The 72,089-nt window shown below is 45.6% G+C and overlaps 1 protein-coding gene across 1 annotated transcript; it reads left to right on the forward strand.

The window, feature by feature from the left end:
- Nucleotides 1-20,178: 20,178 nt before the first annotated feature.
- Nucleotides 20,179-36,298, forward strand: LOC144129878 (uncharacterized). The gene is made up of 5 exons (XM_077663938.1): nucleotides 20,179-20,403; nucleotides 24,283-24,511; nucleotides 26,693-28,006; nucleotides 29,205-29,527; nucleotides 35,677-36,298. The coding sequence occupies exons 1-5, from the start codon at nucleotides 20,179-20,181 to the stop codon at nucleotides 35,953-35,955; spliced, it is 2,370 nt and encodes a 789-aa protein (XP_077520064.1). The 3' UTR covers nucleotides 35,956-36,298.
- Nucleotides 36,299-72,089: the final 35,791 nt, after the last annotated feature.

A 72,089-nucleotide genomic window follows, 5' to 3' on the forward strand; every position in this document is an offset into this window, starting at 1 on the left:
GGTTCGTACGGTGCTCGGGTTAAGGATGTTCGTTGCGGGGCCGATGATGTATTGCGGACGCAGGCAAACTTGGGCCACGTGTCTTCGGGGCCGCCGTTACCAAGCCCTACGCGTCAGACCCCCGCCTAGGCTCGCTTGCCGAACACTTCCCTGGCTGAGCTCACTCACGCCCGCACGCGCCAATTTCTCCGGGCCAAGTGGTCGGCTTCAAATTTCCGCGCCGCCGCGTTCTCGTGGCAAACGAGAAAGAAAAAAAACTCTTCACATTACAAATGAGACGCAGATATTGAAGGGAAAAAAACACGATCAAATGGTTAAAGAACGCGAGAGAAAGCCCTGATGCTAACGAGGATCGCGTGCGAAGGTTCCGCAGGGTGACGTGGCATTCAACTCGCAGCTCCCTGTTCCTACACAGTCCAGGCGACAATACGGGGAGGGGGGGGGGGGGGGGGGGGGGGTTTGCCTTGATTGCCTCTCCAGCGTCCGAAGGGTTAACCTTCCACACGGGAGGTTAAAATCGTCGCCGCCGCACCGCGACTTGTTTCTGAGGCACGTGGCTGCCTCGGCCGCGAAAGTGAACGCCGGACAGGGTAGGCACCGTGTCCTGTTAGGTCTGCGTTCCTGAATCCTACAAGATTTTCCAAGTAATGTGTTACCCCAACGGCGACTCCGATCACCTGCCAAGGGAGCTACCGAAAGTTCCGCTGTAAAGTTGTATCGCTAAGAATATCCTACTTTCTGAAAACTTCAAGGAAATGTAATACATTCTCCAGTGAAGAGATTGATGTAATGTCTAATGGTAGTTTTTTTTTCAATCTTTACAACAGTGTCCACTTTCAAAAAAATTCATTGCTTACTGAGCTATACAGTCGCGCTCGATATGGTTTGCAACGTAAAGGCGGCGACTAGGTGTGATTTGGTGCTCGTAGCAAATGACTGCAATGCGATAAAGATTTCACAGAAAGTTCTCTCTCGACTTGCAGGCAGAAACTGGCAATCGATAGTCATTTAGCCAGTAATTCTCAACGCAACTGTTCGTGTGATTGGTATGAGACATTTGTGGCAATTTGCTATAATTTTTTCACCCACCCCATAGTGTTTCACCGTGTGGATGCTTAATGAATTAACTGCAAAACGAAGACACGATAACACAATTCTGTTAGCACGTAGATATTTATGAGCACAAAGAAGTCGTGGCCGCCAGCGTCGTGCCTATAAGCCCACCGGTACAGTTTGGACAAACACAAACCGGCACAGGCAGCTTCCCGAGGTTTCTTAAAAGTGCATGGGCTAATAAACCTTTAAAGTAAGAAAACTTGCGCACTTCCTGCAGCAATACGGAGCGAAGATGAACGCCTCACCGGGCATCCTCCATGTAAAACTGGCAAACTAACCAAACGCATCTCACGAAAACTTTATGAACGTCGCTGTTTTCCTTCACAGGTTTCTATAACGCTTCACGTATCCCTCTTGCTGGTGACTGCTGTTGTTGTTGTTGTTGTTTGCCTCATAAAATGGCGGATGCAGTGTCGACGCCATACAGCACAAGCAATTCATCATCTTCGTCTCATCATCTGACTGCACTCTCGAAGTCAGTCGAACGCAGCTAACAACCTCGCGAGACGCGTAAATCGATCTGGAGTTCTACAAGCGAGAGTCATTACGCCCACATCTACGCATATCGCTAACCACCAAACAGGCATAATTACGATGCAAGAACTAGGAACGGCTCAGAGCCAGTAACCACTCTGGTCAAACGCACTTACACGCATTCTCATCATTAAGTAGTTAGCCAAAAACCGACCGTCATCATCGCAGCAAACATCACTGCGTCAGCATTCCGCCAATTATTTCGCGAACAATAAAACGGTAACCACAAGGCGTACCATTGAGTTAAGTGCTCATTGTTTTTTATCTTCTTTTACACTGAGTAACCGACGCTACGCTTAATGTTGGAAGTTATTAACTCCGATGTATTAGGTCATTCTCTTCATAATCCACGTAAACTCCTTTTAGGTCTGCGAAGGGCACATGTGCATATATGGCGCTTTTCCCCGCACGCACCATCAGGAGAGTCGTTTACCGTGGATCGACCCGCGGCCGCGTCCATACGTCATCGTAGTTGGTCCGTTTCCTGCGGGCGTGCGGCCGTAATTCACCCCTACAGGGCGGCAAGAATGAAGAAGGGCGAAAGTTCTCAGGAACAGAAGGAGAGAGAAAGCTAACGAAGGTGCCAGCGACCTCGGGTATGCATCCTCACGCTTTTGCCCTTAGCCTCGGCGTGCTCTTCGGAAACAAGTGCAAACTCACTGTAGCTAGACTGCTACAGAACTTCTCGACCTCTCTTGCTGTGCGCCGTTTAGCTATGAAACAAAAATTGCGGCTGCCCTTACCTGCTCGCATGGCATTTTGGCACTGCGTACGGCCTCTGCATATGTTTTCTTTCATTGGCCATTTATTCAGTGATTTATTGTAGTGAGCCGTATTACAATTTGTCAGTGGGCCAAAAATAAAAAAAATGTTCTTAAAACACTCTGCGGCAACCTAGAGGAAAGAGGGCAGAGCGACCGGCAGACCTTCTGTTCAAAACCTTAATTATATATGCGTCATATACGGCGTTTGTTAATTCATTTCATCGTTTTTTTACCTTCATGCCAACGTGTTTACTACCTCTCGGTATGGTGAGATCAGTGTTTGTAGACCTAGAACGCGGTGTTTGTGGATACGCTTCAAATCCTTTGCCTCTGAAATTGCCTCCTTTCTTTACACGCACACGCTGAAGGAGCAAGAATTTAAATTATAGTTCGTGTTATCCTTAAAAATTATCTGCCCACTTCATCGCTTCCCAATCGCGTTATTTCACTGGAGGAGCCGTGAACTGGCGATGAGCACATCTAATATTCTGCGGTCAAAGGGTGGCGGACGAACAAACCACGACCTTCGCGGTCTCTTTCCACTTCATTAAACGCAGCCACCGCAGCTCGCAGAGATATGCGGCTTCACAGAGCGAGGCGCCATCTGTCGTCTTTGTCAGCGCCAAGTACGAAGGACGGAAAATGAATAGGGGTGGCCCAGCGATCCACACTGCGGTCGGCGCCAGGATTTCGGCTCTCTTTGATGCGCCCTCTTTGCTTCTTCGAGCTGCTGAAGCCTCGGCCGGCCATTTGTGCGCCACGCATGTCTAGCGCCCTTTTCCAGTCCACAATGGTCGTCGCGGCAGATGAGGTTTAATTTCCCTCTGCGCGCTTTATTCGCTAAAGACACGCCGACTATTTACTTCTGTTTTCATTTCTTTCTCATCATCTGCCTATTGCTTTCCTAAGGCAGAATTCTTGTGAGTTAAAATGCTCACTGTCTCCAATATGCCCATAACCGCATGCCTACAGCACCTCGTATTAAAAAGGAGCAGGTGTGAGAAGGCGCTGAATTCGGGCAGTGTTTTGTGATCAATGTTCTCTTAAAATCATTCACAAATTTGTGCTGCTGAGAGAAGGCCGCTATTTCACATAAGAAACATAAAAATTACAATTTATTAAATACTCAGGAGTCAGTTGATTGAGGGTCAGTTCTTCAATCTCGCGTGTTTTCACCTGTGCTGTTTCGTGGCAGGGTGCAGCACGAATCCAAGCACTGAGCTTTTTTTCTCATTCGACAAAGTTCTGTGTTTTTATGATTTGACGAAATTTCCACCTGAAAATAACAAAACGAGAAAAAGCTCATGTTACTTTAACTTCCACAAAAAACAAGCAGAGATTAAAACAAAGAAACCCAGTCCCACATTTTGTCGAACTAACTTGGGAAGGAGAACTGACAGGTGAGACGGTTGAACTGTGGATTAAAAAGTCTTTGCGCCTGCGATTAAATTATCATGAGGAGGATTACGCCTTGCACGCAGTCTCTCGATATGGTGGTGTATTACTTACACAAAAAACATTGCGCTTGAAACGTTTCTGAGGAGCTTCGCTTTCCCTTATTCCAAAACTTCATCATCCCTTTTTAAGAATTCATTACCTTTTCTTATACACTTTCAATGCAGTTTTTGGCTTTCTTCCTGCACGGGTCAATGCTTGTGGCTCACTGTACACATGCCGGACCGGCAGGAGCCAATTTTATTCAAATTTGGCTCCGCAATCAATTAATAAATTAATCAGGCAGTCAGTCAGTGACTCAGTCACTCACCCAATCAATCAATCAATCAATCAATCAATCAATCAATCAATCAGTCAGTCAGTCAATCAATCAATCGTTTTATCAAATAAAATGCAAAAAAGCCCTACCGCGACTGTATTTTTTTTTACAGCGCTGGTTGAGGTAATTTGCGAATAGAAAAACGCGCGGGCGTGCTAAACGATGTCCGCATGCAGATGACGGGAGGCCCTTGCCATAGCACTCTTTCGCTGGTGTGTACTACGTTTAAGAGCACACGTACCATGCCGCAATCCCTGGGGTGCCACGCGGCATTTGCCAGCTTATTTCTAGGCATCCTCAGGCTGCCAAAAAGGGAAGCGGTATAGCATGCCCCATATCAAGCAGCGTCCGCAACTCATCACCGGCATACTGCACCACGTGCCGCCTGCCGTAGCCTGCGTATGGCTTGCCATCCTCTGACGTGCAAATTTTTTGTGCTTCTGGGAGTTGTTGCCATAATCGCCGCATTCTACACATCTTCCCCTTTTGGTGCACGTGTTTTCTACCGCCAGTGCTAACCTTTTTGCTGCTATAGACGGCGACCGTAAGTTACAAAGTATGGCGGATTGTTGGGAGCTGTTGTTGATCACCATGTACCACGCCGCCTGTAGTGTCTGTCAGTTATTTTATCTCGTGCGCGGAGTTCGTAGGAACGAGTTAGCCGGGCTTGGCTTTGCTCTGAGTATCATCTAGCAGCGACCGGTGCGGTATGCGGCAGCATCACCAGTAGCTGGCGCCACGCACCCCGACACCATCGTCCCGGTAAGCTTCGCATTAAGGCTGGCACGGTGTACGCAGAGAGCGACGCAAGGGATGCGACTTTACTTCATGAATAATTCTGTCCCTCTGCCCTTAATGCCAGCGAACATTTTGCGGTGTCGTTCAAGGAATGATCTAGCGAGATGACGAAAAACGATGACAAACAAACTGAAAACAGTGTAACAGGGACTTCGAACGCCCTTCCTTGTAGGAAGCGCAACGTTCGCAGATGCATATGCCAGCAGATAGCTGGGGCCTAAGCGCTTGCAAATGACTCCAACTTGGCTCTTATCGGCTCTTTTTGACGTCGCGTGAAATAAGGTACATTCACGTGTACAAGCTGCAAAGAAAATGGTCGCGGCGAGGAAGGATTTCCCTTCGAAAGTGGGAGTTGTGATCGATTCTCGGCCGTTTGGTGCGAGAAATCTTTTTGGTTTTGCAGATATCGAAAAAGGAACGGCAGTGCGCAAGCGGCACTTTGTATGCAACTCGGTTTTGTAGAAGCGGCAAGCGCTAGGAACACAGCTACATCTTTGTGAGTGTTTCTGCCTCTGAGACCGTCAGCATAAGCTGCGACGGAAGAAAGGCTGTCACGGAACAAGCTAGTGAAGTGGTAGGCCATTAACGAGTTAGCGATAAAAGGGAAAGTAGAGCAATTCAGGATACTGCTTCAGAACAGATGTTCGGCTTTAACTGAGGAAAACGACCCTAATGTTCAAGCTATGAACGATAATATCACATCAATTTTCACAAAGTAGGCATCAGAGGTTGACGGTAGGATGGTTAGACAGGATTCCTGCAAGCTATCTCAAGATACCAAAGATCTTATTAAGAAACGCCAAAGCATGAAAGCATAAAAACCCGGAGACAGAACAGAACTGCCAGAGTTGTGAAAGTTAATCGATAAGCGCAAGCTAACCGACATAAGGAAGTTTAACTACGGAAAGAAACGAGCGCGCTTTAAGGAACGGAGGTAGCTATAACATAAAATCGGTGAAGAGGATAGAAAGCATAGGCAAAAAATTTGATTCATGCGTTAACAGACAAAGAGAGCAGTTTCATTAAAAATATGGGTAAGATAGTTTAAGTAGCCGAAGATTTCTACACATATCTATACTGTAAAACATTTATCAGCACGTAAATGGCATGGGCAGTAGAGCACAGCAATGGGACATCACGCCAGCACAAAAGCGGATGACAACGCTTCAGGTGCAATGCAAAAGTGGTCAGCCAATTGTTTAGGATCAGGAAACAGCAGATCTGTTGAAGGACGGAGGGGAGATTGTGCTAGAAAAACCAGCCACCCTGTATACGCAATGCCTTATTACTTCGAGCATACCAGAAGCTTATGAGAGCTAATATCACCTTAACCCTTAAGAAGTCCTTCATAAAGTCAGCAATAAAATTTAAATAAGGAAGGGTGTCAGGCAGAGAAACAAATCTCACCCTTGCTATTCACTGCCTGTTTACAGGAGGTATTGTGTGGCCTGGATTGGAACATTTCGGGACAAGAGTTAATAAAGAATACCTTGCATTGGTATTCTTTATATTGATATACTCTTGAGGTGAATTGCAGAGCATGATCAATGAGTCATGCAGGCAGAGCAGAACGGTGGGTCTTAAAATTAATATTCAGAAACCAGAGTAACGTTCTAAATGTCCGGAAGGAAACCGCAGTTAGCAATTCGCAGCGAGGTGCTCGAAGTTTTAAAGGAATACGTCTATGTCGCACAGGTAGTGACCGCAAATTTGGATCACAGGAGTGAAATATCTAGGCGAATTAGAATTGGGTGAGGCGCATTTGGCTGCTTCTCTCAGGTCGAAAATGGCAGTTTGCCAATATTCCTCAAGATAATTGTATATAGCAGCCGTGTCTTACCGGGGCAGAAACGTGGAGAATAAGGAAAGTGTTTAACTTAAAGACAACAAAACGAACTAAACGCAGCGAGCTATAGGAAGGCAAAGGATAAATGTAACGTTAAGAGGCAGGAATAGAGCAGAGTGGGTGATGGAACAAACGCGGGTTAACGACATCCTAGTGGAAATCAAGAGGAAGAAATGGGCTTGGGTAGGGCATGTGCTGCGAAGGCAAGATAACCGCTGGCGCTTAAGGGTAACGGAGCGGATTGCAAGAGAATGCAAACGTAGCAGGGGGCAGCAGAAGGTTAGGTGGGTGGATGAAATGAAGTTTGCGGGAATAGGGTGCATAGCAGGCCCACGACAGGGCTAATTTGGTTGAGATTTGGGAGACGCCTTTGTCCTGCAATGGGCGTGGTCACGCTAATGATCATTTTAATTCTGTCGTTTACGGCCATTAGCGTCTGACGCTCGTGAGTGTTCAGATCATAGGTGCTTTAACACTATCTCAAAACGGCGCATCCACATAAGTCATTTTGGTACTCTAACAGAAGTCGCCATTGTGTCTGGGATGATTTTCAGAAAGATTTGTTTAACACGCGGCTTGCCGCGTCGACCGTTCCTTCTTCAAGCAAAGCGATCAATTTGCCCATTCGAAGTGAGCACTGTATCAATCAGTGTTATTTCGGGCGTAGTTTTGGTATTGATTAAGCACAATGCAAACCACAATCATACGCCCGGGTGCTATTCAGTCCATGCTAAAATGTTTGCCCTCGAGTTAAACACCTCTTCCCTTTCTTCGGAAGTCATGAATGACCTCGAAGCCAATGGTCTTACGTATGCCGGTTCGGTCGGGATGGTACATGACGAAAGAGGACGGCGCCGGCCAAAAGAGAGGTGATTAAAATAAGTTTCGTCTCTCCCAGAGGCACCTTCTTCACAATCGTGATCATTAGATTGCGCAAACGTACTAGCATACGCCTTCTGTGAGTACAAAATAGCATGGGTGGGGCCAGGTGGGTCCACTCCTTATGCGTAGCCGGCGACCGGTAAGCCGGTATCCGCCTACGCTACTACGTCTCCATAAATACAAAATATTTCCATACCGGAGACGTATCCCGGTTTGCTGGAGGCCTCCTGCGCATGCGTAGTGACATTTGTGCGGTCAGGCGGGGCCATTGCGCGTGTGCAGGAGGCCTCCGGGGTGCTAAAAACATCTAATGAGAAAAAACACAGCAGCCTCGCTTTCATATACGGCGCATGAACGAACCTAGGCCCTCATTGTGAACAAGGCTCCCGTGGGGAAGCCGAAACGTCTTTTCATCACCTTTCTTTTGGTCGACTCCATCTACTTCCGTCATGGCAGACCTCGCGTTCGCTCCTTTATTCGCTGCAGCTCCATCCGTAGGGGGGTTGAATTCGGATCTCTGCGCCAGTGCTTTATTTGTGGCTGATAGATAGTTTGATTGGCTGTTTTTTTTGCCTGCTAGAGCAAGCTTTTAGCTTGAGGCACACTGTAGTGGAAAGCTCAGCATTGATTTCGACCAACCTGGAGTCTGTGGGTGTTTTCACTATCGCATGTGAACGGGCGTTTTTTTTTTTCATTTCCGCTCCATAAAAGCACGGTCGCCGTGACCGGCATCATGTTCATTAACTCACGTTGAGCACAATAGCACATCTTGTTTTTGTTCTCTTGCGTAGGCACTGAATTCCCTATCGACGGTTTTTTATTTGCGTACAGTACGTCATCCGTTTCTAAGAGTAATGAAAAGGACCGCAATGCAGGTGCTGTCGTGATTGCACTTGTGTTCAAGATTCAGCTAGTGTGTTTTAGGTTGCAGGATGATGTCTGGTTTTGGTAATGCTCAGCAAGCCACTCGAAAAATTTCCCCTGTTTTGCTGTTTTCTTAATTGCTCGCGTTACGCTCGCACTAGGGCGACCGAAAGCCGCAGCAATATTTACTCATATTATGCATAAAGATATGCCAAATGTAACGTTGGGTTCGTCTGGATAGAAGGGTATCGAAATATGTCAGTGGCGACGTCGTTTTCGAGCTAGAATTTGAGCGAATCTCGAGAACCGTGACCTTAGGAAATTTCGCGCTGTAGTGCATGCAGGGAAAACATTGGAGCATAATTTAGTTACGTTTAATGCAAACGAATCGTCTCCTAACTTATTTGGCTTAGAGCTAAACAGCATTCTTTAGTTGCAATGCCCTTGGGCTCAATACCACCGTGTTCAACACATCATCGGTGAAAGCGAAGCCCCAAGTTCAGTCCACGCCATTTCATTTCTAATATATAATAAAGGAGCGTGATTTTATTTCACTTTAAAAGTAGGAAGAATAAAAATTTTTGCTTGGAACAGCACTACTAACGCATCAGTGTAACTTTTCAATGTTACTTTTTTTAGTGCGCTCTGTGCTGTGATGTGTGTATAATGAATCAAATGAAAAGAACGACCTCAGAATGCTGTTAAGCTTACGCAGAGGGCAAAAAACACGCCGTAGAACAACCGAAATGTTTGTTCCACAGCTCCCAAAGCCGCTGCGACTAAGAAGGCAAAAAATTACGAATAAATATGAGTTGTACTACACACGCGTACATACAGACCATTTTTAAACAAATCTTCGCGCCGTCCCGACATCACCTAGAAGCTATGCACCAACTAGCCCAAACCAAAGTACTTCTTGAGCAAAGACCGTGGGAAAACAGACGCAGCAATGCTTTACGGTAATACCTCTAAATTCCCATCATTTATCAACTCAGAGTGCTGTGACAAAGTTTGAACTTGGTCCGTCTATGCTGTCCGTCGCAAGACAAAATTCTCAGAGAATTATTTTTTTTCCTGAAAGTGGGCTGTGCACTTTTAACAGCGTTTCTTACCCACACTATTTCCTGCTTCATAGTAGTGCATTATCCCAAAGTTCCACTTCAAATTGGAACGCCAGATGTTACGCCCTAATAAGAACAGAGTTGAGCGTCGCTCTGGAGGGCGTCAGGTTAGGTGTCACTTGGAAGGATGCACCGTGGATAAGCGAATTGTCACTTGTAATTTATTTCAGCTAGAGACAGTAAATAAAATGGGTGCTAAGATTTTTCTAGCAAGCTCGAGCGTTCAAACTGCGCCTATATTTTGATTTTTTAAGCGCTTTTAAACGCGCTCTTGCGTAAACATACAAAGTGAACCCAGCTTTTTCAAGATACGGAGTAAACAATAGAAGCGAAGAAAAGCACGCAACACACGCAGTGCCAGAGAAAGCAAAATACTAGAATAAGTTGTTTTCATTCAGCGCCCTTGTCGTTGTGTCTATAAGCGCTTCCCCTGAGTAACGAATAAAGATGAGTATTAAGTTATTTTAATATCATTGTTTTTAAACTGAACCTGCCTTGGAAACACCGATACTGAGACTAGGCAGGTGAGTCTAATGAAATTTCCACAGAGCTGAGTTCGGCAGCTAATATCGCTTAAAGTTCAACCGTGACAGATGATGACAAAGACTGAAGTGACAAAGACTGAAAGTGACACTCGCTCACTACGCACTTGATTGCGCCTGTCTTCAAAAGTTGTAGCTTACAATCACAGATTATAAGACTACTCTTGAGCATACGGAGTTTTTTCGTGATCTTCCGTGCATGCACTGCATTCCCGCTTGATCTAAACAGCCATTTCATAATATTCAATATCCTTTTTCTGGTGTTGTTCTTCTGAACAAGAATCGTCTTAACGAACACTACATTGACCGCTTACCCTTAGTATTGGCATACCGTGACCAATGTGATCAATGAACAATGCCTCGATAAAGGTGCTTAGATCATTCATTTCATACTAAGTAAAGCCGGAAGTTGGGCGAGTTGGTGAATGCTCATGATGTAAAAAAATAGCATGATGGAAACACGGCAGACGGACACGAAGACGCAGTTGCGAGTACCGCTTGTCTGCGTCGTCCTGTCCGTCTGTCTTGTATCTTTCGCGTTTTTTTTTACATCATGAACCTTTATTTAATCTCAAGACGGCACCATAATGCAGAATCTTCAAAATTATAGGCATAAATTGTTTGATAAATGCCTAAACAAGAGAAACACGTTTTGAGTAATTATTTACTTAATTCTTGTCGATGGAACAGCCAATGAATCGCCAAGCAAGAAATTGTAAAAACTTCGCTCATGTGCATTTCGCACGAAGCAGACTGATCGGTAGGGTATTTTATAACTGTGCTGTGAGCTTTCTTTACGGCGAGGTGTCACGAAGCATCTTTTGAAGAAGCGCTGCGCAGCTTTCTATATTTTAAGGTTTCGTTCGCATACATGTTGACAAACTTGCCAGGGTGCGCGCCGCATATATCTGCATGCATAAAACGAGCACTGACGAGCAGGTCATTACCATCGCAACTGTTGGGTGCGAAAGTTGTCTACTTTAACTTGGTGAAGTGAATGTTTAAGGTTTAGACGATTTTTATATTTTTCTTTGGGTGCCTTTTTATCAAATATCTGTTGCGTGGGTGCAGGAGCGAAAATCGATGCAATCGATCAATTTGCACATGCAAGCGAAAATTTGCTTGATGCTCAAGGGCATGAAGTGTCGACCGGTTGCAGAATTATTCGTCGATACGGGAAGGAGAACTGCAAATGAAAAATAGCCTAAACACCTTTCCTTCCAGCAACCTACGCATTTGTTAGACACACATTTATTTATTTATTATTATTTATATGCAGCAAGCACAAAACGTCAGCGTTGCTTCTTCTGAGGTTGCTCCTGGCATTCAAGCTTGTGCGTAGATTTCCACTAGAGGAGATCAGTGGGTCACAAATCTAAGCGCGCACCCTGTTTAGTGAAAATAAAAAAGAGAAATTCTTTTCCTTGAAATGCTTCAGAAACCAACGTGATGTACTGGGCAATTTGTCTTCTCTTTAACTTTCTCACGCAGCGTTTTTATGTTGAATCCTGCTTCTCAAAAAATTATAAACTAAAGAAACGATTAGCATCCTTGCGCCTAGTGGAGGAGGAAAATTCTGGCTGCCATCTAGTTCTCATTTGACAGGCTAACAAACAAATCGATTAGCCAATTCCTTCGGTCCTCAACGAGAAGTTTAACATAACGGCGAATATTAGTAAATGAATATAACAAGCCTCACAACCATACAGGGCTAAAAACCATAAAAACCCTGGACATAGGGTTTTTCATAAAGCCAAATAATAAATTTCTTAATGGTTTATGGGAACATTACCTACCACAACGCCTGAGGCTATGAGGGACGCCGCAGTGAAGGGCTCCGGAAATGCGACAGCGGCAGCTGGGATCAAACCCGCGCCTTTCAGGCCACAACATTGACTTCAGCCATAACACAGCGGCTTCTTTAATAATGACTTTGCTTAAGCCTTTTTTGTCGGTGCAGCCATGCGATGCTGAATGTAGCCACCGGCGTTCCCCAACAGTCCCAGTAATACTTCAAGAGTGCAAAGCACGAACTTGAGCATTGTGATTCGGGCAATGCTGCAGAGCTTCCGGAATGCCGGAGGCGCTGGTAACTTGCTGTGACGTCCCTCCTGTTGATAGGAGGAAACGCTCAGGTCTTGTATGAACGAGGTGTTGGCTGAAGCCGTCCTACTGCAAGCGCGACCATGATTTTGAGCGTGCATCCACTGCCACTACCAACCCGACGTTCAATCACTTTCCCGTAGTGAGTGAGTCTCGGCCCGTGCTTACCAGTTTTATGTATGACCACCGGCTATCCCTTGCGCCGAACAATGCTGGGATTACAGGGTATTCTTTTTTTCCGGTGTTTTCGTTATGTGAGCGTCAATGCCTAGGTAGACGTGCTGAACCTGAGCACTCAAGATCATGGGCAATTTGACACCAAAAAAGGTAGGGTCTTTGCGTAGTTCAACCCAGTAGACGTGCGAAAGCATGTACTTAGCATGATTGGCTCATGCTTAAACTCTGATCGAGGTTAGGCCGATCAGATCGGTTCGTGCTGCGGGTGGACGTTGACAAACACGACGACGTGCAATGCACAGCGCGAGATTGTGTTACAAATTAACACAAAGTGTGATCGGCTGCTGCGATAGCAAAAGTTCTCGTGCAGTGGCAAGCGAAGGTGATCTGTTCGCGCCGCAACGTGTTCGAATCCCAGTCGCAGCAGTATGTATTTTATTTATTTATTTATTTATTTATTTTTTTTATTTTTTTATTTATTTATTTATTTATTTATTTATTTATTTATTTATTTATTTATTGTAGCGAAAGCTACATTGGCCAAGAACTCGAAGTTCCGCCGTGCTCGTATTCTCACTGTGGTCGCACCGCACTACGTGACCAACCACGTTACTGGTCACGTGACCAACCGCGTGACGAACTACGTGACAACAACTAGACAGACAACCATACTAACCTGGACTTGCAATCAAGATTAACCTAGGCTAACCAAGCTACGTCTTAGCTTTCGTTACCTATATCCTGGCATAGCCGAGCTAAGCCACTGCCAATTATTTATTTATTTATTTATTTATTTGTTTATTTATTTATTTATTTATTTATTTATTAACGCTCAAGGTCAAAGCCAAGGCTTCAGCGATGAACCGGCTTTTGCAGCTTTGACCGTGAAGTGGAGCTTTCGCTTTAAAAACGAGTGCACTAGACCGCTGTCTCAAATTACAGGTATCCTGGCCTGGGATTAATTAGCGCATATACATAAAGACTCATTTAAGGCACAATTCATCAGTTATAGGTTCACTATGTAGCGGTTGCGGTAAAATTCTCTCAGGGCGGCTACCAGACCTCGGGCACTAAGGAACGTTTTGTGGTACACGACTTTACCTGAAGGCACGCATTGGAGTTATTGTTACGAAATCTAGCCATAGCACCATATAATGCTTTATTTATATTGGTAGAACTTAATTTCTTATAGCAATACACAAAGTACATCTCAGTCACAATTCCTACAGCAAAACTACAGATGCTGCGCTATATGGTCTTCCACTACAAAGCTAACACACTGGGACATAATGCACTGCCGCTTCCATAGCGAACTTCTGACTGCCCGCCTGAACAAAAGCATTCACCCAAGCGAGGACGCTTTCACGTGCGTCTGCTCCGCTTGGCCGCCTTTGGCGGACAGCCACGACCCCCCCCCCCCCCCCCGCCAAAGCCACCGACGACATCCCGCCCAACTAGATTTGCGGATTCAGCGCCATCCTCGTCCACGGCACATAGAAGCTTGCCCGTCTCGAGGGATTCAAGGACCTCGACATCTCTAACGGTGGTTTCTATCTGCATCAAACCGAGGCGCTCATGAACGTTATGCATCACAGCTAACCTCCCTGTGAAGATGTGCAAGCCTTAACATCCTACTAGGACTGCATTGCAAATGGAAGGTACACATTTCTGGATTGAAGTTTAGGTGCAGGCCATATACATTTGGAAAAATGGCGCCTGGCTTTCCACACTGCATCACTGAATCTCCTTCTTATGAATCAGTATAATCACTCTGGAGGACATGACGAGCTACATTCCATACTGGATGGACCACAACACTGACTTCAGCCATAACCCAGCGGCTTTCATGAAAGACTCCGTCCTCGGGGCTAGCATTACCGAGGCCCGTGATACTTAATAACGTACACACTTTAGCAGCCAGGACCCGTTCATCACAGTCTGTTCGTCTTGACTCTCTTGAGAACATTCACAACCAATTAAAGCCAAGAACACTAAAGGAAGATGCGCCGTGTTTTCTTTTCATTTCATTGATTTCATGCGCTCAAGCACATAAGGGGGCGAGAGAAAAAAGCTGCCTTGTGGGCAGCTTGACAAGCTCGCACCACCAATACTTAAGGGCAAGGCAGACACAATACACGCGGTACGTGAAGCCGAAAAAGACCATTTCTGAACATAACTGCCAGAGAAAAGTTATTTGATATTGAAGGACATGACACGATTCATTAAATATAATGTCAAGGCGTTTATTTGAAGTACAGGTCGGTTGGTCTTGGTTGACCGGCGACACGACGGGCACACTCACAGGCGTCGTTCGAAAAAACCCAGCTGCACTTCGTCTGCTTCTTCGTTGTCCCGCTTGAACTCGTCCGCTTCTTCGCTGCGCTGCGCCTGTCGGTCCCATTACAATTACTCTCCCTCCGAAAAAGGAGCCATCCTGGCGACTTACGGAGAGGAGAGGATGGGTGGGTCATAGTAAGGCTTGAGGCGATCAACGTGCACAGTTTCGCGCCCCCGGCGACGGTGGTCCGAAGAGGGAACGAGCGGCTCAACGATATAAGTCACCGGAGAAGTTTGGTGGACAACCCGGTAAGGTCCGTGAAAGCGAGACAGTAGTTTCGTGGCGAGGCCGGGAGTGGAGGAAGGCACCCAGAGCCAAACGAGGGCGCCAGATGGGTATGACGCTGGAGGGTCCGGGGAATCCCGACGGTGCTTCTGATCCCATTGTTGCTGTGTGGTGAAAGAGCGGGCAAGTTGCCGGCATTCTTCGGCGTACAGGTGAGCTTCGGAGAGTAAGGTGGTCTCGGAAGGGTCAGGGTGATAAGGAAGGATGGTGTCCATGGTGGATGTAGGCTCCCGGCCATATAAGAGGAAGAAAGGAGAAAACCCCGTTGTTGTCTGAGTAGCTGTGTTATACGCGTACGTGACGAACGGGAGCACTTGATCCCAGTTGGAGTGGGCGGTGTCAAAGTACATGGCGAGCATGTCACTCAGAGTGCGGTTGAACCGCTCAGTCATGCCGTTGGTCTGGGGGTGATAGGCGCTGGTGTAGCGATGGACGACTTGGCATTGCTTGAGCAGGGCCTCGACGGCGTCCGAGAGAAAAACACGGCCGCGGTCACTTAGAAGTTCTTTGGGGGCGCCGTGACGAAGAACAAGACTTTGTAGAATGAAGTGAGCGACATCGTTTGCGGTAGCAGATTTGAGAGCCGACGTTTCGACGTAACGGGTGAGATGGTCAACGGCAACGATGATCCACCGATTATTAGCCGAAGTAGTTGGAAGCGGGCCATAAAGATCAATGCCGACGCGGTCAAAGGGACGGCCAGGGCAAGGTAACGGCTGCAAAGGAGCGGCGGCGGAGTGGGGAGGTTTCTTGCGACGTTGGCAGGCGGTGCATGACCGAATGTGCTGACGTATGTAGCGGTACATACCTCGCCAGTAGAATCGCTGACGAAGGCGAGCATATGTTTTCAGTGCACCAAAGTGGCCGCATTGTGGAGCGGCGTGAAAAGAGGCACAGATTGTAGCACGGAGGTGTCGAGGGATGACCAACAGCCACTTCCGGCCGTCGGGGAGGTAATTACGGCGGTATAAGAGGCCATCACGAACGGCGAAGTGGTGGGCTTGGCGGCGAAGGGTCCGGGTCGAATGATGCGGCGAGGGAGTGTTCAGGAAGTTTAGCAGCGAGGTGATCCAAGGATCCTTCAGTTCTTCGGAGAGCATATCAGGGATGTTGAACGAAGAGAATTCGTAGGCACAGACGAGGGCAGAGGTTGACTCGCATGGGAGTGGTGAACGAGAAAGGGCGTCGGCGTCCGAGTGCTTGCGGCCGGAGCGATAAATGACGTGTATATCAAACTCCTGGAGACGTAAAGCCCAGCGGGCGAGTCGGCCAGAAGGATCTTTGAGGGAGGATAGCCAGCATAGGGCGTGGTGGTCTGTGACGACATAGAAGGGCCGGCCGTAAATGTAAGGGCGGAACTTGGTAATTGCCCAAATGATGGCGAGACATTCTTTTTCTGTGACAGAATAGTTTGATTCCGCCTTGGTGAGGGCGCGGCTGGCGTAAGCGATGACGTATTCCGGATACCCAGGCTTTCGCTGGGCAAGAACTGCGCCCAAGCCCACACCGCTCGCGTCAGTGTGAATTTCTGTCGGACAGGCGGAATCAAAATGGCGAAGGATGGGGGGAGAGACCAGCAGGCGGCGTAAAGTGCTGAACGCGGTATCGCAGGCGGGGGACCAAGACGAAAGGTTCGGGGTGCCGGCAAGAAGCTGCGTTAAAGGGGCGATGATACTGGCGAAATTTCGGATGAAGCGGCGAAAATACGAGCATAAGCCTATAAAACTGCGAAGTTCTTTTAAGGTGGTTGGTTTGGGGAAGTCAGCGAGGGCGCGAAGTTTGGCAGGGTCAGGAAGAACGCCGTCTTTGGAGATGACATGCGCCTAATATTGTGAGCTGCGTTGCACCGAAGTAACATTTTTTCAAGTTTAGTTGGAGGCCGGCGTCAGTAAGGCTAGTGAGTACGCGCTGAAGGCGGTGCAGATGGGAAGGAAAATCTTTGGAAAAAACGACAATGTCATCTAGGTAACACAGACAAGTTTCCCATTTGAGGCCACTGTGAATAGTGTCCATCATCCTTTCGAATGTGGCTGGAGCATTGCAGAGGCCGAATGGCATCACATTGAACTCATACAAGCCGTCTGGGGTGACGAAAGCGGTTTACGGCCTGTCGTTCGCTGCCATCGGGACCTGCCAGTAGCCGGAGCGTAAGTCGAGGGATGAAAAATACTCCGCTCCCTGCAAGCAATCCAGTGCGTCGTCGATTCGGGGTAGAGGATAAACATCCTTGCGTGTGATCTTGTTGAGACGGCGGTAGTCCACACAGAACCTGATGGAGCCATCTTTTTTCGTCACCAAGACAACAGGAGAGGCCCAAGGGCTGTGAGAAGGCTGTATTATGCCGCGCCGAAGCATGTCGTCAACATTGTCACGGATGACGCGGCGCTCGCTCGGCGAGACTCGGTACGGTCGCTGACGCAAGGGAGCGTGGGTACCAGTGTCAATTGTGTGAGAGACGGCCAATGCGCGCCCCAAGGAGGGCTGGGAAAGGTCGAAAGAGTTGCGGAAGCGGCAGAGAAGTTCCAAGATTTGGTCACGGTAAGCGGACGGAAGGTCGGGAGCGATGTTACGACGAAAGACGTCGATGGAAATCGGATCGGGCGCTGTCGCACAACAGGCTAAGGCAGTAACTGGGGAACAGGCACGGGCATCGGAGAACTCGGAAGCAAGAGCAGGGTCCAGTTCTTCAATAGAGCCGAGGCATTCGCCGCGAAGAACAAACGACGGGCAAGAAGATGGGTTGGTGACATAGATGGCGCAGTGGCCATCGGAAATCGAGACAACGGCGAATGGAATGAGGAGGCGCTGATGGCGAGTGGCCGCTGCGGTAGGTGTGAAAAGAACAGGGCCGCTGAGGAAAGAGTCGGGGCGGAGCGGAACGAGGGCTGAAGAGGAGGGAGGTATGTCGGTGTCGGCAGCTACAAGAAGCTTAGCGGAGCGCACAGGTAGGTCACACAACGAAACATCACACAGGGGAGAAAGCTCAAGTTCCGCACGGGCACAATCAATCACTGCACGGTGGGTCGACAGGAAATCGCAGCCGAGGATGACATCGTGAGAGCAGGCGGTCAGCACAACAAACTCGATGGTATAGGCGATGTCGTTGATAGAAACGCGGACCGTGCAGGCTGCGATGGGGTGGATGCGCTGAGAGGTGGCCGTACCTAGTGAAAAGTCAGACAGCGGCGTTGTCACCTTACGAAGTTTGCGGCGAAGAGCATCACTAATTACTGACACTGCAGCACCCGTGTCGACGAGCGCGAGTACGGGGACGCCTTCAACAGACACCTCAATCACGTTAGCAGGAGAACACGGAGGACTTAAAAAGTTCGCAAAACACGCAGTTCTTGCCTCCTGAACTGCGGCAGTCAGTTTTCCTCTGGGAGAGGGTCCGGGCGGCGGAGCATCGGAGAAATGGAACGTCGACGAGGGGAAGGCGAGCGGCGAGTAGGGTACTGGGAGCGATGTGTAGAGGAGGCAGAAGAGACATTAGGCAAGGGCGGCCCGGAATCGTAGCGGAAATTGCGCATGAAATCGCCAGAACGAGGAGATCGCTGACGGCAAAAGCGTGCGACATGGCCCGGAAGACCGCAGGAATAGCATATCGGCCGATTGTCCTCCGTACGCCAGGGGTTCGTAGGGTTTCGGCGGGGTCGACGAACCGGGACCTGCGGCAGGGGTAGAGATGGCGGTGGAGCATAAAAGGCCGGGCTGCTAGGGTAGGCGGCAGAGGTGGGCGAGCGCCGTGTACCGGTGACTGCTTCAGCATAGGTGAGTGGCGCTGCCACAGGAGGAGGTGGGGGACTGGATGGCAGAACTGCAGCTACCTGCTCCTGAATAGCACGACGGATAATGGGCGTGAGAGATGGCGGCAGGTCGTGCGGAGGGCAGACGGGGTCGGGAATGTGATGCAGCAGAGAAAGCTGGCGAGCGATCTCTTCGCGGATGAAGTCTTTAACCTGCTGCATGAACAGGGACTGCTCAGCAGACGAGCCACCAAGGGCCAAGCCAGCAAGACCCCCCGCAGGCGCGCCGGACTGCCGCGTAGATGCGCGTTGCTTGCGGAGTTCGTCGAAGCTTTGGCACAGCTGGATGACGGTAGCGACGGAGGTGGGGTTCTTCGCCAGCAGCATCTGGAAAGCGTCATCGGCTATGCCTTTAAGTATGTGGTTGACTTTATCCCCTTCGGACATGGAGGGGTTGACACGCTTGCACAGTTCAACGATGTCCTCGATGTAGCTTGTGAAAGTCTCGGAAGGGAGCTGAGATCGAGCACGAAGACGTTGCTCGGCGCGAAGCTTCCGGACGGCGCGGCGGCCGAAAACGTCGGCGAAGCTCGTTTTAAAGGACGACCAGGTGGGAAGGTCGGCCTCATGGTTGCGAAACCATAGGTTGGCAACGTCCGTCAGGTAGAAGAGGACGTTGCTGAGTTTCACGGAATCGTCCCACCGATTGTAAGTGCTGATGCGCTCATAGGAGGCCAGCCAATCGTCGACGTCTTGGTCATCGGTGCCACTAAAAGGAGAAGGGTCACGCTGGCGCTGCACCCCGTGACAGAGTACGGTGGCAGGGATGGGCTGCGATGGTTCACTCGGACCTTCCGGCATGGTGGCGGAGACGAGGAGCGTTCCACTTCGAAGTTCCAGGATGAGGACCGGGACGGGAACCGAGGCACCTCCACCAAGTGTCAAGGCGTTTATTTGAAGTACAGGTCGGTTGGTCTTGGTTGACCGGCGACACGACGGGCACACTCACAGGCGTCGTTCGAAAAAACCCAGCTGCACTTCGTCTGCTTCTTCGTTGTCCCGCTTGAACTCGTCCGCTTCTTCGCTGCGCTGCGCCTGTCGGTCCCATTACAATAACAATAATATAGAAATTTTACAGAGCAAAATAGTCGCTATATCCTTCACTGAAGTTTTACGAATTTTTTCTTTGTGTCGTGTCATTTTTAGTCGCTAGTATGATATGCTATGTACTATACCCACAGTTAGCATGGGCTGTTTAGGAAATCAAAGGAGAAGAAGAAGAAGAAGCATGAACGAAGCCAATGCAGCAGCTGTGGCAGCCGGGAAGTCGGCGCCGGCAGCCGTGGGAGACAACGCAGCCAAAGGATTCGCCCTTGAAAAGGGTGCGCGGTCAAGACCAAGCCGCCGCAGGGCTAAAAAGAGGAGGTCCAGCATCAAGGGTTCCGCTATTAGGAGAAGCCGCAGCGAACGGGCCGCCGACAGGGCCACAGCAGAAAGCAGGGAACACGACAAGGTCAGTGTGCACCCGCCAGGATTGGCGAGATGTCGGCGGCGACTTACGCCATTGTAACTTGTTCCAAAAAAAACTCCGACACTTCTGTTTCAAGGTAGAGAGAATGTGAGCTCTATCGTGGCTCTCCCACCCAAGCCTGTGAGAGTTCCCATTTCGAGATCTGCAAGTGAGAGGCAATAAAGGTCACTTGTCGATCGAGAGCTCATTCTATCATTCTGAGAGAGTGCAGATTCTCAGAACCGCATTCTATAGAACAGCGCTCAGTACGAGTGCCCTTGACGGCACTCTACACGTAGCTTTACATAATAACGTGGCATCTTGAATTTGTCATTTTGATACGTGTCCGTTTTGCAAAGAACCAAATGGAAGTTGACCATAATCAGATGAGGCAAACGTACAGTGCTTCCAATTTAGGGCACCTAAATGACCATAGTTTCGGATCAGTGCCTGAATTAAACGTAACTCTCTAACCTGTTGGGCTTTATTCATCAGTGGAAACGACATACGTGGATGAATAAGTTGAGTTTCCCTAACACATGCGACGATCATATCACAATTGAAAATTCCTCGTCAGTAGTAACGCTCTCGAGGGTGAACTGGGAGTGATGCATACACTGGGGTAAGGCACAGTTATCGCTCTTCCTCCTTGACAGAGAGAGATATGAGGGAGGTTTGTAAAGTATATAGTGGGGATACAGTTCACAGCGAAGAGAGTTCGCCTGTGCCTGTCTAATGATAATGGAAAGAGGAGGGAAGAGTTCGTCGTACGTGCCGCAAACTGCGGTGTTCGCGACGGTCCTGCCGGTGCACAGCCTAGTCTGCCTTGCGATTATAATGAACTGGGCAGTCTAAAAGCCCGGTGGATTTTTTCGCGCAGCTGAGCTTCAGCCAGCTCTTTCTAGTACATTTTGATGACCAGGAAGCCGCTCAAGGTGGACATAGAGCGTAGAGAGTGGGCGGTCAGATATTGTATGACAGTTTTCACGATATCCGGAGGGAGCTTTTGAGATTCGAATGTGAGCACAGTATAGCCGGAGAGTGTGAACGTGTGGTGGTGTTTGACTAGAAGTGGTTGTGAAGAATGGTCGTCTATGCTATGGCCAGAGTCGCTGCGTACATTCAGCATGTCACTTCTGTGTGGGGATGTGTGCAGGTACTTCGAGGACCGAAGACTGCCGTAGCAACTTGGGGCTGGAAGATATGGGCGTAGACCAGCGTCGTAGACCAGTGCGGGTAAATGGTTGGCCAGTGCTTCACGCCGCCCATGGTTTCTCGTTCGTATGCATGTGGCGTCGGGTGCGTTTTACAGTAAGACGTTGGAGGCTTTACCACGGGGGAACACATGGTTGAAGCTGGAGTAGGCGTCCTACCAAATGTCCGAAAAGGCTGAAGAGGTTTCTGCCTTGCTCGGAGACAGACAGGCGGTGAATCTGAGCTCTGTGGCATACTGCCGCGCTTTCCTCCAGGCATTTGAAAAAGGTGGCGTGTGCAATAAGAGTATTTGCGGTGCAGATGGCAAGTCCCATCGCTAAACGGCTGAAGCGACGTGAAGAAGATTCCAGTTCGCTTACTTTAGAAGCTCTGAGTTGTTGACGTGATTTGGCGTATGTGATCCTCAATAATAAAGTACTTCATTGACTAGACTGACTTTGTGCTCTCTGTGTCCAAGCTTTTGGCCAGTTTTACGGGAGAGCATTTGTCGAATTTGGTTTATTTGCTGCAGGAGTTGGCTGAGCCACGCGTTGCACTTTCCATCGTGTTGAAAAATGAAGCCAAAGATTTTGAGGTGGCTACGCGAGGGGATGGGCATTTGAGGGAGGAAAAATTGCATGAGGTCTCGGGAAGAAGCGGTTTTTTAAGGATGCGTTAGAAACCACAATGAATTCCCACTTTTTAGCGAAATAACTAAGATGGATGTGGCATGCGTGCTCCTGAACAACGTCAAGGCCATGCTGCACAACACAATTTAGTGTGCCGGTGGAAAATATCGTCCGCATAAATTTCGTGGTGCAGGCAAGAAATTTCAGAGTTTTCGGGGGAGTTCTTTCATTGCCAGCTTGAAAAGCACAGCTGAAACTACGAATCCCTGTGGTGTGCCTGCGGTCATGGAAAAGGGGGCGGAGTGTGTGCTTTCGGGGCCTATAATTCGGAGTGTCCTGTCTGAAAACGTTTTGGTGTAGTTGGACATGCGTACACCAGGACTAGTGTCTACAGGATGGTGAGAATTGCGGATTTGGCGAAGTTGGGTCGAGGTTGGTAGGGCCGGCCACTTGGTGGCGTCGGCATTGGGGGCGGAGGGAGGAAAGGGGGGGGGGGGGGGACGGCGCGATGGCGTCGGTGGGAGCGGCGCCACTTTATGGCTACAGGGTCTGATTCTTCCCTTTCGGGGCACGTAGGTAGTAATGGTGTACGTTTGCAGTTGCGGTTCAAGCAGCGCATTTCGGATTCGTGCAGGTTAATCGAGGAGTCTTGGTCAGGAGGAAACTATTGACTGCAAGACGAGCAGTGAATAAGGCTACGACTGTTAGGACACACGTCGGCATGGTGTGCTATGGCGTGATTTGTGTGAGGCTTTTACGGGTAGACACGATACACACCGCTTTAGAAGAAGCGTAAGTAGTCAGGGCCCTTCGACGGTGTGTAGGGGTGCGTTGGTATGGTCGAGGTGGCGGGCACTTAGGAGGCGGTTGCCATCGACACGAAAGTTGGCGGCGAAGTCGTTTTCTGTAACTTCCGTGGTGATGCTATGTATAACACCACAGGCGTTAATAGGGTTGCTGCCTACGGGAGTGGCAACTTCGTACTCGGTGGTGCTCAATGAACATTGATTGAAAAGTATCAGCTCGTCGGCAGCGGTAGGGCGGTAGGTATAAATGGCCAGGATGTTTTGCGAAGCACTGACTTGATCTAGGTATTCTCGCATTCAGTTATAATTAGGCAGGCCAAATCCACGACGGATCAATAGGCCACAGGGAATAAAGTGTTGAAGCGCTTCGCAAACTTTGTGACGATTGTGGCTGCGGTGGTTTGCCGTGGCGCCGTGGGGGCACAGGGATGAAGATTCAATGCCTGGACTGTTGACTGGCTAGGAGGGCTCACATCGTGTCGGCAGCAAGCATGTTGATGAGCGCGGCAGGCGTTGGCCCAGGGGTGCAGCTGTAGGTCTATAGCTTAGCGCGCCCAGCATGGGCGGCCTGCCAGATGCTTGTGGGCCTGTAAAACGCATAAAACGCTTAAAATTTGAATTCCCAGTGGTACTGGGGATGGCGTGGCGTTCCAGTAAAAAAGCTGGATGCGATTCGAGGACAGGAACTTGGACGTACGCGTGGTTTTGCTGGAGCTCAGTGTGTGCTCAGCCCATCATCTGGAGGTGCTCGGCTGCACCTGTTTTTTGGAGCGAGGAAGAGAGAGGAAGAGATTTGTTGACATATACACCTCGAAAGTTACCTTCAATGAGCGGGTCATTCCAAACGGAGCATAACTACTAGAAAGAACAAAATACCTGATTTTGGCGTACATTTGTAAATAACCTTGTAGCTAATAACTGAATGGCCATTTATGCCTTAATGAGGAAACGCCTAATGGGTGTTGCTTTTCCTACTCTTCGTGCATGCTTCTATAGCGGGCTCATTTGCTATTTTCTCAAGGAAGCAAATCTCACACACTGAAAAGTTCTGCCCAAATCAAATCAAACTCTGTAAGGCCGTTATCATTTCTTAAATCTCTCTAAAGCAGGTACGCTTTACTGCGATGGCGTTTAACGAATAGCATCGCTCACATCTTCGCTTATAGCTGTTTCTAAGTCGACTGCATAACGTGGTTTATACTCTGCCACTTCCGTCTGTTTCCGAAAGCTGTTCCCGATTATGATTCACGCAGGTCAAGCCCGACTTCCGTGATAGCAAGACTCCAGGCAGAAGCTATGAATCCCGGGAGACAGTTAAGGCAGAAACAGAAAGAGCCTGCGTCCCGCGCTTCTCTGCCGACAACCGCAAAAATATCGGGAGTCCTGCCCGCCATTACCGGAGTGCCCTGGGCCCAGCTCAGGAACGCGGGATGCTCGGTAAACATGCGGGCAAACTGTTACCACTGCCTGCGAAGGAGCCGGGTAAGAAGGAGCTTCCAGAAACATTGGACTGGCGAAGTCGTTAGTACACTGACTGAGCAATAGAACCTCCAACAGTCGTGGTGGCTCAGTGGTTAGCTGCGCGCGACTGATGATCCCGAGGACGCGCGTTCGATGGCGCTGCGTGGACCACATTTCCACGATGGCGAAACTGCGATCCACTGTGCGATGTCTGTGCACGTTAGCGGACATAAGGTGATTGAAATTAGTAGCCCAGAACCCCTCACTACGACGTCCCTCATAGCTTATGTGTCGCTTCGGTAGTTTTGTTTATTTATTTAAATACACTGTAAAACAAAATTTTTGGTTTAGTTATTATTTCTTTATTTACTTTAAACCCCAAACAGAAAATAGAAACCCCGATGCACGCTTTTTTTTTCGCTACAGAGGGCTGGGTATGGAAAAAGACATTAGGACAGGCAAAGTCCGCAGATCCGCACCCCGAGAGTCGGGTGAAAACTGCGGAGAACATTTGGCCAGCACCCGCGGGAAATTAATAGCAGTATACCAGGTATACAGAAGCTGTATCTTGCCAGCACTCACCAATGGTGCGGAAACTTGGAGGCCGAAGAAAAAGCATGAAACTAAGTTCTGGACAGCACAACGAACTATGGGAACGAAAGTGATATGAGTAACTTTAAGAGGCAGGAAGAGAACAGAGTAAGCCAGAGAACAAAACGGAGTTAATTATATTCTAGTTGATATCAAGAAGTGGACATGGGCAGGGCATATAATGCGAAACCATCATAACCGATGGTCGGTAAGGGTAAATGACTGCATTCCAAGAGAAGGCAAGCGTAGCAAGCTGCGCCACAAAGATAGGTGGGCGGATGAGATTAGGAAGCTTGCAGGAAAACGGTGGCCGCCGCTGTCACAGGAAAGGGGTAATTAGAGCGATATGGAAGAATTTATTGTATCCTAGTGGTCTGGACTTATGATGGTGTCTGAGAAACGACAATGGTGCCACTGCCTAGCATACCTTGGGCAAAAACTCCAGTTGCAGCTTCTGCTCTTTCAACTGAGTGGGCAAGGGAACAGGCATTATTATGTGGTCGTGGCTTTTTCGTCAGAGATGACGGCGACCTAAGTGCGGTGTGTGTGTGGATTACAATGCAGACCTATTACAAAGAAACTCTTGTACTCTTCGGCTTCACCTGGGGAGAAAGAGTGGCAGTGATCGATCTGCCGTACACGCACTCCTGTGCCATCGTACGAAGTGCTCCCGCTCTCTTTCCAAGCTACACAATGTGGCCAGCAAGAAACGGCCGATTATTCATGGCTTCAAGTCGCCACTCAGCACCTGTAATACGCTGTATGCTTATCTAGACAATTTTCATTCAAACTAGTGCGTAAACGCGGAATTTTTGGCTTCAACAACGGAGGTGACACATTGCAAGAAAAGTCACCAGTACAGCGACTAATAATAATAATAATAATAATAATAATAATAATAATAATAATAATAATAATAATAATAATAATAATAATAATAATAATATTAATTGGTTTTGGTGGGAAGGAAATGGCGCAGCATCTGTCTCGCATATCGTTGGACACCTCAACCGCGCCGTAAGGGAAGGGATAAAGGAGCGAGTGAAAGAAGAAAGTAAGAATGAGGTGCCGTAGTGGAGGGCTCCGGAATAATTTCCACCACCTGGGGATCTTTAACTTGCACTGACATCGCACAGCACATGTCAGTGCACGTTAAAGATCTCCAGATGGTCGAAATTATTGCTGATCTTGAATATTGTGCGATACTTATTTTGCATTCGTGCTCTACGTTAATTTCGTACACTGGGAATTCCGAAGAAAACAAGAATTGCCGAAACAAGAGGTTACATGAAACAGGAAGATGACACGGTGCACAGTAAATGACAGTTAAAAGCGACACGTGTTTGTGACCGTTAGAAATTCTTCGGACTGCTGGAACGAGGGATTTGTTTTAATGGCGTATGCGCTAGCGTTATTTTTTACTGAATCTTAGTTTGGTACACATTAGTCGATGTAATCAAATCAATGATGGGGCGTACTTATAGACAAGCGATTGTGAATGAAGGCTTATTGGGAATGTAGTGTCTACATGCCGAAAATTAAACACAGCGGAGGCTAAACATGACCACGAACTTTGGCGCTCTTCAAAAGTATGCTCTTTTGTTTGCGCAGCGACTGCATCCCCTCGCCACCCTTGGTCGACGCCGTCCACGAAGACGCTCCCGCGAATAAAGCAGAGTCTGGGCTTTCGCAGCTCCATCGCCAGACTAGCCGGAGCGGCTCTCATTTCACTAGCAACGCTTCTGGTGTCCGCCATCATGGCATCTGCCTTGACGTGGCTGGCCCCTGCCCGCGCCGACAGAGCCCTCTACCTCATCGGCAGACTTCAGAACTCATGCATATCAGAGGATTGCCACATCGCCGTTGGCTTCCTCAACCGTTCCCTCGACAGCAGGGTGAGCGCGTGCGACGACATTTACGGCTTCGCCTGCGGCCTCTGGGGTCGCACTGACGACGCTGGCGCGCACCTGTCTTACCGGGAGCGCCTGTACGAAGACTACGTTCGCTTGGCGCACGACGCCCTCATTGCTCAGGCTTCGGTGAAGGCTAGCGCAAGACCGGAGATTCGCCAGCTTATCCACATATACGGATCCTGTTTGAGTTTCTTCGCCAACAGAACCACCGACCTCAGGGGGCTCTGGGAGGCTGCTGGCGTGGATGCTAAAGAGTGGCTTACTACGACCAATATTTCTCACCTCTTTCGTCTCGTTGTAGATTCTACGCTTCAAAACAGCCTACCATCGGTGCTGCATGTCATACCAGCGATAAACAGTCAGGTTGCGATTGTTCTAACGGGTCGGTCTCTGAGCATGCATGCCCTGGTTCCCGACCTTGTCGACCAGCTTCTCAGTGAGGCGTCTGTCGCACTCGGCATGAACCTCTCCAAGGAAGGACTCTCGGCGGATGTGCTGGAACTGGAAGAACCAATCGATAACATCACATCATCCTGGAGACGCCAAGATGCCGTCCTGTCCTTGCCGGTGGAAACGCTGGATGATCCCTCTTTGGGCGTTGCATGGGGGCCGCTTCTTAACAGTACGGGAGAGCTGAAAGAGGTCCGGTGTAACAATGTCGCGGCCGTCCGAAGCATCCTTACCACCCTGGCTTCAGCGCGGCGACTGAAAGCTGCCGCACTCTACACGCTGCTCGTGCCTTTCGCGGCTTTCCTGGGACTGGAGTACTGTGTGGCCGAGCTTAGGCCTCACTTGGACGCAGGCATAATGCGAAAGATGTGCCTGGGAAATACGGAGTTCCTTTTTCCCCGAACTTTCCATCTAGCGCTCTCCAGCAATTTCGAAGGCAATACCTCTGGGGCTAATATGACCCAAATGTGGACACGCATCCAGTTGGCTGGCTCCAAGATGCTCACAATCGCCAGGGGTCTGAAGCTCAACGGACTCGTGCTCAAGGCTGTCTCTCTCTCAGGTATGCGTGTAAAGAAAGGCGCGCGTTGCATTTCGGAAACAAAGACCTCACCGTGCGGCTTAGTAGCTCGCGGTCTTTTTCCGTATTGTTTTAGCTTTTTTATCGTTCTACCCTAATTCTCGATAATAGATGTTATGTCCGCCATGTACTTCCTTGGAAAAACCGTGCGTAATCCAGAAACACGTTGGAATTTGTTTTACAGTTGCGCGCATGTGTTTAGATAAGGCATAACTTTTCGAAAAGAGGTTAGTTCTTGAATAAAGATATAATCTCTCTTTCATTAGCGAATCTAGTGTCTAGGGTCTGTGGTTTTTTACTCGGCCTCCTTACCATGTAAGAAATTACATGCCGTAAATACTCTATGCAGCACAAGTGTAGCCGTGCAAACATCAACCCGATTGGCAAACCGATGAGATGGATCATCTGTGTAATACGATATAATGTGGGTTCATCAACCTTGTCAGGTGGAATTATTTATTTGCCGTGCTCCTTTCAACGACAGCCATAATGCTGTTATCGTGAGGCAGCCTTTTCATTTAGCATATACTCAGGCAGTCAATAACCAAAAGTGAGATTTAATGCGACCGCTGCAGTCGGCCCATACATAGCTGCAATGCCCTTGTGGCGCTGCAGGCATCCGCATGAGGAAAATAAACGACTGAAGGTGATTCCTGTGGGGCCCTTTCCTCATCTCTTCTTTGACGGTAGAACTTATTATAAGTTTCGCTCAGCACCGTTGGGATATACATGCCAATTTTTCTTAAAGTGTGCACAATTTACTGCAGATAATCGAAGTATTTAAACCAAAGCTTCTAATTCGTATCTACGATGAAAATACCCAGTACCAGGTATAGTTTCATGCTTTCCATCTTACACGGCAACAAGCCGTAAGATTTCAGGTACATTCATTTTCAAACCCCTCTGTTGAGAACAAAGTATGGCGCGCAGAACCTTTATTACTTAATTCCTGAATTATTAAATAAACAGCTACGCATTATAGAACTTCTGCAGCCGCCTCGTGCCCGTCACAGCTTCAGGAAGACTGTAAAAGCTTACCTCCTGTCTCTACCTCACCCAACAATTTTCGTTTTTTTTTATTTTTGTAAAGTATGCGTCTTCTTTTCTTGCGAATTTTGCGAACTGCGAAAATCATAACCGGTTCACTAGCATGCACATGTGTCGTGGCGCATGCGCACAGACATCCGAGCAACCACGCAAGGTGGCACCTCGACCGAACCTCTGGGCGCTTCTTACGGCGACGACTTCGTGGCCAACTTGATTGTGTTCACTGGCGCCACGGGCCGGGTGGTTGACGTGAGCGAAATGCTCGTGTACGAGCTGCGTCGCACGCGCTTCGTGCCCACGGCGTACCTCGCCCCCGACTTCTACTACGCGAAGGCCACAGAGCCCAGCGTCAACTACGCCACGATGGGGGCCTTCGTCGCCAAGATGCTGTTCAACCGCAGCTTGCCCGAGCACCGACTGCCTGGACACACGACCTGCTTCATCAGATACGCCAAGGTGGGCTTTTTTGCAGCGTAATAGCAAATTACTTTTAGGTGCTTCATTACACCGATAGCTGCATTTGCTACTTGAACCGCGGGAAACTCCTTTGCCTTCAGTTAACTGTGTCATTACCAAAAGCCCAATCTGTATCAATGCCTTTATTTATCGATGTTCTACATATGTTCCTTATAGTTTGGTTGATCAAGAAAGAATTCGGTGTGTTTTGGTGCGAAATCAATACTGCTCGAGGTTTCCGCTCTTGGCCATCGTCCCGGAGAATCCACCATTGACCTTTAGCGTGACCTATGTGTGACGTCATACCAGCTGTGGAAAAGCGGGGCCCCAACTCGGCTCGTCGCGATTGTCCCAGCGAATCCTCCACGCGCCGCTGCCGTGGGGGAGGCGTTCGCTCTACGTGACGTCATGCCAGCTGTGGAAAAGCGGCCCCCCAACTCGGCTCGTCGCAGTCGTCCCAGCGAATCCTCCACGGTATGTCGGATGATGTGTATAAGGTGAAGCGGCAGCGATGTGCTGCAGCTAAGAAGCGGCGGCGTGCGGAAGAAACGGATGAAGAGCGGGAACAACGTTTAGCTAAACGGCGTGCATATTGTAGTCGTTATGGAGAGCGCGAAAGAGACGCAACAACGACAGCACGAAGCGAGCAAGGGACAACGCGCTCAAGAGACGCCAGAAGAACGCGCCGCAAGACTCGAGAAGCGTCGTAACGCAGATGCGGCTAGAAGTGACACCTCCCTTAGTGACTCTTCCAACTGCGGAAGAGACCGCTTTGAATTCTCGAGAGCGTCGGAATGAGACGCTTCGTGGACGACGTGCCGAGGAAGCGAAGCTTTCGCAATTCGACTTGGGTTAACCAGAGCTAAACCACAGACAATTTTTTTTTCTCCAGATAGGTCCAACCACGTACATGTGCTTTCTAGAGCGCGCTTTCATGTTGAGGTGGGCACAGAAGGTTTTGGAAGTGTTCTACATAAACAAGAGGGGAAAAGATTGTGTGAGCGATACTTCGGTCTGCCTTTTAAAAACTGAGATGTCATATCTTGAACGGTTTGGTTGGTTCCTCGTGTTTTTGGTTCTGCGCATGCCTTGGATTTTCTTTATATTTACTGGCTTGGCAGCGAATAAAGTTAGATAAAGTTAGCGCTTGTCCTGCATCCGTCTTACTAGTGTTTGTCTACCTTTAGCGCTATTATTTTCCGTCTCAAATATACCAGAGCGCCCTTGTTTGCGGGATGACCGCCCTGTCCTTTAAATACGCCTCTAGATCTCAGTGCCGTGTAGTATAGTATGGCATGGCAAGAGAGGTTCAACGTACGGAACATGGACAAGGGCTATAAGAGGCACCGTAGTGATTGGCGCCGGATATACTTCGGCCACCTTCGGTTCACTAAGTTCATTGTTGTGGCACGGCACACAGGCGTTTTTTTTATTTCGGCTCCATCGAATTCCGGACGCCCCTACCGGAATTCAATCCGGTTACCTTGGACATAGCGGATAAACACTGTGGCTCCTAAGCCACCACGCCTGTTCTCGGTGACGAAGTGGTAGTGGCCACAAAGACATGGGCATGTAAGGAGCGCTATTTGGCGGGTGCTTGTTAACTGTGGCCCGTCCAAGAGCGGTTTCGCTTACAAGTGATTGTTACTTCGTCACCAGTGGAACTAATATGGCCCTCAGACAGTCGAAGTTTCAGGCCCAGCTTTTAATCTCTGACTTGTCTCTTTGTGATTGGTTTTCAAAGTTAGTGCCTAAATATTGTCCTCTTCTGGTTTTGTGCAGTGAAACTGGATAAGCGCTGTGGTAGTCCAGCTCTCCACCAAAACATTATTGAACAGTTCAGCCGTACGATCGAGGGAAAAGCAGGAACGGGAGATGAATAAAGTTTAAAAGCCCACATTGTTTGTTTCGCCGCCTTTGACGCTCACACCAAGCGCTTATCTGGTCTGTGGAGCGTCAACAATATGAACAGGTTGTATAGGGGGACCTGCTCTGGAGCTTACCCCCAAATACTAACGCGCTTAGCGGCCATCTCCGCACTATGTGTGTAAAACCAAGGTTACTACCATGGCTTAGTGCGGAATAAGGACTGAAAAAACGCCGCAACCCTCGGCATATCATCGCGTTTCCAAGTGCCGCATTTGAAGGAGTCTATGATAAGAGTGTTTTTGTTTACTCTTTTGCCTACATGGCTGCACGAAAAGCGGTTGCTGAGATGGATTCAGGAGATCCGACGAGTACGGCAAATCCGCTTGCGGTTCATGTTTTTTGCTTTCCCGCACAAACCTTAATATGCGTAACGCATGCGGCTTCGCCGGTCACGTCTTAAGTAACACAATCTAGGCACTATAGGAAAGTCAACCAGGCCGGGCATTCTTCGGTTTCAATCCTTTTTTTTATTGCGCCGATCTTGCCTCGTGCTGATGCACTGGAGAATAGTCTCCGACAGGTGCCACTCGCCGGTCAATTTCTAGACTGTGGTCTTAACGAAGTGAGACCTTGCCGTACATGTAGTTGGCTGACTGTGCAGGCCAGACAGCAAATCATGGCTGCCAATAGACGATGTCCAAATAAGAAACAAGTATTTTGTCGGCAGTGCCAGGTGACGTAATGCACCACCCAGCATGTGTTGACAATTTTGCCAACAGCATACCACCTTGAAACTCCTATAGACGGATTCAGTGAGGATGGTTGAGAGTCATGACAGCTAAGCTGTACTTTAAATACACCACCGAGTAAATGTATCCAGGTTTTTACAGCGAATAAAGCATGCATTTTTTCAATTTCAGTTTTAGTTTCAGTTTATTTCTTGCTACAGAGAGCAATGGGCCTCGGGGAAGAAAGCCGTAGCATGACAAGCACCCGAGGCCCACAACATCCAGCAACAGTGGCTCCATTGGTCACATACAAACAAGAAAGGCATACATAAACCTAAGGCATAATTCACAATCTATGAATGAACAGCGGAAACACAAACTAAGCGAGCGATATAACATAAGGGGCAAGTAATACACAAAATTCAAAGCATGCACTGAAAGCAATATTTAAACTTTATTTAAACTATAAACATCAACGCTAAAGGCACCGTTGTCTGCCAATTGCTTGATCGCCTAATGTTAGGTTGTGTATGCATCACAAAACTTTTGATAGAAATTTTAACCCGATAGCAATAAAGAGCTCGCGTCGCAGAAAATCCAGGGTCGTCGTCGGCGTCGTCGTTGACCGTGAGCGAAAAATCCACGAAAAATCCCCAAAGGAGCAACCTAGGAGACAGGTGGGCCACCTAGGTCATAACAATTTGTAGAGTCATCACAACCTGCCAGCCTGATTGTAAGCTAACGGCGCACCGTGGAAAGTGGCAGTTTAATTAATGATTGGCCACGAGAAGTTGCTCGGCAAGAGGAAATTGGGTCTCACAAGCCCAACCTGTAGCAGAACCTGCCATCGTAGGGCAGTGGCGCATCGTTTAGCCGCTGCACTACGGCGCCAGGAGTAGTATGAGCACTCCCAGAGATCTATGAATGTTAAGTACAGGATGCACAATTCTGCATATATGGGTAATAACACATTTAAGCTATCGCGTTATGCCCTTGAGGCGGAGCTTAAGCGCCCTCAACAATTTTTTTTCCAGAATGCATACGAATGTTGAATGATTATATTGCTTTGTTTTTTTACTTAAAGCCCACACAGCGTCGCCATGTGTAAAGGGGCTGGTGTAGGCTGTAATTCATGCTGGCGTTTGGTTTTCCTAATCTTTGTATGGCGTTAACGGCTCTATTGAAACTGCTTTTGTCCGTGATATTCTATGCCCTGATATTTATCGGCAGGGGGTGCAGTGACGCAGAGGGGGAAAGCATGCCGAAGCAAACACCGATTTCGTGCCGTTGAAATCATGTGGGCTTCCAATTTCACCTAGCCCTCCAAACTGTACACAGCAGACTGTTGTTATTCTCGTCTATGCTGAATCATTATTTTGCAAGTTTTATTAATTTTGGCTTCTAAGAATGAAGAACGACCTCTCAGGCAAATTATCCTTCGACAGATAGTCACGGCGTCATCCCCACGTCTGCGTTTTAATGGGAAAACACCCCGCGCACCACAACTAATCCGCCCAATATTGAAAATGTATTGGCAAAGGCTTGTCCTAGAAAGGACCAGAGTTAAAGCAACTATTTTCGATATTGGACCTATTACCTGCGCTGCTTGGGACTGGCCTAGCACCGTTGTTTATAATGGCAATGGCATCATGCTTACAGTGACCCCAAATCAACAATGCTATAGATGCGTGAAACGATGCACCTGCGGAAGTTCCTCCTCCTTTTATTATTACAAGCATATACACTGAAAATCTCAATGAAATTATAGAATAGGAATAGTACATGGTTTTAAGCTAGTTTACTCCTTACTTCACTTTCTCGAACTGTCAAATCTACTGTAAGATCTTAATTGCAGTATTGTTCGTGAGTGTGTTGCTGTAGGTGAAATTGTGTGCATAATTTGCTTTATTCTCGCTCTATGCTGGCTGCTTCTAACCGTCGGCATAATAAGGCCTACAAGCAACATATAACAGATTTTTCTGCTCCGCCCTTTTCGAGGTTCTATATGCGCTGCGGGACAAATAAATCACTTCATTTTACTTATGTGCAGAGGCACGCGTACAGTCAACTATTTCACTCCAGATATTCCACGGGTTTACGCGCGAATTAGGACGCGCGAAGTAGAGCCCAAGTGGAGAGATATTTGACTAGTCACGTTTTTGAGTAGTTTTAGAAAGTACTAAAACATAATTATTAACATTTTTAGTGCCCGAGTGCGTGTACTGGGAATGAATTCATTCGACAGTGGACGTCGTGCATTCAAATGAAGCTTGTTTCCTTGGCAACGCTGTTTTATCAATGTACATATTCTTTTAACCAAAAAAAAAATTCAGCCGTTTTCAGGGCGCCTGGAGCAAAAGAACAAACACCATAAGCATAAGTTTTTCTTTGAAAGCCGTAATGCAGTATTAAGGGTCGCGTTGTTGCAGCAGTGCTGCGAAAGCAGTGCCGGCAGCGCCATTGGCAGGCAACTGCAGCAATCAAGTCTTGTAGCTAAACCGATCTCGATAAGTGCTTGCTAGTCGGAGCAGTGCAGCTGAGATAGAAATGAAGTTTGCGAGCGCAACAGCAAACTAAGGATCCGGCGACCGCACTAGTAACGCTCTAACGGCTCGTCTGTTCCGCCCTACTATGCGATCACTCATAATAATACCACCACATGGAACTGTGTATCACATTTACGCGCACCCTCTGGGCAGCGCGGGCTCACGGTGAATCGATTAGTACAGCTGCGTCAAACAGGCGTTTGAGTCTAAGAAGTCTTCATCAAGGAGGCCAAGCCTTACAGGGCGTATTTTAGCAGAGGCCATGACAGGGCATCCATTCTCTGCTTCCTTTTACGGTCAATACCTCTTCTGATTGGCACATTTTGCTGGCGTAGCGTGCAAGGCACGTGCAGTACTCACCCGATCCACTGCTCTCATGATAAAAAAGAATCATTTTTATTAGAAACGTTCCTTCATTCTTAGCTCTTCAGCCATTTTTGCAAATTCATTTCTTGCAGTCTCACGTTAACCCAGCTGGCCGGATTTGATGCCTCACGGCGCCCTGCGATGTGAGAAAGTGCCAATTAGGGATAGTGTGCGTAGGTATGACCATGCTTCCGAATGGCCGCTGGAAAGTGTAGCCTCCATATCAGTGCCAGTTATCCCAAGTGTAGACGTGAAGCTTTCTCTTCATGCTAAAAAAAAAACACAGGAACACTTAATTCCATGATGTGTTAGCAATGCAGTAGGCGGTTTATTCCACCCGCACAACTGGCTGGTGGCTCTTCCCGAGCTGTTCCCATACACCACCGGCCACCTGTTACGGTTGGCAGGCGGCAGACAAACCTGGTGTAATGACGTCACTTCCTTCTACCCAGTGGGCATTCTCCGGTCTGGTGATCTGACTGCCAGGCTGGTAACGTCCCACCCCTCCAGCAAATAGGATTTCTCCGATTTGGTAACATCACTGATGGCGTCACTACCCGTCAGCATGTCAGGATTTTTCTTGACGTTTTCTCCCCTGAGGCTTTTATGTTTTGCATGTTTTGCTCTCTGTGTCCTGCAGGAACACTTAAGTCTGGCGGTGCCGGAGCAGCACGAGTACGTGGACCGCCTCTTGCGCACCAGCTGGGCCATGGAGGTTGCCCGCGCCGCGAGCCACGGCGATAACACGACCTTGGCTGATAAGGAACCTCTGGCGCAGCTCTTCTACCTGCGCTTCGCCGAACCCTACTGCGGCGAAACGGAGACGCCTAGAGTGGCGGCGTTGCGCTACGCGGCCAGGACGTCCGCCAGCTTCGCGGAGGCCTTCGGATGTCCGCAACCCGAACCAGTGGGCTGCTGACGCCAGTCGCCCCACTTCGCTGAAAGGCTTCCACTGCAACCGTACAGCTAATCGTCCGCATCGGTTTGCCGGATGTCCACACTACATACTCTACAATATACCCGAAGCAGTTTGCGCACTCCGTCTCCTGGAGCTGGCACACGAAATCCTTACGTAGAATAAGCTTAATTAGAAAAACATTGGTGGGACAATTATTTTTGCAATGTTTCAACTGAACATATGTACGTCTGATGATGAATATTTTCTGGTTCGAACGTTATTTCATTTTAATTTCTTATTTTCGATGTTAATGCCAGCTTTGGCGCTCACGTGACCACCGATTTAAATCCTGGGCCGCTAGTTTAGTCAATTTTTCATGTTGAAAAGGAAGTAGCGCAAGTCTGGGTTCCAGAACAAAAGCGTCGGCCCGTTAGGATTTGTAATAAAAAAAGCTTCCTTAATGGAAAGAATAAACTCTAGGCCGTGTGATATGTGAGGTTTCTTAAAGACAATTCATGTCGCAGTAGCTCTGTCAGCGCGCACAGAAGAAAGCAAGATATTAAAAAATAAATCTTGGATGAAAACTCTATGACTATGTTCACTCGCGACGATCGTTACCTGAAATTGTGTTTGCAAGTTGGTTGCTTTTTATCGAGATGCTATTTGTTGTGAATACGCAAAACTCCAGTGCATATATCTGCGTATTGTTATTCGAGGTGTTTCAGCTATGATGTTCTGCAATTTTCAAAAATAGGCTTTTTGAGTTAGAAGAGCGCTTTTTTCAGCGTAGCATTATCAGCGGTGTAGCGCTTCAGAATGTATGTAAGACGTGCTGGCTAGTAGGCTGAATAATATTTAGTTAACTAGTTAGCCATTACTGTTACTCTCCTTATTTGCAGAGACAGAATTAAAGCAGGTTTAAAGCACGTTTTCTCGCATAGCCTTGTGTTGGTCACGTAATATGTCACACATGGCATTAAGAGACCTACTTGGCATTTGAGCTTAAAGGTCATTTTATTCCCAGCGCATTTATAGAGCTACATATATGTACGTTAGTTTTTGCAAATACATGCAAAATTTTTTGAAGGAAAGGAGAATTATTCTCGAATTAATGGAATGTATTCAATGATTTCGCTGACTTGGAGGCGAAGAAATGCCGTACGCGTTTTTAATGGGTAGACAACGGCTCAGTCTTCCAACGAATGCAACGAAGGGGAAGATTGAAATTATTTGGGTCGCTGGGAAAAAGTATCATTGCTAATCTTCCTGCGTGTACGATGGCTGTCAAAAGCGCATAAAAGTATGTCGCGCGTAAAATATTCTGCTCTCTGAATTTTTATCTTTAACAGTAGCAAAAATACAAAAATGCAAGACCTGTTTTCTTGAAGTTGGTGTTAAGCGTTGCCTCTATAAAGACATACACAATAAGACAGAAATATCTTAGTACAAATTTGTCCCGAAGGTCAGAACTACGTTGGTAATACACTGAGCGCAGATAATGACGTAAAAGAGGATTCAGTTCACTCGCGTTTCAAGATTGCCTTTGACATGTATATCGCGTTGGAAATAAGCCTTCTCAGGCTGTGTGCCGAATCTAATAAAGTGCATTTTCGCATGAACGCTTTTACTTGAGCAAAGCAAACACGAAAAAGCTACTTGGCTTGTATTCATGCCCGCAAGCAAATGTAATGGGCGCACGCGAAATGCGATTGAAATTTTATGCACGCATAGTTCAGGAACAGCAAAGGTATGAAATAATAGAGATGAGGCCTGAAAGTGCAGCCGCTGCATTCCTTATGTGCAAAAAAAAAGGAAAGTATAAAAAGAGGAACATCGGCAACTCATGGTGAAAGCGCTTTGTCTGTCGGGATGGGAAAATGCGCTTATAAAAGCGCCGAGGCAGCAAACATGCGTGACTGCATGTATCAGAGCCGCCAGTGTTTTCTTCGAACATGCGACAAGAATATTTTATGTTCGATGTCTCTTAAAACAAATCTCCTGCATGTGTTGCTATACTGCGTCTTGATTCACCGTTTAGGGGAATCCTCTAAGGCGAAATAGCAATGTAATAAGACAATCATTACTCATTTGCATACATCAAAGCTTAGCGATCTGGCTACTGAGAAAAGCTATACAGCTTTCACAGAAAGTTTGTAGTTGCAGAAAATTTGTTCTGGAATAGGATTCGAACCCAGGACCACTGCAAATGCAAGTGGCAGAGTGCGTCCAGCACTCCGCCATTTTCCAAAATTAAGTTTAATATCTTTGGTCCAAGGAGCAGCAGCACGCATCCGGGGACAGTTGTATACTAAATTTTGTAGGCAAATAAAACCCTATTGGTTGTGGTATAGAAATAAAACCACAATTAAATAATAGGTAAACATTCTATCCATGCAATTACTAATTGAAGCGTTGCCATATCGCGCCGCAAGCCCAATTCTAGGCCTACCTTGATCCCCCCAAACGAAGCAAATTCCGTTTGGGGCCCATCTAGAGGGGGTATAACTGGACAACGGGCGCGTTCTTCGCTTTCTTCGTCTAGTAAACCAAACAACTAACGCTGTTACTTCAACGTCTTCCAGATGGTGGCGGCCTTTCTTTTTTTTTCTTAATACAAATTTGCTGTGAAATACGTATAGCATTTCTTTGTAGCGTGCTTATCAGTGATGACTCGCTTAAAACTGTCTACTGTGCCGCCTTCTCTTGGGCACCACATTTAACTCTCCATGGCATTTCGTGCTGAGCAGCACATGACGAAACCAGTCGAGTTACTCTAATATAGCGTGGCAGAGGCTGTAACATTTATTTTTCGTGAGTCAATTGTTCCCTTAAGTAACACTTCAATCATTGATGGTGTAATATACGATAATCGGCAGCTAAATCACCTTTGCATGAAGAATAATACATTTGTGTTTTAATCGCTTCACAATTACACACAGAAATGGTTCTAATTATTTCTGTTGGTTATAACGAGTGGCCGTTCCAGGTGGTTGAGTTCGAAATTTTTTGCGTGCATTTGCAGTTTTTTGTTATTATTTATTTGCGAAATACGGAATACAGTGACTCATTACCTGCACGCTGAAGCACTTTTGCTTCTATGCGCACGCACCGACTAACACACGCGCGATTATATGGTCTGCATTAACCTCGAATTACTAATTTAATGATGAAGCCATCGCGTCTTCAAGGTGTGCCTTTTCGCAAGTTTGTTTCATGCATGCAGTGATAGCTCAGCTTACCTGCTAGCTCAGCGCACATTAAATCACACACGCCATCGAGAAGTGCCCCAACCCAGAATAAGAGCGCCGAGACTACCGCTCATTGTTACTCAAGACTGCTCGGAAATGCCGCATTTTTTGGTTTGCACTCCGCATTGGCTGCAGTGTCAGCACCCCCCTACGTAGAACCGCGCTGTACATTTAACGGTATATTGGGCATGCTGAAAATAAAAATGCTACGTAATCCCTATTATAGATAGTCTGCAAGTCCAAAAATTAAGTTTATAGACATGTGCAGCCCGCGGGTTGAATACCGAAATAAAATGCAGAAACATCTGCTTGGCGATAATCTGTGGCCTTAAGATTAACTTGAAACCTGGCGTTAAATTAAATTTCTCATTTATGAAGCATTTAGCGAATCGCTTATGCTATACGGCATACCTGGGGCATAGATGACCATAAATAAATTTTTCAGCATGTAAAAATCAATTAGTAAGTAAATAAACAATGAATAATTTCATTTATACCTATAAATACCACAGCCCTACGGGGTAAACTGCTGAGAAGATAAAAAGTAAACAGGCTAGCTGCGGCACTCAAGAATATCTCTAGCTATAGCGAGTGTTCAGAGCAGGAAAAAAGAAATTAAATTTAACTTACCAGCGTGACCAGAACAGTTGAATGAATTCCTTGCTGGAAGCTGTTTCAAAAAACTCAAGAACACAGCGAATATCGTAAAATGGGGTGCATTGATCAAATTGTAGTTGGTAGCCTCACCTAGGTGCTTGCTTATTTAAGTCGAAATACTATAGGCGAATAAAACAGGTGCACACTCGAGTGTACGTTTCACAGTTTATGCAACAGCATCAGAAACTAGCTATCTTCTATATGTGTAATGCTCCAATCACATTTAATTGTATGAATTCATGAAATTCTAAATTCTTCATCCACATCAAATGTCTGATTGTGAAGAAAGTATCAAAAGCAGAGTAAAAGAATTGCCTTCTCCTGGGGGATCTAAATGGACTTTGAATGAATTCGCGTCTCAGAGGGACTGGTTATAAAAAGGAATAAGCGATTAATGTTTTTCAATTAAATTAGGCTAAAATCTTCTCATGAAGGGTTTTCGTGTGCTAAAGTATGCTAAAGTATCTGCTCGTGCAAATGATGCTGATTGTCAAATAATTTTCAAAAAGCGAACCATGGAGAACAGAGCACCGTTATTTAGACGGCATTGCGAGCGTAAAATCTAGAAGGTCTTGGTTCCTGATGAGTTCTTGTTTACTTCAATAAGAACTTGAAAACTTTTCTTTTTTTCAGCTATTGTCTATTTTTCTAAAACAAATGGAGACTCTTTGCTTTGTTGCCTCAAAGAAAATGTAAGCTCCCAAAAACACTCGCTGAACATTTTACTCACCCTTATGATATCTTGATAAGCTTAAACTATTCACTTTCCAACCAGGCTTCAAATCAGCTGCACTTCAATACTGGCAAAACAGGAAAGCACCACTGTGTGGAGATTTAATAGCATTGTAGAGAATCATGGTTAATCTAAATAATTTCAAAGCCGCGAGTTATGGTGTACCTCACCTTCTAATGTGCAGAACTGGCATATATAATCAATAATAAACAGCCAGCAATGTGCAAACTGGCCATCTAAAACGAAACTTCGTAGCTTTTTTAAACGTTCATATATTAGTCCTGAACAAAATTTTCACGCGGAAGAAAAAAAATGAAACGAAGAAATAAAATCAACCCTAGATGGGAGGCGAAAATGGATCAGCCGCACCAATGTTCACTTTTCTGCACCAATGTACTCTGTTTTGACCGATCACTGTAAAGCATTTATTTTTAGGATGTACGTTCAGTTGAAGATCGTTCTTTTTTTCTTTGCAGCTCAGTATAACTAAATAATAAATACGGTTTCTGACGTCTCATAGTTTCTGCGTTATTTGAGAGGCTTATTTTCCTGCTATTTTATTCAGCCTGTATTTTGCACTAAGCCCTGTACTGCCTCGACGTGGCATCCAGCTTGGCGCCTCGAGGGAAGGCAGCGGAACAAGACGCATTCAGCGTAGACGGCATGAACTAGGAAAAAGCTAAGAACGGCTCGACAGAACATCGCTTCCTGTTGTACGGCACTGCTGACAAAAAGGTCAGCGCTTGATCCCTCCCAAACCGTATACCCCCAATCCTTTGTGTTGAGCTGCTCTTTCCTTGCAGCGTTTGGCTTACCTCACGCATCACCGCCAGGGCTGCTCTGTTTACGTCATCTTTTTGCCTGGGGCATAATTTTAATGGTTTCCTGTTCTGTGGCTTCGGTTCACTTGTGCCTCTCTGGTTACGAACTTATCATAAAACTGTTGCATGTTTTCCTTGAATATACTATTTTTGCACTAGTATTCTTTTTTTTGTCACTCTATTTTGGTCTTCCTTTTTTGGCGTCATTTTTGAGTTTTCCATTGAATTTCCATATTTGCCTGCCCTGTGAGCTTTTGCTATTCCTTATTGAACCACCACCCTAAATATTTCCCTTCCGGGTCCTTCGGGTACCTAGATGAAAAAGAATTTTGTTGCTTCTATTTTTTTATTCCGCTTTCAGTTTAATTTAGTTGGGGTAGTCAAGAAAACACCGATATTTATTACCCAAGCTTCCACTGAATTCTATTTTTTAGCCTAGCATTTATTAGCTAGCGATACAACGACATTTCCTATTCTGGCCTTTAAGATTCTTTATCGTTTTGCAACCACGTCGCGACGCCTCGCTGAAGATATTCGATAGTTTAGGTGCAACTTGAGTGTGGTATTTTATCGAAGGAAAATTACTTATCTCCACAGAGAGTTACAATATAGCGTTCCAAAAACAACCAACACACTCTGCATTACATTGAGGCGGAAAGCTCTTTTAAATTGGTTGCCAAGCTTTCTCATTAGACAAAATATTATAAATCACTCTTTACAGTGTATAATACAGTAACGCACCTTGCTTCCGTCAGCAAAATGATCAAGATAATGCCTCGGCGAATAAAATTATGTGAAATAAGAGGCGTAAATGCTGTGGCCTCATCTAGTTAGAGAAATGCTAAGTAGAAACCACTCAAGCGAGTATATTTTTCTTTCATGACATGCATTGCTCAAAATACTTACGCACGTTTAATATTATTTGCCGCGGTAAATTACTGAAAACCATGAAATACCATGACAAACACAAAACCTATTCCTGTTGCGTTCTCAGCAGTTGCAGACAGATGCAGCGCAGCGAGAGGCCTCATTTGGTCTGAGTGAGACAGTATCGAAAGTGTATATCAGAAAGTGGGCTCAATAGCATCTCACAATTTGTCGTCGAAGCAAAGTAGTCATAGCGAAAGGCAACAACGCAAATAGTTACCTGTAAACGCGCCGACCGGGACCTGCTTATTCGGCCGAAGCGGGCGGCTGTCGCTTGGAATGACGCCGCCATGTTTTCACTGTGAGAGCGCAAATGCCGCAAGGCAGAGAAGAACATTCATTTTTCTGCGCAGTATCAAGCGCTAAGCAACTCTGTGGCTTGTCGGATCAGTGCCAGCTCATCGTTCTGTTGAGCGGAGCCCAGCCAGGCACGCCAAAAGCAAGGTTACAAGTGAGGAAAACGGGGCGATTGAACAACGACGGGACAGAATAAGATACAATGCTCACAATTCTCATAAAAGGATCGGCTTTTGGGGCGCAATGGGCTGAACGGACGCGGTACATATAGAGAGGAGCAAGCATGACGAGGGTGTCTGTATGAATTTACGAAGGATGTATGACCCGGATGCAGTGAGGTCAGGGTGGGGGGCTGGGTTGTGGGTGATGTACAACTTAAACTGCTTGTAATTGTTGCGGATGATGTGTTTGTAGGCTGTTACCTTAGCGCTCATAAGTGGGCTGCCAAAGACGATTAGCGCTTTCCGGTTCTGAATATCATGGGGTAATTTATTAGCCAGTTCATTTCGTACAATCCCTGAATTGCTCGGAATCCAACTAAGAATTGCGGTGGCTGGATGAATTGGTAACAGTGCACCTTCGAGTTCCTCCCTCAGGTCGGGGGGTAGGGTGTTTTTCTAAGTTGAGCGGAAAGCGTCCTGGCAATTGGTGTACACCATATATTTGGAGGTTTGAGGTAGTGGTGGGATCATCTAGCTCGCGTGTGCTATTTGGATTAGCTCGAGGGTGACGGTAGGTAGGATTGAGGTAGCGGCCGCAGGTGTAGGACTGAGGAGTGAATGAGTCTGGGTGTATAGGAGGAGGAGGAAAAGAACTTTGATGGAGTAGGAGATGTCTGCCTGGTTTTCGGCCTAGCTTAGAAAACCAGCATTAAATGAGGCTCTATGAAGATTACGATGGGTCAGGGCATAGATTTTGCGGCGGAACCGAGGTCCTGTGTGTAGGACGCGTCTGTGTACGCCACAGAACGTGTGGAGATGGGAAAACAGTGGTAGTGAGCCTTTGCTTGACGCCATCCCTCGTGAAGGCCAGGGGACATGCTACGGTGAAAGGGGCCGATACGGAAGGTGGAAGGAAGTGGAGGCGCCGGGACGTCGAGTGGAAGGTCGTTGTATGGGACGCGAAATTGTGCTAGGATCCAGCGCCCTCGAAGGACGCAGGAAAAGGGAGCAAGTTGGCGATCCCAGTGGAGGTTGACAAATTGATAGGAGATGGAGGAAGAGACCAGTGTGGTTGATGTGTGGAGAGGGAGCTGCAGGGTCGCCATGTACAGGGTGCTGCAGTGTAGATGTGAACTTGATGCGCAGTTGTGTCAACGTATATACGAAATAAAGCAACATGCGCCAATTGACTAGCTTCTTTCTGTGCGGGCCGGCGTGACATCTTACGATCCGTCGGACCAATTGTGTAGCGGGGTGACAGGTATTCAAGACCTGGAGGATGGCGGAGGGGTTGTTGTTTTTTGATTGAAGTTGCATACTCAATACCTCGGAAGATATTACTCGGGGCATGGGCTTGTTTTTCGTGGAAAGCGAAATAGTGTAGTGTATCGAATGCTGGTTGGGGGTATAAGAATGGAGAAGTAACTCAGATTTCTCAGAAAAAGAAAGGTGACCAGCTTGAGAAATGAACAAGTAGATGGTGTCTAAGCCTTAATTCAGAGTCTCCATCACCACTCCAGGCGACCCATGGGTGCACCAGAGTGTGAAGTCAGGCATACAAGATGTGCTGCAGGCGGGGAATGTCCTGTAATTTGTGAGCCAGCGGGTCTATTCATAGATTCAATATGGTTGGAGGCAACACTGCGCTCCAAGTTGTGCCACGAGTGAGTGGAATAGGATGGTGAGGTTACCATGCAAGCGGAAACGAGCTGTCTGGCCCGGCAGAAATTCAAGGAAATAGGTGTAGGTGTTGTGGCTGCATGTGCTTTGTGGGATGTAGTTCAGTGCATCATCTCGGCGCATCTTATCAAAATGGCTTCCACACATGAACCGTAACCACCGCATGGACATGCGCAGATGGGGCTGATAAAACAGTGCTGGAGTTAAAAAAGAGTTCTTAGGTGGAAGCCAATATCAGTATGCGACAAACAGATAATGACGTCTAGATACTCGTGAAATTGATCCAGGACTATCTTTTTCGTCTCCTCTCCGACACAAGAACTCAAAGATATTGAACGAACGTTGCGGAGTTAAGAGGTTAGCCGTGATTGGGAATCATAAACATGGTGGAGGTCTTCCACTCCATTAGAAGTGTGCCCTATGGCCGATATTTCTTGATGATATTTCTTGTTTAGCGGGTTCAGGAAGGTTACTTTAGATTGAATAAGTGACCATATCTTCTCCTGCGGGCGAGGATTTGGAATTGGCTCTAGAGCAAGGTTTAGCTCGAAAACGGTAAAGAGACGATGTTAGTCACGACGCGGTGGGCCGACGTATGCCGGGTACTGGTTGGTAACAGGCGGTTGAGTATAGACGTTAGCAAAGTTTTTGCTAGTGGATGAGAGCCCAGGTTGGCTTCTGGCGAAGAGTATCATTAATCTGATCGCATGCTTGGTTATAATTGAGGCGTCGAGAGCTGCACAGTGTTGGGTGATATTTTTGTCTGGGGAGTCTCCAAGGGTTTTGAGGTGGAGGTTTCGGGTTTGCTGACTAAGGCGCCTCGTGAGCCCTTTGCTGTGTTTTCAAAAATGAATGAGGTGGGGGCCAGTTGAGGAGGGCGGGGATGATGTGCGCCTCGTTTTATTTGCGGCGTCTCGTGCCGTACGGAGAGATGAAAGCCAGTCACGGTAGGGAAAGTTTGAAGTTGTGTGTGAAGCGAGAATTTGGTGAAATGTGTCCGTGTTGGTGTGGAGGACCGTGCATTTATGGGGGCGATTGTTTAAAGGAAAAGAATTAAGGAGATGGAATGATCACTTACGGGACCGGCAACTTCGAAAAATTGCGTATGTACGCTAATTCGATTTCACCGTTAGGTTTCTGCGCATGCACACCCTGGACCCGCTATACCACTAAGCACGCAGTCACACAAAGCCCGCTGTACTAAACCCCTCTATTGTCACATAATGGCGACGGCAGTTCGGTAGACAGAGCTTCCAAAAGAAACTGTTTATAGGGATGACCTGCGCCCACAAAGTACTGAATGATTCGGCGGCCGCGATAGAAACAAGCGCGCTCGGCGGTCGTCGAAAAGTATACCCGCCGCTTTAGGCTATGCTCAATTCAAAGCTGACAACAAACTTTCGAGATACGGCGTGCAGTTAATCATAGGCGTCTCGAACTACGTAGAATCGGTTCCGCCTGGGTCCGATCAGTCGAGATATATCTGGTCGCGTCGTGAATCACAAAGAAAACGATAAATACCCATGCCGCTTGACTTGAGCATGAACAAATAAGCATTTTAAGGCTTTGCCGTATTCTTCTCCGAATATAACGTTGTGCATGCGCTGAGAACTGTCAGAGAAAGATGCATTGAGTGCACGGATGGCACGGCGCGATATCCCATCAAGCAGTAGAGGGTGCTAACGACAACGCTACTTCCTGCTAACGCATACGCAGTTCTCCTTGTCTAGGACGCTCCAGCGTGCTTGTAGAAATGCGCCTTATCATACGGCGCATTTGCCCAAATGCCCTCCAGTGTCTCCTGCATTTCAGATTCACAAATAATTATGTGCTTAATTAACATATTAACCACACATCAGTTACACAAACAGCAACACCGCGCTAAAGGCTTTCGCCTCACCGCACATTAGGTTAACAAAGTTCCCTCCTGAATTTTTTCCCGGTGTTTCACGCTTTTATCTATCACTAATCGTCGTTAATGCAAGAGCACAGGAATCGAAGCACTCACAAAGAAGAGCCCACGAAACACCGAAGTGTACACATCGCTTGTGAGCGGACCTGAAATTGTTGCTTCGAGGTGTTGTGTCGCTGAAACATCATTGATTACTTTCTCATGGCGGTGCTCCTAGTTTTTTCTCCTGGCCATATCTTCGATGTTTTCTTTTTGGCCTCTTCACATGGCATTAGATTTCATACCACTGTTCGTTATATGTAAGCGCGCTTATCGACTTCATCTTTCCTTGTGGATGTAACATGTCTTTTATATTGCCGCAAAAAGCGACACGATTGTATGCATTTATCTCGTACCCGATTGCGTAGCCTCTAAGGTTTACTTCATGCAGTGAAGCCTATCATAAAGTATGTCACGGTTGGTCCCCATTTGTCTGTGTCCTTCTTCTTATGGAACTTCTCCTCAAACACTTGTTCCGAATATGTGACATGAATACTCAAAGTGTGTTTTCGGGAGCTTCTAGGTGTAGTGAGTGCGTGTTTGTGGGCATTTTGGACAGCACATCCCTCACTACAAACTGTGACGACGATATTGTTTTTCGTGCTCTGATGACATTAGAAACGACAAATGATAAGGAGCGCACAATTCTAGCTAACATTTCATACGCAGAGAAAATTTAGAATCATAGCACATTCACAGTGAAATAGTAGTGTTTGGGGAGACGTACGCAACCGTTTAACGACTCCTACATGGTTGTTTAAAACAAGGTTTCTACGAAACGTGGGGCTCCGAATCTATTCAGAACGTGCTGCTAGAAGGGAATAAAGAAAAAAAGAAAGAAGAAACGCTGTTGAAATAAGAAAGACGAGTTCCACCATTTTTTATTCCGCAAGAGCTTTCATAAGAGTGGGCGAATAAAAAACAACGAGAAATAATTTACCTCAACCCGAACAGTGAGAACGAAAGAATAAAAAACAAAAACAAAGCGGTTCTGCGCACTGGCGTTCTTTTGCACTGTAACAAACAGTATAAGCTCGCCTTTTCAGGCACCACGGTGAGAGTGAGAGGTGAGCAGAGTGTGTATTTGATGAAGTGTCGAAATTAAGCTAACAGACTAGTCGGTGTTACAAATTTTGTCGAAAAATGTAGAAGCAAACCACTGCACAGCATAAGAGCGAGCAGCCGCTTTTGACATTAGCAATTCAGTGCGCACCGTGGGAGAAAAGAGGTCTAAGCTTCCCACTTACGTTGGTTTCTTAAGATAAAAAGTACGAAAGGCATGCATTCTGCAGCACTTGAAGTAGCAGCGTTTAACTTCAGGCAAATCTGCCCTATGTTCATTACTTTACACGATGCTTGTTTTTGTGATGCCGTTTAAATACTGGAGGGCCAACATTTTGATGTCACCTGCGAGCATGAAAGAAGGATCCATGCGAAAGAAATAAAACATAACATTAGCGGCACAAAGACGTCGTGGTTCAAGAAGGCGGGGTCTCTGACACGACGTCTTTACCAGATGTTTCTTGTCATCGATGTTAGCTTCTGCTCTTGAGAAGCGAATAAAAGAAAGCTTGGGCGCATCAACCATTTATTCATTTAGCTTGCTTTTCAAGCATGATGAAAAAGAAGTCCCGCAATGCAACGTGCTTTTCGACATTGTGCTATCAGTTGGTTTGGTTGATTGTTAACTTAACATTTTTTAAGGCAACGTCCGGTCTTACTACGGTTCAGTCCTTAAGCAAGGGCGGTTTTGTTATGACGTCGCAGGGAAGAAGAAAAAAGTTTCAGAACAGACACCTAAGTTCCGCCTTAAGATTATGACACAATAGCGCAATTGGCCCATTCACCAGCCTGAGATCCTTGTCTTCGCAGACACGGACACTGATGTTTCCTTCACCGTCATATAACGTGTATTCTTCCCGCGCAAGTACTCTTTCTCTTTCGACTAGGTTCTGGCTACACGCCCATATATGCGGAATTAGTAACTCTCTGCTTTGCATTCATAGATTGCGCGTAGCTCTCATACCCCAACTCGCGCAGTGGTGCAGCTCTTAAGCGATACTCTACTGTCATGGCAGGCGGCTGTTTCCAACAGAGCCACCGATAGGGTTTGTGAGACTAAGGTCGTTCTTGCCGAGCTCCGTTGGGTTTCATGCGCAGCGCCACGGTGGGCAGGTGGGCATTACACTTAATTTTTTGAGGCAATTTTATTGCCACCCGCAACGTGAGAAGGTAGCTCACAACTGGAATTCACTTTGCCACCTGACACGGTGGCCAGGTTGTGATAACGTCGCAAGCTCAGGTGACCTCTTTTCTACCAGTCACTAAATTATCTGCCGCTTGCCTCTCTTGAAAGTTTGCTCACAATCCGGTGGACAGGTAGCCACCTGACACAGTGGTCAGGTTCTGATGACCTCATAGCGTCACGGAACCTTAATGGCTGTCTCAAACATGGGCGATCATATACGAAGCCGGCACGGTGCGAAAAAAAAATCTCGCCTACGTACGCCGTAGATGATACGACAAGTTTAGAGAAAAAGTGCGGCGGACACTTATGACTATTTATATGCTTTGAATACAAAAGCATTGCTTTTGTTTTATTTCCTTTTTAGTTTTATTCCTTTTAATTTTTCCTTTTCCTATCTAACGACACACCTGCTCATTAGCAGAGAGTCGTAAAGCAACGCATGTACGAGGTTGCCCTGCAGTGTGTTCGCCAGGAACCTGGTTTTTTTGCCCATGGGTTGCATGCTCGCCTTGCAGTCTGAAAGCCGGGGTTCAACTTCCTGCATTTTAGGAAGAAGCTTTATTTTTCTTTCAACCACAATTTATTCATCTGAGATTTTTTGAGACTACTGCTGCTGGTGAACACCGACGGCGGGATTCTTTGCTGGTGAGGCATATAACGCTTTCGCATAAAAATTTCACTCATGACTGATGGTGAGTGCGCAACCTTGATAGTATAGTGCGATTCCTTCATCGCATTGGTCGCTCGCAGCGGAGCTGGGTCGGAGTGGATCTAGTGCAGTGTTCTGGAACCTATCCCTTCGGCCGAGCAGTAGCGACGCGCACCCAGTGGGAGGGCAAGAGTGCTTGTAGTGTTGATGCTGCGTGTGTGTGACGATCGGCACCGCTGGCGCTTATCGCGCTATTCGTGCCGCCCCGTTCAGCCGCATATAGCTTTCGCTCTAAGCAGCGCGCTCAGTGGCCGTCGTTGTTTTTGTTGCTTGACGCGTCACCGAGCTTGCCCACTCCTCTTCGGGATAAAGAACGCGTTAGGGCGCCGCTTTTGCACTTTCGAGTGCGGCTACATAAGGCTGTCATCGGCGACAGAGGCTAGCCTTTCTGCGTCCTGACTTCGGTAACTTCATTCTACGGCCAAGGCGGCAGCACTGCTGAGTGTTTGGAAGCGCAGAACTAAGAGGATAAAGAGCAAGAACGCGGCGATTTAAAAACGCGGCTCGAAAGGCTGCCGATTAGAACACGATGCGCAGAGGTGACGACAATGGCCCAGTGGCGAAAGGCATCGTTCAACGGTGCTGCCTTGTTCGGAGATGCCTCAGTTATAATTCCGCTTGTAGCTTAAGTTGTTTCTCCTGGATTCCATTCGGAGGCAAGATTTCGCAATGGTTCGAAAATGTTCCGCCTCATGTTCACTGTGGTTTCCGGACAAAGTTCACCTGAAATGTCCGAGATTCGGAGCTAAAAGGATTTCAGCCTTAAAAACGCGGAAGATAACTGCTGGTGCCAGAATGTTTTTCAGTCAAACAGTGGGATGTATTGTTATGCATGCATTGATCAGATTTCAGGGAACTAGGTGTTTTTATTCGCTTTCTACGAAAGTCAAAATACTGCTCGTTGTGAGTATCCGTCCCTGTGTAGTAAACATATTTTTAAAATTCTCCCCAAATACCCTTCCATTACTGCAGGATACCGCAGATATGGGCACCCAAAGCGTTATTAAGACTCGCGCAGAGAAGCACAGCCGTAATATAGCGGAGAACTGATGTAATTTGCGTCCACGATGATTAGCAGTTCGACTTTAGACGAAAAGGGAACCGTGAATATTGACCGAAGTTGTTTATTTACTGCCCTAATGCATATATAATTTAGCTTCAGTGCTCCTATAACAGCTTTTTGATCGCAGTATGGCTTCGAATCCAGCTCTACTAACCTCATAGAGAAGACAGTCGTTGCGTTTACCCTGGAAGAGATGCTGTAGCGATATTAGTGAAAAAAAAACTTTCCAAGGAAACACAGAAAACAACATGGGTCAACCTGGCGAGCAGTGTCATGCTTTGCACTAATGTAATACGTTGTCGTCAGTGTCAGAGCGATATAATACTTTGTGCAGTCCGTAATGTGTAATTGCTATTAAGAAATTATGTCCATATATAAACGAGCATGAACACTATTTTTGATGGTCGAAGCTACAAAATTGGGTGCCAGATGTCCGGTTTGCTCTCTGGGCTAGTGTTCAAGCAGATTGGCTTTACTTCGGGCCCAAACAATCGCTCTGAATGCTGTCGGACCAATACATCACAGAATTTCTGCTCCATTAGTCAAACCGTACACACGAAATCAAACACGTCTACTGGACCCTGTACATGTCGTTTACGTTTTGGTGCGAAAATAAGTCTAGGTTCGATTATCTTCAGCACATCCTGACCATGAATACGAACCCACTACGGCAGACATCCGGTTTAGTTAGCTCTATTCACCTTTTCTATTTGACTGTGATATTCTTTGATGCTCTTGTATAATAAAATTTGATCTCGATTTCATAGATTGGAAGGTCCTTGAACATTTTCGTCCGTTGAACTTCCTGCGCAGCAGAATTAACCAGACACGAAAGTATACTTCAAGGCTACTCTTTTCAAGATTAATTACTTGGCCGTTTTGAAATTCTTCACCTATGTAGCCTTTGATAGCAAAATCGGCACCCGAGTATTCTAGGCAGCTGTGAACGCCCGCTTCACACGCATGAGCCGTCCTAGGTAGAGGGGAAAGAAAGTGGGCGGAAAAAGAATTGTTTCCAATTGCAACCGCTGGTCTTCTTAAGACCAACACTTCATATGTGCAATCCTTTTTCTCTGACCTAGCTAACCAAAATATTCGCGCGCACATAAAATATGAACGTATCAGGCTTGAAAAACATGTAGTATATTATTCTTCAAAATTATACGTAAAATTATTCGTCGGAACATTTTAAAGGCATTATGAAAATATGTTCACCAATCTAACATGGTATATATCAACCCAAGAGACATGAATTAGGTTAAACATTTTGTGTTGAGTCACAAATACTTATCTTCTTTAATAATCCATCAATCAATCATTTTATTTCCTTAGAAAAGGAGGAGTACGGGACTAAAAGCTCGGACAGCTTTACAAGGCAAGTTGGCATGACAGCAAGATGACGGCCAACAAAAGAAATAAAAAAGCATCACAAAGCAACGGGTAATGCAGAGTGAAACCAGACGGCAAGCAATCAGACAAAAAAGCTAATACAAATAATCAGCACACATAGGCAACAGTGGTGCATAAAATAGAATAAAAAGGCATGGCCTAGTCTTGCAAATAAATAAGTTGACAAAAACTTTTAATGCGAGAGTTTCGGTTTGTCGAGGGATCAAAATTTTGTCGCTCTAATAAGTTTAACAGCGAAGGTAATGTATAAGACAAAGATTGTTCATCATAGGAGGTTCTAGGGGTGGGTACGAACCACATTTCTTTACGTCGGGTCTGACGAATATTTGTACTCTCTCAGAGTTTTGCCAGATGAATTGTATCATCAATGCCAAATTTTACGAAACTTTTGTAGCACAACATAAACCTATAATTATAAAAACAAAGCACAGGAAGAATTTTATATTTAGAAAAAAGTGGTTCTGTGGAGTACGTATAATGGACATCAGATTTGTAACGCACAGCTCTTTTTTGTAGCAAATGTAGTTTTTGAAAGTTTGTCACACCAGTTGTGCCCCATAACATGATGCAGTACTGCATGACAGATACCACCAGAGCATTGGACAACATTATTTTTACCTTGGTCGGGAGAATGCGACGCAGACGAGCAATGACACCAATGGCAGATGACAATTTTGATTGGAGGTGATCAACATGCTCATTCCAGGCAAGGTGCTTTGAAAAACGCACCCCAAGGATATTAACGGAATCGACTATCTCTAACTGTTCACTGCGTTCACTGCCCAGACACAAATTCATATTAGTTGTCAACAACTTTCTTCACGCTACTGCGCACAAATACTGAACGCGTTAAATTTTGTGACATGTGTAGCAGTGCTCACGCAGCGCGTCACCTTGTTAAAAGCCAGCAAATGTTCAAAAGCTGCATTCAGAACAATCATAGCATTTCCACTTTGCTGCTTGTTACAGTAATACATCTGTACGTCAGACCACCAGAAATTTTTTTTTCCTTTCTCTAGCCACTGAGTAAAGTCTCATTGCTTACGATGCGATAGGTTGCGGAACTGAAACTTCTAAGTACAAAGAGTCATTTAAAAATAAATAATTACTTGTCCGCCTTTTTGATATAGACCTGCAAAGTTAGCTACTGCTTATATATGGGTGTATAAAAGTACATAAAAAGTTGTTTTGTTCTCTATGTCGGTGTACTTCTATGTTACACCGATGAAGAGAACGTGAAGTCGGCTTGCCCTCAAAGTTACTATAATAAAGGTGGAGTACCCTTTACAGAAGATTAAACCTGATCGTCTTTTCTCTGCGTCGGCTGATGGTGATACCATTTGGCTTGACATTCCTCAGCTCCTAATCGCTATTCGAATCGCTGAGCAAAGAGGGCTCGTATGCCTGCTACCATGGGCGCCATAGTGTATTTGCACGTGCGATCAGAAGACCGCAGGGTTCGGCGATAAGGGAGCACTCGGATGTAAACCCCGAATGACGTGGAACAGTTGCATAGTCGGTCGACGTAGGAGACGTAGGTCATTGCACGAGATCAAAAGCTTAAACGCCGAACCCGTAAAAACGCGCGTTTCCAAGTGGCCACTACTGCAAGGGAGCGTGGGCGCACTACAAAGGATAGTTGCACTCGGCGACAGCAAGCAGAATGCGGACGCTCACAAACGAGGTCGACGCAAGCGCGAAGAGTCAGTCGCAGCAATTGCTTCCATCTCTCCTGCAGCCGAGACTAACTAAGGCAGCACAGCAGAGACAGTTTAATAATGAATTCCTAAATGACTGACCGCGTTTACGCTTGTTTCGTAATCCTGTCGCTCAGTTTCACACTTACGCTACACGCGTAAAAGTTGTGAATAGAACAGCCATGCCGGCAGGTAAAAGGAAGAACAGAGGTTCTAAGAAACAAAATGACGACCATCGTGTCATAATGCTGTTTGCTGCTGCTGGCTCATGGTGCACTCAGCAGTCATGGCTCGTTGCCTCTTTGACGCATTAAAAAAGGAATTTCCGTTAAGAAGGACCAAGACAGAAAAGCAACAAAATTTCGCACGTTCTAAGAAGATTCATGTACGGCAGGGTTGCAGGCAGTCATCTTCACCGGGCCATAACAAACCTTTTTTTGGTCCTAATGCGCTAAATGACACAAAAAGACCACGTTTTTAATGCTAACTTTAGCGTAAAACTTTCGAACGAAGGCTGTGAGCTGCGTTAAAATATACCCATCCCATTCGGTTTCTTTGAAATCACTTAACTGTGGTTCCTTTTATTTTAGCTCGAAATTTAAAATTGCCACCAGACTATATTTTATTGGGCCGCGTTGATTCGTGAGCGCAGGCACTCCACTGTGTTAGATTCATCGCGCAGCCGGACGTGACGACCGGTTCCGGTGATGATAGCGCTTCAACGACAGACAGGACTGGGGCCTTTGCGACGAAAACAAGTGCACAAAAAATATTTAGAGATCTACGCTCGACCACTTTCTTTGCTCAGCACTTTTACTCAACTTTTAGATTGAAAATTCTGCTCTACAGTTCGTATACAAATCCTAGCGCACTTATTATTGTTAGTTAACAAACTTGTTAGTTAACAAAATGCGCTGCTCTCGATACGACGACTACTTACTACCCTAGACTAGTTCATTTTCCTAGAATGCTTTCTTTTCCTTTTTTAAGCTTGACCCTAGGCTCGTCTCACGCTCTGTGAACAAATGCGTGGATATCTCGTACTGCATAAAAACTACAGACATTTTAAGGGCGTCAGCATGCTTAAGTACCTGTCAATATCTCATGGCACCCGCAATGCGTTCGAACAGGCTACATCCTCCTGGCTGGCAAAAAATTAATGATCATATGGCCTGGTCCTATGCTGTTCCGCTCTCCTTTACAATCTAACGACATATTAGAGTCACTGTAGCTGACCACTTTAAGTTTGAGAAAATTTCGGGCGTACCATAGTGAGCCTTGAATCGTATTCCAAATGCCTTGTGGGAGTATGGAATAAAACATCTTTTGAGAGAATGTCCTAGGTTTAGTACCAAAAGACAAGCTCTTGCATGCCATAAACAACCTCGATCCTTACCTTTGACGAAGCGTGAGATTCTCGAACTGTGGCCACAGTAATCGGCGGCTCTCAATGCCTGAAAACCAGCCTTTCGATTCCTGAAGGCACTGTGCTTTGTAGCGTGTAGGGTGAGTAGCAGATTTACTCTGCTACTCACCCCTTTCTTCTCTTCCTTTTCTTCCCCCTCATCCCGTTCTCTCATTTCACAGTAAACAATCAGAACACCCTTCTGGTTAACCTACCCACCTTCCCTCCTTTCTGTCTCTCTTTAACGAATCAAATGCTTTGTACTGTTATATCTTTACTTATCTGTGTCCGCTTTCCAGCTGTCTTTGGTCTCTGTGTGTGTGCTGTCAGGACACCGAGACCGTCCGCGGTCTTGCCTAGACACCTTGTCCGAAGACTTCTTCTGGTCTCTCTTGCTTGCTGATTTTTGTCCGTCCGTCCATCCTCCCGTGCTTACTGGGTCATCAGTACAAAGGTTACTCATGCTATGTACTTGCACCTACACAGATCGTCGTTACACGGTGCAACGCTGTTTCACATACAGCCGCTGCTGTTATACACGTGCTTCAGTAGGAGCCCATCTCACTAATACGTGTCTAAGCCTACCTGGAGAAAACAGGAGCTCCTGTGCATTCACCATAATGGGGGCTCTGCCAGCAGAAGCAAAGCTACGAGCAGCGTACTCACTTCATGCATTAAATTAATGCAGTCGTAGAATATATTACTCGCAACCTTCCTGTTTCAATGGAACCATTAGCCTCCTCACGAGAAATTACTCATGTACAGGAGGTTAACTTTCTCATGTACTGTGTCGCAGCGAAAAGTTGCAGTTTGTTCGTCTAGTGTTGAAACTATCGCTGTTTCGGAGAATTCAGTGTTCAATTCCCACGTGGACTCTTTAATTCTTACTGCTCCTAGAAAAATGAGCATCGGAATCATCGCAAGAACTTATACTCACATGAAGGCGATGTTCAAAGCAAAGTGACTCACTAGAAACCACAGGAAATCACAATGTGCATATCACACTGGTAGATAAATATTCCTCATGCATTGCTCTCTCGTAGATTGAAATAGTAACCACGACAATTACCAAAACAGTGTTCAGGAATGCCTTCATGCAGCGATCATAGCTGCCTCGAAGCTCCATGCACCTTCCACTAGGCGAACTTCAGTTTGTTCAGATATCTTGTCATAGTTAATTATTAATGAAGGAATACACTGTTTATTTTTCAGCATAAATTATCCACGCGTTTTATTTTTTCTTTTCTTGAATCATAACGGAAGCTTCAGAAAAAGATAAAAAAGAAATATGTTTTTTTAGTATGAGCAGAAAGAGAGAGAAAAACAAACGGAAAGGCAGAGAGGTTAACTAGGCAGCGCCCGCTATGCTACCCTAAATGTGGGAAGGGGAACGGAGGGGCAGATAGAAAGGGGAGAGAACAAATGGCGATGGTCACTTTTCCACGTGTCCGTTGGCCATTCCTTACAGGGTACACAGGGCACATGCTGATAGTTCACAACCTTGCACTCAGTCCTGAGCCCTTCAAGAACTTGAAAAGTGCCTTCAAAGTTGTCCTCTGCGATGAAGCCTTACTCCAAAGACCCAGAATCTTGGCTGCAGTAAAGGGCCGAGCATCTAAGCGGCAGAGTGTTGCAGCCAGGAGTGCACGCTCACGCTCGAACCGATGGCAGTTACAAAGAAGGTGTTCTATAGTTTCGTCTTAGCATGAGCAGACTTTCAAAAAAATTATCAATAGCGACTACGGCTTTTGCTCTAATTGTCGACAGCTGCAGTGAACATCGTACCGAAGTCAAGGCCAATGTGAAGGCGGCAGCAAATCCGCAATTGACGACAAAACTGACGCTTGAACCAACGAAATTTTTTTTAAGTGTTTTCACACACGGGAGCGAACAGCCATATTTTAAAACGGGTTTTAATCACCATGATTTCTTCTTTCTTTCTAATGACCAGCAATTCTTCAGAGGAAAGCAGCTTACGTGAGCATCACATAGGCTTCTGTCTAATATTCATGAAGACTAATGAAGCTACAGTTGCCACGCATAGACAAATGTTTTTCGTGCAACTGTAATTGAAACAAATGGTCTGCAGCTCCAAAACAGTTCCTGCTGTTCAAAACTTCCAAACACATCTTTTTCTCACTTTTGACACAAATGCAATACGATTCTCTTTGAGCCATCTCGTGAGTGTAGAGAACAACTCGAGTGTTATTCATGGAAGAATATGAAACCATAATATAGGTCACTGCCTTAGCGTGAGATCATTTATATCAATAAAAGATTCAAGAAACTCTCGCTATTCACTCTTCGACAGGACCATAGTGTACACATTTGTCATAGTCCGAAAGCTCTCCCTGGCGTAGGTTTATTTAAAAGGGTAGTAATTCATCACCATTTACTCTGAATGATTTTCTATTCCTTACCGAGAAGTTCGCTGATCGAAGAATGAGGCTGACTAAAAGGTATGAAAATATAGAAGTACGGAGGAAAGAGGCGACAAAGAAAAGTATGGGAAGAACTGACGGTGGTACCAGATATTACATGCATCGTCTATTTACTATTTTTGTTATTCTTCACAAAGCATTGTCGGCGCGTGACAAGATCCCTTTGGACATGAAGATTAAATATCTCTGTTTATGACCAGCACTGAAAAAAAGTAGGCGGAATGTTTTGTTATGCAAAATAATAAAGAATGTGCTTGCTAAAGAGCAGGACGGGGTTTCTTTCGCAATGGCTTTAGTGTGCTTCATGAGAATTGGGACTTGCATATATGCAAATTATTGCAATGGTTACAATGGGCTCCATACGAGAAATGTAAGTGCAAGTGGCCCAAAATATTAGATTGGCTAGGAAAGGATAGACAGGAACGACACACTTCTGTTGATTCAATTCAATTCAAGCATCCAACAAGTCAAAAGCACATTAGCTTCACTAATTTTGCTTTATGAGTCTGGCATAAGTACTCTCTAGTTAAAAGGTGCCTAAATGAAGTTCTACTGTGTTAGAGTTCACTGTGGCTTAGGGGGCTCCTTCTAATGCCGCAAGGTCCCAGGAGTCATGCGAATAGGCCAGGTATTGAAATGGTCAGTCTCTAGAACCTCGCGTGCTTTTGTGACCCCTCTCTTTGCTTGCACACGCATAAGCTGAGCTGGTGGGCATGCCTCAAGATTTCATGAGCTCGGGGTATAATCTGAGAACTACGTTATTTCCTCCCTCTCAGTAACAAAAACTTCAACTCACCAGTGCACTTCATCCATTAATAACATCGCTTTAGAAAAGCGTAGCCTTATCAGGGCGTGATAATGTTTTAAATAACAAAACATATAGGCTTCGTTCAGACGACCTATCATTGATTGTTTCTGAATGACTTTAGTTAGGTGAGCTTAGATGCTTCTCATAAGTATCATTGAATCAATTATGAAGGCTGCTGCTCGACGCATATCCCTATGTCTACCATAAAAGCCTTCCTTCATTACTTCGCGATTTCATTCAAGGTTTTTTTTTTCGAGAAGTAACAGATATATTTCTCACGACAGTCTTAATTTATGTTCGCCAGTGAGGTAAGGTTCAATATTTCGTTTAAATGCTGTTTACATGTTTAACTTTTTATTCGGAAGAAAAAACTTCTTTCCAACACTACGTAAGCCTACTGAGTATCATCATCTTCATCATCAGCCTGACTACGCAAATCACCCTGGCCAAACCCCCGCCGTGGGTATATCCAATTTATACTTCTGTCTTTTCATTCCGATACAGTTCTTAGGTCATGGCACTTCACATGACACAATGTCTCCCTTAGAGGCGTAGAGCATGGCACCAAAAGCAAAATTACCAAATGGCACAAAGTAAAGATGATGCCCCTTTTTTAAGTGCCTTGGGCCCAAAGACTGCAAAAATTCTCTTTACCACAATCTTTCTCGACGGGAACAACAAGGGCGTTGTAGATCCTATTCATGGGTGCCCGCTTTTTTTGCTCATTTCCCCCGAAGGTATTCATGACACAGACGTGACACGGCGCGCGAAATTGAAGCTGATGGGAGATGAATGATGAGGTTCGAGGCACTCTATAAGCACGCCTGTGAAAAATGCCGGGGATGGGATTGGAGTTGAAGAAGGAGGTGGTGTGAACAGGAGCTCTAGTGGATTGCCTCACCGTCGTTTACGCGGTCAATTTCTTTTGGAGAAGACAGGTAAGGAGTCTATTTCCGTAGATTAACGCTTAGAAGGAGTAAAGCAGGGTGCATGAGAGTTGAAAATGTGGAGATGGAGCGAGGCTGCAGAAGTTTAGAAAGAGCGAAGATGTTCGCTAACGGACGCAGATCGTGTGTGCTCATAGAGCGCTCTCTGCCGTACCTATGTGCGAATTATTTGCACGCTATAAGCGGAACGCTCTCTTATTTTTCATTGGAACCCGCTTTATGGTAGCGTTTAGCTCATTCTTCTTCACAGGTTGGCTTCCAAGTTGAATTAGGCAGGTTGAATTAGAGCTTTTTTTTTGTTATCGAAGGGCCAAAAGATGGACTATGCGCTGATGAACTGATTAAAATTAGCATGTTCTTAATTTTTTTTAGCGGCGTTATGCGCAGCCGCCGTCCGACAAAAGAGAGGTATCACTGCAGTGCCTAGGACTAGCTGAGCCTGGCATCAAGTATGACTTAAAAAAGTATTTAGGTCCAAAAACCACTCTGGGTGAAAATCCTCGTTTGAGAGTGAGCGCATTGGCAATGCGTTGAGCAATTTCCTGATCAGCTTCCCCTCGTTTCCTCATGAAAATTCATTTTTTTCCTTCCTTGAAGGTACTGTTAGAAAATAAATTCTAGTTACAGTGTGTGCCTGTTAGCGGCGTTTATTGATTTAAATTTTCAGCACAATACTCTCGTCATGTCGGCGGTTTTTTTCTAGATTACCTGGACATTGAACGCTTTCAACAGGCTGGTTCCAAATGCTCTCCAAGCCTGTCGCTATTGGCACCGAGCTCAGTCGTTTCATTATTTTATTTCTCTGTCTGTTACTGTTTAAAAATATTTTTCCGATGACGAAGACCTCATTGCAAGCGAACAAAACTTTGTTGCTGTTTATTGGCTTCAGTTTCATCTGTTCTGTGCAATAGCCCGAAATTCTTAGAAAATATTTTGTGTTTTAAAAGACGGCATCATGCTGTGTAGAAGCCCTTGCTTTCTATGCTGCGCTGCGTCCTCCGCAGAAAAATAAAATGGACTGAGTATTTTTGAGCTGCAGCTGCGATTCCAGGTCAACTACTAAAGTTGAAGATCCTTTTGACATCCGCTCAGTCCCAGGGCCGCTCCAGTCTTGAAAGAAACTTCTCAGCCTGCTGTGAAGAAGGAAACAGACGATATGAAGAAGGAAACAGACGATATCTAACAGGCGGCACTGTGGAGAACAGGAACGTGTCCGACTGTTTCAAAGAAGGGTGCCAAAAAAAAGGCCGACAAAAAAAGCCTCTCATTTTATTTGCGCGAGCAAGAATGAGTGAAACCAGGAGTAGGAAATCTGGAGATATGAAGGAGCTAACGTCGAATGTCAGAAAGATAACGAAAGCAGGAAGAAAAAGAAGGATAACAGATGCACGAACGACTTTAAAAGGAAAAAATGCTGCGTGAAAGGGAGGTCTTTTATTTCTGCGAGCACGCGGCTAGAAACGAATGCTCTTGCGCATCGCATCGATGCACCCACAGCTGTCGTCGTCGTCGATGTTGAAGCTATCAGAGAGCGAAGAGTGGGCTGAGTGCGTTCAGTAAAATAGAACCTCAAAACTACGCATACAGGATGAGGCGGACGTTAAGGCTGTATGTACAACTGCTAGTTTCTCTTTTTATACGGTAGGAATAATCAAGGAGCATGAGACCCCCCTTTTTGTTTGTATACGCCTAGTGATACATCCATGTACGCAATGTGGTCTTTGGTTTCGTTTTTTTTCTGTGTCATTCCGTTTATCCTACCATGTTGCTTCCTGGTTATCCTCTTAATCCTAACCTTGGCCAGTGCTTAGCTCTCTCTCTCATATGCAAAGGTTTTCTTTCAGCCGCGTTCCGGCACCTAGGTACTTCAGGGACTATGTGGTCCAACTTAGGTTATCAGTGAAGTGGCGAGTGTACTTTCGCATAGTACAAGAACATAGCCACTGAGCATTTAGCTCATGTTGGCTGGACTCTTGCTTATACTCTTCTTGCAAGTGTCAACCGGGATTGTGATTTTACTGCCTATTAAGTCCAAAGCGCGCACGAGGGGAGCCATCGTAGCTTGAGAATATGTCCTGCCGACTCTACTTCAGCAAGGCTGCCGCATTCGGCCCAATGCTGTATATGGCTGCCTCAGTACTTAATTGAGGCCTCTTACTGAGTATATTATTTCCCATATGTAAGCGAATATTAACCTTTGTAACAAAACACGGGTTGTTGAATTACTTATTTAAACAATGCCAATAAGTGCTTGAACAATTAAACAAAATGAGGTACGAATAAATCATTCAACAAAGCGACACTGTGGTCTCACAATCGCAGCATTTTAGTCAAGGAAACGCGTTAGGTTGCGCTATGCAGGCGAGCGGTTTCTCAGTCATCGTAAGCAGCGAATTATCGGCAGTCATGCGCCGCCCTTTTGTTTAAAACGAAACAGAACTGAAATTTTCTTTTCTATCATTTCAAGCCACAGGAATGCCGTAACAAGTTAGGTCGAGGCCTGCGTGAATGTGGTGTTGATTTAAAGCGCACTCAACAAAAAAACACTAAAAATTAGACAAAGCGCTTCTAAATATTGTTACGTGACGGCAAGCCGATGAATGAGATGAGATGACAGATGAGTACAGAATTATTTCAATGGCGAACGGCCTGGCGCGAGCACTCCTGCTCGAGCCACTGCACAGTTCGTCTTGTTCTCCTTCGTCATAGTATATATGATTCGTTGCTGAATGGGCCAAAAAGGGCATGGGGATGAATTAATTAAAGGAGTGAGAACTTGACGTTTATTTTCCTGTAATGTCTCTATATTTCGGTCAGAGGACAGAACATGGTCGATAAATACGTACTGCGGGCCGCACATAAGCGGTATCGTAAAACGATAATCGAGGCTGTCACATGGGTCTTTTGGAGAAGAAACATTTCCTGAGAAATGCGCTTCAGCAACGTCATTTTAGTGCCTCAGTACGGCTTATACTGGCGGACTTGCTTTTCGCAGCGGGATATGCTGAATTATGGCAGGTAATATTTCAGACCAAAGCAATTCTGTCACATAGTTCCGGCAGAATGTTCACCAAATGGTTGCAGGAATGATGCCATGATCCCAACTGTTGTTCGCACGAGGCGTGTAATTTTTTTTCTATTTTTTAGTGAAAAAATGCAGTATGAATCACAGAAACAGCTCCGTTCTTTATTGATATAAAACAGAAAAAAAATCAGGCTATTTCTTAGAAGATAAACTGCATACAGCACAAGTGTGGCTAAAGTGATGCAATGTTCCTGACCAGCCATTCTCACACGAAGCGATGACGAAAATGTCAACTTAGCTGTAAAAAATGTGACATCGCCAGTCGGAGGCACGGCCCAAACTTTCAGGAAGGAAGCAAAGATTTGGTATCGAAGACGAAACCAAAAAATAAATGCTCTTTCTATAAGGTATGCGGGGATAATGGACATCCGGTCGATTATTTGTTACGTTCAAAAACCATCGCTTCATTTTTTCGTGTTCCATACAAAGGGCTGTTTTTTCTCATTGGATTGAACAGGAGCGCCTCAAATAACTTTTCAACCATTGCTGATGTCAGTTACAGTTAGACGCCTTTAGACCAGAACGACGGTTATTACAGTTCAATTTAAGTTTATATAGATAGCTGCCGGAAACGTTACCGTATTTAGTCGTATAAAAAACTCGCTTAAAAAATTTTCTGAAGATTTCGAGGTCTCTTGATGAAGCGGGGTGAAGTATTTTAAAATGTTAGGTATATCTGAGTTCTCGTCGTGTTTTGCGCTACATTTTTTAAAGTATCTGAAGCGGTAGAAACGTCAGAAGAAATTAGGGTGGTGGAAATAAATATAAACGCGATAGCATTAAAGGCCTCGTTCGCCGCAAAATCTGGCGTCGGCTTTATCGGCGTGGGACTAGGGTAACATTAGGCGGTGGCGTCAGGCGGTCCAGGTGGCCACCCGCCGAAGAAACAACCTAGGTGGGCCACCTAGGTCGCGTGACCTTATGGCGTCGTCACAGCCTGCCAAGTGGCTTGTGAGCAAGCTGACCACTCAGAGTTTTTGCATGGACTTTTCCACAATAACGAGAATGAAAGTCCGCTATGTGGCACTGCCTGAGTTTTTTTATGCCTGCAACATGCAAAGAATAAGGAAACAAGAAGGTTCCACGCTGTATAGGAACGCTTGCAGGACCAGACCAGCGCCATTCTTACCGGGCACCGAGCATATGTTGATAGAAATTTGATTTTTCTTGTCTCGAACGGTTTCGGTGAATACAATGAATACAAGGCGGTGTTAAAGAGGGTTGCTGAACGATCAATACTAACAGGATCTGACCGCCAAGAGTTCTGTAAATGTTTGTTTTTATATTGGCAGGTGCAGTTATGGCAAGCGTGTAGGATTATATGGTGGTTTGTTATGCACGGACAGCGGGAAGTGGGAGGGGTGATAAGATCTCTTTTCAAATTGCAGTCATATTATTCATTTTACCCTTCGTGATTGCCCTACGCCCCAACTGTCGAACAAGTCAGTCAGACGGGCAGATGGTAACAACGAATATAATACGATGAAAGGAATTCTATAATAAAGACCGAACCATTTTTTTATGTTCCGTCCACTTCATACAAATAAACTGAGATCGCCATGCCTAGTTCACCACTCCAAAAGAAAACTGAGAGCCGCGAAACAAATCAGGCTTTAGAAGAAATAAACAAGAAAAAAGCTGTAAAATTGCTTTCGCAAATATTTTTGTTGTCCACGCAGACGTGATTTGCTAATCTTTTATAGGAAAGAAACAAAGCGTTGAGAATTAATTAGAGACAACCAGAAACATTCCCAGCGTGGATAAACCGACAAATTAGGGGAAATTTTGAACGAGTAAAAAAAAAGAGAGAGAAGCGCGCAGGTTTTTTGAAGACTTCCAACACTGAGTTGAGGTACAAACTAACTAATGTGCATGTTTTATTCAGCATACACAAGTATCCGCTTTGCTTCTCTAGTGGTTTCACTGAAAACCTGCGTTTGTGTTCGGAAATAATTTTCATAAAAATGCAGGCACCGCAGATGTGAGCGTTGCAGTCTGAGTCAACTGGTGCAGGTGTTGAATTTGTGATTTGTGTATTGATTTTCAAGTTCTGGAAATTTGATACGCATGTAGATTGTTACACGCATGTAGATTGTTACATTTTGTGTTAGGAGTGTTATGTGCTCCTTTTTCTAATACATTTCCTTTCATGGTATGGAGTGTTATTATAATATGAAAAGTCACATATGCAGCATTTGCAGCCAAACCTAAATGTTTAAACAAAAAAAAAAACACTGTTTCTGATAAATTTTCACTTCCTTTATTTTTTCACATGCGCGAGATGTAGGGGAAAAATGGTCTTTAAGCCGTAACGAAACTTGTGTTTCCAGGAGACATATATGCAGAAATTTCTCACCATCGCCCGTAATTGAAATGCTGCGCGCAGAGAGCGCTTTTTGTTACTGAGATTATATTTCTTGTGTGCTCGATGAACCTAGCTACTACCGAGTATTACACAGACCTTGGTTATTCCACCCTGTGAAAAGCGTATATGTTCAGTTTATAAGAAAAACACATCCCTTATGATTCAGAAAAATAAAACTTCAATAAATTCAGATGCAGAACCAACGAAAGGGCCGGAGGAAGGTTTTCTAAAAGATGAGATACCCTCCAGGGTGGCTCATTGGTTATGGTGCTGGGCTGCTGACACCAGAAACGGAGGTTTGATCTCGGCCGCAGCGGTCGCATTTCTATAGAAGCAAAATACTAGAAGCACATGTATTCTACGATGCCAGTGTAAACTAAACAACCCAAGGTGGTTGAAATTATTCGGACCCCTCCACTACGACTCCCCTTATATCATGAGTTACTTAGAAAGCCTAACCTTACAAAACCAAAAACAAAAAGATCTGTAGTCAGGAGCATAAATATAACTAGCGATAATTATTTCCTAGGCTGAACACCTTAAAGGAGTTAATAATATGCTAAATGCGTTCCTCTAAAAATTCTATATACATCACTTTTTTTTCTTGAAAGCAGAGCATGCGCGCTGATAAAAAAATATATATTCTTGTTAGAATAAACCTTGATCGTTTGCTCACAGTTTGGTAGGAGAGACTGAAAAGCACGTTCTACTGATATGTTCGAAAATTATCTTCGTACCGAAAATCGTGGTCAGCATCAATACTGCACAGGCGCATAAAAACGCGCATTGGTAATCAGCAGAGAATCAAGCTCACCGAAGGTCCTCGTAAAGTATAAACATGAGCACAAATGAGCAGCTCTTGATTAACAAGTGTCTATTTCAAGTAAAAAGCCTGTAATGAAAAAGTCTGAAGCTGCAACCACCATCAAAAATAAGCGTGGTTTACTGGGAAAAGCGAAGCGCCGGCGACTGAGACCGTTGCACAGGCAATCGATTGAGCAGCCAGGCGAGAGATCGGATTACAAGGAGCAGTTCTCCAGCACGAGCATCAGCCGGTCGGCTCGAGAGCTTCGTAGTCGTTGGCGTCGCTGCAGGATCATGTTCATTCCAAGCCATACGCATTAAGGAAATGAGAAATGTACGGTAGGGATATACCAAGAGCTCAGTATTTATCAGAATGGGCAGCTTTAACGTCCCTGCTTCCGTATGTCGAGTGAATTAAGTCTGCATTTCTTACTGCGTCCGGCAGGATGTAGTTTATCAGATTATGACTACAGCTGCATATGAGTCTCTGTTGCTGATGAACAATTTGGCTTTCTATCTCCCCTGCTTCGCCAAAAACTCCAGGTGGGCAATAACTACTTTTCAACCAATTAAATTATTAATTATTATCGGGCCTACTTCTTACTGCGTCTACTACGGCTGTTCAAAATATCCTTGAGGGGATAATTCTGTACTTCACACAAACTATTTAAAAGTGTTTTTATGTCTTGTTTGAAATATATCGCTTGCATTTGCAGCTGTATACACTTAACCACGTAGAAAAGTACTTCTTTGCTGCTTGTTTCTCCAAACCGACACCGTCATTTAGATTTGGTTGACACCCAGGCATTTATGGATATGTGTAAGTTGTGGCCAAGCTTCTGAGGACAATATTTTTTTCATCACACATTAATTATCTTTTCTTGCAGAAGGAGAGTGCGGCGAAAACAGGGCCTCAACATCAGGCTGGATGAGCGGATAAGTAGTCTTCGAATGTAGTATGTTTAATGTACACCAGCACGGAACCTCAAATTTGGATCCGAGGCTGCTTATACTCCTGATCTCGAGTTGCACAAGGTTTGATCAACTTTACTTTAACATTATAAGAGAAAAATCTGAAGCAGTGCTTTCAAGAACGCAGCTATTTTTTTTAATTCTACGAAGAATCTCAGCACGTCTTCCCACAACATTAAAGCGGAATCAGTTAAATCTCATTTTTTCATGCGACCTTCACATTAGGTCGCCTATTACATAGGGATTTCTTGGGGACCTGTTCCCTTCCTTTTTTGGAGTGAAATCCCGCGGTGTTACACCTCCCTAAAACAACACCAAACATACGCAGCAACTCTGGACAAAAGCATTTTGGGTGGGAAATTGTTTATGAACGGAATTGTTTCATATAATATAAGATTTCTCTATAACAATCAATATATCTGCAGATAACCCGACGGTAGTTTTGTATTTTTTATATATATTCATGTTTTTGTTATCGTCAAAAGCGTTCCCAATTGGTTTCCTATGGCAGTCTTAACTGTTGGATGCGATCGATGAAAACACCTCAAAAGAAACATTGCGCTACATATCAGAACAATAAACCAATACCGTCAATATTTTCATAACAGTGTCAAAGTTTTGAGATTTTCAAAATTTTTGCCCGAGAAAGCTGTGCTTGTGTTGCCAAGTGTGTCCTTCTCGGCGCCCCGCATTTGCTTGCTTGTGCTATCATTTCCACATCTGCGCCTTATATTGTTTGTTTGAGCAGAGAGAAACTCTAGGACGGCGTGATATTCTTCAGAACAGCCTTTATCTTCAGTACGACAGTACACTGCCACCAAACCTCTGCTGTTTGGCGCCTATGGTACATACTAACTCTTTCAATGTATACAAAGCAGGACGATTTGTTCTATTACCGCGGCAAAGCGGGCTTCAAAAAACGTCATGAATGATCAATGGGAACGCCCAAATGATATTCGGGAGTATAACTGCGTAGCTCGCTTACGCGCAGAGTTCCATAATGCATGATGGTTTTTCCCTGTAACACATTTAAAATTTCAGCAGCCGACAGGTTTCTAGATTAAACTTTGATAACGTGCAGATTTCGAGAACAAGCGTAGAAAAAAAAAGGGTGGTAAGGTAAACACACAAAATTTTATTTCATGTTAATTATTTCCTCTTATCCTCAACTTATGACGTTTCCTGTTATGCTGCCAAAATTATATATCATAACATAAGATATTATTTATGCTAAAACACTTCATTAACATTCAGATAATTGCCTTAATATTAAGAGCTTTGGATAAGTTAGAGATAATAAGTAAACTCAGGATGCTGTTTTATAGCTAGAAGTTGTTCCATTACTTCTAAAGGAACTTTCTTAATAAGTTCATTTTTTCAGGTGCTTTGGGAACGCACACAGATAAGCACACAGAGCCGCTCACACGAACGAAAGAGAAGAGAAACTTTAAAGAACAAGAAAGAGCGAATCCAATGAGACAAGTTACCCCGGCTGAAATGAAAGGAAAGAACTTTGTTGCCTCTTGACTCTGCGACTTGACGTAAGCACTGTAAAAAAATGAACTGATGTAACCGCTGCGAATGCAGACAGTCCGCAAAGACGGCTGTGTAATGGCTTTTCCGAGTTAATCTCCGCATCAATTTATCTCTACTTTTCAAGTTGGCTGTCTTTCACATCAGATGTTTTATTTTCTCTTTCGTATGAAGGAAATGCGCCGCTCGCAGCTTCGGGGAAACAGGCAGAGAGAATACCATCGAGAAGTAGTTCACAACCAGTGCGAGAGATAAAGCCAGTAAGCAAAACTACTTAAATGCAGACCCGTTCGGGCATTCACTGAAACGCGCCGCCGGCGTCGGCTCACCAGGAGGCAGCGCAGACGCGCATAAGACAGAATCGCGCCAACTTTGTTTTTTTCCTTGGATGCTTTTTGTCGTTGTTCCCAGATATCTCGCGTGAATTTCTCTTCTCTGACAAAGCCTCCTTTGCACGCCACACCGACACTGAAAGTGCGAACGGCGATGGATAACGCGCTACTGCGGTTTCCTGGCACTTTCTTTGGCGCTTGGCGTGCGGCGCACCAGATTCGTCAGAGCACCAGAGCATAAACGGAGCTCGTGCAGCGTCCCGGAATTTGCTTTTGTAGCAGCTCTTCAACTCTACCGCGTTTTTTTTCTCCTGGTCTGCTGAACTCTGTCTCCAGTTCCGTTCTCAAAATTTTGTTTTTCGAGCAGCCCTCTTCCGCGTAGCCGCAGGCAACGCTAGTGGCGTCATGGAGGTCCTGTCAAATGCTTCGGTGACTGAAGCATGTTCGCTCAGCGGTTTGCGGTTCGGTTGCTTTACTGCAATACTGAGTGACTTTTGCACGCTCTGGATTCATGCACTCTAAACATAAAGTATTAAAAAGGTAGTAGGCGCCCTCTAGCACACTCCCCTTTACAAAAATGAAGTGCGCTAGAGGACTACTCCCTCTTTACTCCCATACAGGCGTATCCGTGTTCAGAGTTTATGGGTGCGTTCAGATAAGGACGGTAATCGAGGCCTCATGACTTTTTGTTTTGTTTAGAATTAGCTCTTCTTATGCGATCGTCACATGTCTCGACACAAAGAAATGCTACTTAATCTCGCAACGAACGCTGCCGTTTTCACGGAAAAAAAAATTGTATATCGCACAAATCTCCAGTTCGGATCCCCACGGAAAATAAAATAAAATTTTATAGAACCTGGTTATTTTTTTACTAGTTGTAGGCATACTTTTCTGTAAGAAACAATGCAAAAATAATTTTTCCTCTTACATGTTCGAAGCAAGAAAATCGACAACATTGTTGAAAAAGTGAGTCCTTCAAATTATTGCAGTTTTTAGGAAAATAATGGGACAAGAATGAGTAATAACCTGAGGTTGAATTTTTTTCAGTGTTATTCTCTTCCTTTAACTATCGTCGAAAAAATTCTGCTACTATAATGGGCACATTCTATTTATTCAGGCATTGAACTAACAAGTATTCTGAAAATTCGAAAAAGGCGAGATTTGACAGATATTAAAATAGAGCAACCTCTCCAATTTTCTTTAAAATTTCTCTGAAAGATCACTTGCACCTGGTAATCCCAGATCAAGAAAAATCTTTAGCGTTATAATGTTTCAGACCATTAAATTCATGAGTATAACACAGACTATATTTCATTCAGTTGCCATTATTGGGTATTGTTCGTTAAAAGGAGCACAGGTCTTGAATTCGACTTCGAACTGAGCACATGTGGTTTCGTTTTAGTTTTCACAATGAAAAGTGCTGAAAAAAATATTTTACGCGTGTTTTCGCTTGTAAGCGTTTTTCATAAGTTAAAACTAGAATGCGTTTGCTTCTTCGCATGGCTTCTGTACGTGTGGCTCATGGGATTCAAAATTTTGCCACACTTCAACACAATTTCATTGTAATTTGGCCCAATATATATAAAACGCTTATCTCAAATTTATACAGAGTTTAGATCGACGTTAGCTCCTTTTTTAAACTTAAATGGAACGTGCTTAAAGGTATGGCTGTTCTTTGTGCTTCTGGTACTCCAAAAAGATGCAAGAAAGCCCCTGATATCTCAGAAACAAGAACATTCTGTGCCTATGTTGGCAATCAGGTGCCACCTGTGTCTTCGGTACACGCAAGCGCGTATCAGAAAAAAATTTGAATTTTGTACTCAGCACGAAAACCTAGTAGAAAATCGGAAGTCGAACGAGATAATTAACTAGCAAAGGCTTCTTTATTTGCATTAAAGTAACTTTCATGGAAGACTACCATATTACACCCCGCAAGTAAAAAAGGACTATTCCAACAGTATTTATGCATGAAGGAAGACAGCGTCATGAGCAGAAAAAAATATATAGTTTTGCAGTTTTGCTTGGTCCTGTGCTGAGCAGTTAGGTTTCCAAATGAAGTCAAAGCGTGCCATTGGCAAAAAAAATTGTTATTGTTGTTCACGTGTGTTTTCACCTTGGAAATTGGACATGGATATTCACCATTTTATTTCCGAAAACTTCTCTAATGACTCGGAACATGTGTTCTTGGCTCTGTCGAAACCAGGGCATCAACACAATGTGTTCATCTAAAAGACAAAGCAACATTTGCCAATCAGAGGACTCCAACTCACTGTTAGAACCACTTGCTTCAAGAGCTCACACACATGTCTATATACAAATAACAAAGCAAAGCTAGATGTTATTAGCATTACGTCAGCTTACTGACCTTAAGGACAAGATGAAATAGAGCTGAGAAAGTACACGGTAACCACATGTCTTGAATGTAAAGATGTTGAATCCAATTTAGGTAATTCTTAGGTGGCCTATACATCTTTTTCGAAGTGGAATCAGTTCTGTACTAGGTAGTTAACCCTCTTGCGCAGGGCCACTCCTTTAGCCGATAGCGACATGTGCAGTTTCATTCATTTGGTACTACAGTTTACACAAACCGAGTCATTGGACTGAAAAAGCTTTTTATTTCGAGAATTCCGTCCTTCGTCTAAGACATTGAATTTGAGACATTTACTTCAGTGCAGGACACATTTTGGGGACTGACTTTGACATGTAGGACCATCATATCCCTCAAATGCTATATGCGCAAGAGACGATAGCATTATTGGGCTAATGCTCCTGCCGATGTTGTGTGCAAAGAAATTCTATGAATTAATAACCGAGACCCACGCCGGCTTTTAACTAAGGTTCATTAACCACCAGTTGAAAGAGGATTTCGCATCAAGGTACCGATATTTACATTTCAAAAAGTCGCCCCTCTTACAAGCACCAATAACAATTTCTATAGGGAGTAAGAGGTCGTACAAAATTCAATCAAGGGCAATAAATAAAATATAAAAACTGAACAATAATCACAGCAGCTCCATAATAAAAAACTGGAGGAGACCAGTTAAGCTCCGCCTTGAGGGTATGACGCGACAGCTTAGTGGCTTAATTCCCATATATGTAGAAGGTCATTCTCTACTTTACATTCAAAGATATTGGGGTACTCATACCACTTCTGGCGCAATGTTGCAGCAGTTAAGCGATGTGACATTGCCCTGAGATGGCAGGCACTAGCAGTGGTGGGCCTCTTTTAGCCCAGGTTGCTCTTCGCGAGCAAAAAATCATTAATTTAACAGACACCTGCCACGATGGGCAGTTTGCTCACAATCTAGTGACAGGTTGTGATGACGCCAGAAGGTCACGTGACCTAGGTGGGCCACCTAAGTCATATGTTTTTCTTTGGGACCACCTGCCAGATCCATGCCCGCGATATTTCCCTCACAACGGCGACACCGAATTTTCTGATGAACTCAACCTTCAACACTAACGCGTTAATAACATTGGGAGATTCGAGTTAGGAAAGATGAAAAATTTGTCTTTGATGGCAATAGCGAGACCTAAACAATAGAGGAATCGTATTAAGTTTGAACGTGAATAAAGCAGGGTCGACAAACAAAGCAATGCTTACGAGGTATTTTCTGAGATTTTGCCAATGTGCTAACTAAAATGAGACAACATGCATTGACTCCTATGTCGAATTAGTGACCGTTCCTCCTTTTAACCGACAATGTCTAGTACTGGTATGTTGTAAATTATCGAAATTTTAGGCCGTTAATTTTATAGTGACACAAATGGTAAAGAACAGGATTAAAATAAAAGGCTTTTGCCGTGGAGTGGGCGTAGTCAGGCTGATGATGACGATGATGTTACCGTAAAGGTCCTCAC

This window comes from Amblyomma americanum, chromosome 4 (genome assembly GCF_052857255.1).
Source record: "Amblyomma americanum isolate KBUSLIRL-KWMA chromosome 4, ASM5285725v1, whole genome shotgun sequence".
Taxonomy (NCBI): Eukaryota; Metazoa; Arthropoda; class Arachnida; order Ixodida; family Ixodidae; genus Amblyomma; species Amblyomma americanum.

What these genes read in the sequence shown, in the direction of transcription:
- LOC144129878 (XM_077663938.1), top strand. Translation starts at nt 20,179, where the DNA reads ATGAACGAAGCCAATGCAGCAGCTGTGGCAGCCGGGAAGTCGGCGCCG. An exon ending in ACTGCCTGCGAAGGAGCCGG is followed by an intron (nt 24,512 to 26,692) that starts GTAAGAAGGAGC and finishes TTGTTTGCGCAG; the next exon opens with CGACTGCATCCCCTCGCCAC. An exon ending in CAAGGCTGTCTCTCTCTCAG is followed by an intron (nt 28,007 to 29,204) that starts GTATGCGTGTAA and finishes GCATGCGCACAG; the next exon opens with ACATCCGAGCAACCACGCAA.